The 72,089-nt window shown below is 46.3% G+C and overlaps 2 protein-coding genes across 2 annotated transcripts; both read right to left on the reverse strand.

Moving 5' to 3' along the window:
* Positions 1 to 9,290: 9,290 nt before the first annotated feature.
* Positions 9,291 to 36,395, reverse strand: LOC137345763 (probable G-protein coupled receptor 139). Its single transcript, XM_068009019.1, has 3 exons — positions 36,322 to 36,395; positions 33,736 to 34,437; positions 9,291 to 9,501 (listed from the first exon to the last, which is right to left on the reverse strand). The coding sequence occupies exons 1-3, from the start codon at positions 36,393 to 36,395 to the stop codon at positions 9,321 to 9,323; spliced, it is 957 nt and encodes a 318-aa protein (XP_067865120.1). The 3' UTR covers positions 9,291 to 9,320.
* Positions 11,315 to 19,447, reverse strand: LOC137346316 (probable G-protein coupled receptor 139). The gene is made up of 5 exons (XM_068009806.1): positions 19,374 to 19,447; positions 18,265 to 18,276; positions 17,208 to 17,329; positions 12,788 to 13,632; positions 11,315 to 11,338 (listed from the first exon to the last, which is right to left on the reverse strand). Exons 1-5 carry the CDS (start codon positions 19,445 to 19,447, stop codon positions 11,315 to 11,317), a joined length of 1,077 nt encoding a protein of 358 aa, XP_067865907.1.
* Positions 36,396 to 72,089: the final 35,694 nt, after the last annotated feature.

Here is a 72,089-nt window from a genome sequence, read left to right on the forward strand (position 1 = left end):
TCAAATTCAAAAAACTTCAACAGTCAGCCAGCCATGTGATCAAACCAGTCTGACTTCATTTGTTTGTGTATTTGGCCATCTTAGCAGTTAACCTGGAATGCTAGCCTTTCCACCTTCAATGTCTGGTAATCAAAAGTCCATTGTGGACTAAATTGGATCAGGGACTAGCGCCTTTGTCATTTCAAGTACTGACTGTGGATATGCTGATGTCTCTCTCCAGCCAACGTCTCCAATTGTTTTTTTTAAACAAGTTCTTTCTTCACCATCAGCAGTTTAAAATCAATGTTCATGTGGCAAAGTTAATTTCCCTCACTTTTGGCAGGTGGGGGACTTGCCTGACACAGCCATTCTTTCCATCAGATTGTCCGGACATTTTCCCCATATATCCGACAGGAGAGGAAAACATGGCGAATTGGCTTGAAATCACCGCCACCGAATCCCCACCGTTGTTCCATTACCGTTACAAATACATTTTACCCGAAACCCATTCCCTTCCTCCGTACGTGTACCAGTAGTTCGATTCCCATCCAAGAGTTCCTCCATGTAACCAGGACTTGCCACCTCCCAGCGGCAGTTCCACTGTCGACTCAGTCATTCCTCAATTTCTCTCATCCTTTCTTCTTCTCTGGTCGGATTGTATTTATATCGTTCATCTTGAGGGTCACTCCGACACCAACCCTTAATCACTGCTGAGTGGCACATATGAAGCAGGGTCAATTCGATTATCACACACTTACACTCAACGATTCTCACCATACCTGGGAAGTGATCAAACACAGTATCTGGTAACTTATCAGTCTGTTTACTGTTTCTTCTGGCCTCACCTCCGGCCCTGTTTTGGCGGGTGTGAGGATAACTGGGGTGAGGGAGAGGGTCCCAGGACCGTATAGTCATCGGACCGTACCCACACGGGCTGGGTAGTTGGACGGGGCCACAGCTCCCTGTCAGTAATGGCCATTGGTTCATCATGTGGTCACCATTCATCAGCATTATCCAGCATGATCATTTTTAAACTGTCTACTTTCCCCTTACGTACTGGACCTTTATACAGTTTCAGCTGGTTAACATGGATCCACTAGTCTGCATTTTTCCACTTGGACCCTGGACAGTGTATTTTATATACTTGTGGATTTAATTTGTCAATAATCGGGTAAGGATGCTGGAACATTGGGTTCCATTTCCCGTCTTGCCGATTAACCTGCGTCATCACCTGGTCTCCCACCTTATAACCTTCAGAATCAGCTGATGCACACCCAGGGGCCCCTATTCTGGACATACCCAGGTTACAGGCTGTGGACCCACTGTACCTGCTCCACATGGTTTTGGAACAATTCCATTCTTTGATCCATGTGGACTCCCTCCACCTGTGGACCGGACAGACAAGCAGCCACCCACATTTCTGGTCGCCACATTCTCCTCCCACTCATCATTTCATGGGGACTAAACCCTGTACTCTTGGAGGGGGTTCCCCAAATAGCCATTAGAAGGAGGGGTAACAGGCTGTCCCACTCCTTCCCTCAATCAGTGGGGGATTTCACTCACCCATTTTTAAAGGTTCAGTTCATTCATTCCACGATTCCTGCTGCTTGGGGATTAGACAGGATGTGAAAATGTGACTTAATCCCCAACAATTTAAGGGTTTCCTTCATCACCTGTCCTGTGAAATGGGAACCTCGATTAGATTCAATATTTTCTGGCAGATCCCCTCCCTCGCCCCTGGGTGAAAATATGCTCAATCAGGATCCTTGTGGTTTGATTTGCAGTAGCTTTGCTGACTGTGAAAAGTTCTCCCCATTTTGAAAAGCAATCTCCTCCCACCAGGACAAACTCTTTACCTCTAGAGATGTGAGGCAGGGCTCCAATATACTCAATCTGGAGAGTTTTCCATGGACCACTTGTTGTCTTTACGTGGGTCGGTGGGACTTTGATTTTCAGGCCTGGATCATATTGTGTACAGACAATACTCTGATCCACCACTTCATCCACCATTTGTCTTTTGTTAGGCCACCACATATTTTGGGCTATTCTCTGTGTTTGGTCCCTCTCCTCTCTGATCTCCACTGGACACATGGGTCCATTGGACAATTTCAGCCTGTAGAGGCTCTGGGATTACCAAGCAATTTTGGAACTCTAGTAATTGGTCTGGTTCCAACATGACGTCCTCCCTGTTTTTAGGACACCTTGGGGGACATGGTTCTGTGCCATTCATGACTTGCCTGATTGCTACAATCCAAGGCTCCTAGCTCTGCATTTCCACCAACGTCGGGTTGTTCTGCCGGGTGGCCTGCAGTGGATTAACGGAAGCCTTAATCACACTCAGGGCTGCCCATTCCTCCCCAATTCATTAGCCTTTCAGTGCTCATCTGCCCAGGAGGTGTTCTTCCAATGTACTTTAACCTTCACTATGGCCACGGGATGTTGCCGCTCCCTCTCTTGGCTAAGGACATATTGCAGTAATCCAGCTGTGAGGAGGTGGTTTACCATCCACGGCAGCAAAGCCTCTCTTTTCCCAGCTGGGTGGATAATCAGTTAGGGATAGGCAGGTAAAGTGACTATCAAAGAAGATAGTTAAAGACTTTTCCCCTACTGGCATTTGGAGGACCTAGTCCACAGTGGCCAGTTCAGCTTGCTGTGCCCATCACCCTCCCAACAAAGTCACTGATTTTTCTATTCCCTTCTTGGCTGCATAAACTCCAAATCCTGACACAGGTCCCTCTGGTGTAAGGATGTTCGACCCATCTACAAAGACCTGCAGTCAGTCAGGTATAGGCTGGGTGCCAAGTGGCCCTTCACCTGGTTCTGGTATCACCAAAGTGCACTCGTACGATTTTCCTGACATCAGAAGACCAGCTGCTAAATACAAGGGGGTGGCAGTATGTTTGACTATCAGGTTGTGTTCTTGCAGACCTAACATCTAATATGTAATTCTGTTACTGGATACTGTTCCATCCCCCAACAATCCAGACAGTAACAGTTCAGTGGGAGTGTGAGCAGTGAGGAGGACCACCTCCTCCAAACCAGTAATGGATGGGAACTTGTCACTGGCCCAATACATAGCCAGTAGGTGTCGCTCATATCCATTATATGTCTGTTACACAAGCTGTGGGATGTGTATGGCACAGGAACCAGTATCCCGTGTCTTTCCTGCAACAGGACCACTGACAGGGAGACATTGTTGGTAGCTACCTCCTGGGAGAAGGATTTCCCTGTTTCCAGAGTCTTTAATGCTGGTGCCCCTGCGATGGCCTGTTTATCCTGTATCACTGCTTGTTCCTGCAAGGCCCCGACTCCCAGGGAGGCCCTTTCTGATGTAACACATACAAATGGGCTGTGCGGGCCGCAAAGTTCTCAATAAACATCCTATGGCATCCCACAAACCCGAGGAATCATCGCAATGATGGGACATCAAGAGGTATCGGGTACTCTTTACATTGTCTATCTTATCCTCAGCAATTCTCCTCCACCCCCGATAGGACAATGTCCAGATAGGTTACATTGAGTAAATATGAATTTATATTGACATGATTCAGTGAGGGGGACGGACCAAAAGCCATTTCAGACGTCCAGGATGGTGAAGACCTTTGATGTGTCTGAGGTAACACATTTGAACCTCTGGGGAAGAGGCGACCATTGGCGCTACGGCTGGGGAATGATGATTGACTTCTCTGTAATCAATTGTCAACCGCCAGGACCCATCTGGATTCCGGACCGGCCAGACAGGGCAATTACAGGTACTGACCGTCTTATGTAACACTCCCTGTGTTACCAAGGATTCGTTGACCTGTGCCACAGGTTCCTCTGCTTCCTTCGGGAACCGGTACTGTCTAGTGGGCCTGAAGGGATCTGGACCTTGTATATCAACTACCTGCTTCATCCCCCCACACTCGTTTTTATGTCTGGCCCATCACGTAGCCTGCTTGGCCACCACATCAACCTCCAGAAAATTGTTTCTGAGAAGTTGGTCGAGGCAGGATTCAAGCCTAACTCCCACAGACCAAATTATCCCTACGAGTTGAACTACTACCTTCTCTCCCGTGTCCATATTCCCTCTGCACAGACATTGATTAATCATGCCTAGCACAATATCATGTTTTCAGAGTCAATCCAGCCCTAATCTGCCATCTGATTCCTCGCTGTGTCTCTTTGTCCAAACTACTGGGTGACGGGTGGTCAAGGTGCCCACGGTCAGGCTGGTTTCTACTAACTGACAGCAGTCCATTCCTCCCCCAAAGCCTCCTAATTCTATCACTCCTTTACAATCGAATGTCTGTGATATTTCTCTCCGTAAACACGTGTGAGTTGCCCCGGTATTGACCAACAACATTCGGGAGATACCCCCTACTGTTATGGTTCCATGGGGCCTGCCGTAGGGGTCTGAATGTAACTCACTCACAGATCCCTGTACCGGAGTAGCCACCAATAGTCATAGTGGACTTGGAGCATTACTTGGCCCGGGGCTTGTGACGTACACCTGCCCCACCTTCCCGGATTCCCTCATCAGTTGTTTCAATTCCTCAAACTCTTTCCGCAAACAGTCCACCTCATTGGTCCCACATCCTATCCAGCCCTGCTAGCTTTCCTATTTGGATATTGCCTGGAAAAATGGCCCCTTTGGCCACAGTTCCAACACTCTGGAGCTGACCGAGTCTGGGTTTTAGGGGAGTGCCGGGCAGGGGGCCCATACTGTGGGCTCCCCTCGTTCCTCCATGGGGGTGCTGTGGAACGTACGCCCGGGGGCTGAATCACATGGATCTTTGCTTTTTGGGATTTTACTTGTTCCCACTTCTGGTTTATCCACTCCCTTACCCACTCCTCATTGTGGTTTTTATTGGAGGGATCATAACCATCATTAATCACATGATATCTTTCATACACAGCCCCAATCAGGTATTGAATCCACTGCTTTACTTCGAACGGGTCATCACTATCACGATCGTGCCCGGGAAAGGCTGCCTGATAGTGATTCCATAATCAGTCTGTAAACACATTCGGCGACTCGCTAGCCTCCTGATTGCATTCCAGCAGGTCCTGTAGGGAGCTGTGATCAGATACTGACCCATGACCTGTGGCTTTCCACACTGTCTCTTTCACCCCTCTCCAGGTCCCAGTGCCTTTCTTAATCGAGGTAGGAAGAGACTTATACACATCTGGATGGCACACATGCAGTACCAATTTCACCCTCTCTCCCTCATCACAATTATGAAAGTCAGCTACTTGCTCTATTGCTGTTTTACTGGGAGTCGGATCCTCCCTGCATCTAATCTGTGGGATGTTCTGAGCTTTCTCATTTAACTGCAGAGCATCAAAAAATACTGTGTTTTATTTCCCCCAAAATATACTTTATTCATAAAACTTTGTAAAAAATGCACTCCAAAATAGCACCAAGTTGACATTCCAAAAAGTGCAAAGAAAATCAGTTTTCTTTGATACAGGATTGAGTTGCCTCACAACCCTTCCATTCCATTATACATGCCATGTACATTTTACAGCAAACCCATATCTGGTGTCTACAGCCTGAGGGGTTTCCCATGGGTCCAGCCCCTCAGTTCACTTTGGTGGGAGGACCTTACACAGTGGTCTTTCCCCACTGAGCCTTTGCAGTGGATGCCCCAAGCTTTAGTGCATCCGTCAGCACATAGTTCTGGACCTTGGAATGTGCCAGTCTACAACACTCGGTCTTGGACAACTCTTTGCGCTGGAAGACCAGCAAGTTTCAGGCAGACCAAAGAGCGTCTTTCACCGAACTGATGGTCCTCCAGCAGCAGTTGATGTTTATCTCGGTGTATGTCCCTGGGAACAGCCCGTAGAGCACAGAGTGTAGTGTTACAGAGCTGCTTGGGATGAACGTCGACAAAAACCACTGCATCTCTTTCCACACCTGCTTTGCAAAGACACATTCCAGGAGGAGGTGGGCAACTGTCTCTTCCCCACTGCAGGCCCCTCGAGGGCAGCGTGTGGAGGAGGCGATACTTCGGGCATGCAGGAAGGATCTGACAAGGAGGGCCCTTCTCACCACCAGCCAAGCTATGTCTTGGTGCTTGTTTGAAAGGTCTGGTGATGAGGCATTCTGCCAAATGACTTTGGCAGTCTGCTCGGGGAACCAACCGACCGGATCCACCATCTCCTTTTCCGTTACGGCCTTGAGGACATTCCATGCAGACCACTGCCTGATGGATTGGTGGTCAAAGGTGTTTTCCTGCAGAAACTTTCCCACAAAGGATAGGTGGTAAAGCACGGTCCAACTGGATGGAGCGTTCCGCGGCAATGTGACCAGACCCATCCTTCGTAACACTGGGGACAGATACTAAACAGTATTGTGGTGATTCCCACATCCTCCCCTCTTTGTTACCTCAAGGGCATCATCACCCCTTTTCCCGCTGAGCCATTCTTATCATAACTCACATTCAGATCACCCTGTTCTTCCCTTCTACATTCATATTCCCATGTTGACCATGTGAGATCATTGCACTCTATTTCACCCAAGGAACCTTCCTGTTCCCCAACCTGTCGTCCCGATACAGTGAACATTAGACTCCGCTGTTGCTCCAACTTATCCTTCAACTCCCGAATCTGTTTTTGACAAACAACATGATTGTCTCCCTTTCCAGTAATTTTCTGCTCCTCCACACGTTGCCTAAGAACACCCCTTAGGACAGCACTAAGCTCATGGGTTTTCCTTTGGTATTGTTCCACCAGCCCTCTCTTTACTCCCAGCTCTGCCTCACACTGCATCAATTTTCTGATCTTATCATCAATCTCAATCTTTAAATAAGAAAGTGATCCGGACAGAGACTCACAACGCTGCTTTTTGTCTTCTAACTGCTTCTTAACCTCACTCAACCGACTCTGGTTCATCTCCACCACTCTCTTTTGCCCTTCTAATTCATCTTTTAATTTGCTTATTTTCTGCCTTTATCACAGAATAATCATGGTGTTCCAATCATGCTGCTTTATTTTCTTTTCCTTCTGTAACCTTTGATGTCGTTCTGACCCCTGTCCCAGACTGTTTACCTCAGGCACTGATGATTTACCTGCTCCTAGCTTCTTGTCCACATATTTCTGAATAGTACTGACTAACTCTTCTACCATGGCACCTACCTCCTGTACTCAACTGGTAACTGAGACTGAGAGACCGTCCACAAACTTATTTCATTTATTTGCAACCCATATCCCTCCCGTCGGAACCATGCCTAACAATACACCTTGTGTTTCTTTCAACACTTACCTGTTTCTTACAAATCCAAGTTGATAAAACTTGTAAATGTTGACCCTCCAGCTGTCCTGTGTGCTCTCCCCCCAAGAAAAGGCTGTCTCCTGATATTTCTGTACTTTTCTTTGTGAGTTCTATCACATGATGCTCAGAATGTGAATTGAAGTGAATTCCTACTCACCCAACCTACAGACTTGGATAATGGCTGTCTTGATGGCTTAACTCTTGAGCAGTTAATTTTACAGAAAGACCAGGATGATCTAGACAATCCCAAATAGTTAAGTGATACTGCTTGGGTGCTTCCATTGTTCTGGCTAATATCCGATACTTGCACGTTGATATGGGATGTAGACAACATCTCTGCTATAGTTGCTACTTACATTGTTCTGACTATTCTCTGTTAACACAAATCCAAATTCTGATAATCAGATTAACTTTGGATCTCAGGCAAATTCTAACACACAGGAACAGGAGGAGGCCATTCAGCCTCTGGGAGCCTGTTAGACAGGAACAGGAGGAGGCCATTCAGCCTTCAGGAGTCTGTTAGACAGGAACAGGAGGAGGCCATTCAGCCCCTCATGCCTGTTACACAGAGTAAGATTTAGTTTCAGGAGTAGGTGGCATGGTGGTATTGTCACTGGCCTAGAAACACAGAGACCCAGGTATTGCTCTGGGGACAAGGGTTCGAATCCCACCACAGCAGAAGGTGGAATTTAAATTCAATTAATAAATCTGGACTTAAAAGCTGGTCTAATGATGGCCATGAAACCATTGTCGATTGTTGTAAATACCCATCTGGTTCACTGATGTCCTGCAAGTTCCCCTCCAAGTCACACACCATCCTGACTTGGAACTATATCGCCGTTCCTTCACTGTCGCTGGGTCAAAAATCTGGAACCCCCTTCCTAACAGCACTGTGGGTGTACCTACTCCACATGGACTCCAGTGGTTCAAGAAGGCAGCTCACTACCACCTTCTCAAGGCAATTAGGGATGGGCAATAAATGCTGGCCTTGCCAGCAATGTCCACATCCCATGAATGAATAAAAAAAAATGTGGTCATGAACTCATAAGTAATTTTAAAATTATCGTATTAATATATAATATAATCTATTAAAAAGCAGCATTTTAGATATGATGCATAAGCTAAATCGACAGAAGAAATATACGACCCGTGACGGATGATTTTGCAGCCGATCTCTGCAGCTGGAAGGGCAGTCTTCTCTCTCTCTCTCTCTCTCTCTCTCTCTCTGTGTCTCTGTCTTTTCACCTCCTCCAGTTAGCCGAGGTGTTAGGAAGCTCTCTATCTTCTGCCAGACAGTATCTGCTGTCTCTGCTGCTCATAGGATCCATTGATAAACCTTATTATTGAGGGCTGGTAGTTTATCCTCTGTCAATCAGCTGTTTGAACCCTTCTAACCAATGAATATGTGACAGGTACCCGAGGTGTCGGGGTGGTCACCTCCCACTTGTGCATAACTCTGTACCCCCCGAAGTCACCTTTCACTTTATCACGTGCTTGGTTTTATTTTTAAACTTCTGCCAGACACTTGTCTTGAGAGGGTACGAGGATTCATCTCATCAGCTTTAGGAATGTCTTGTTTCAGAACCTGTGCTAGATTCATGTCCTTGGCAGTGATAACAGGCCTGTGCTGTCCTAGCTGCCTGCTGTAGAATCTTTCTAAATAAGAGAGAGAGAGAACGATCTCAAAATGAATTCTATATTATTATGTGAAGTATCATTTATTAAAGGTCTGTTATGACTGGGTGAGGAAGGGGTCTCAGGCTCCCCTTTCCTCCCTTTCCTGGTTTTGCTGTAACAGGGATTATCTTTTAAAACACAGTGATTTTAGCTTACCACCTCAGTGAGCCCTGGCTCACTGCACTTTAATTGTAATTGCAAATGAACCAATCATACAGGCTTTCTTCAGTTTAAATAAGAAAGATGTAAGTTTATTAACCTTATCACTCGAACCTAGTTAAAATCACTAAAATACATGACGCACCCATGTGGACATGCATATCAGAGGCATACACGCACAAATAGATACAGAGGGGGAGAAAAAATTTTGGGGGGGGGCGGGGAGGTGGGGTGTGGATTGAAGTGGAGTTCATAATATATGGAATATAGATACAGTTCTTAGTGTCCTTGACTGAGGTGAAGGTCTTGGAGTCCTCACTGGGGCCCGATGCACAATTTCAGGATTGCTTCTCTGGTACCAGAAGGCTGAAGAGGGACTTTGCCTGTAGTCTTGAAGTTTAAGCTGCCACCGTGCGTTCCCTGGGACTTTGCTGAAGGGAGAGAGACAGAGAGTGAAATACTTTTGTTCTGCCAGTCCAGTGCAGTTTGTTTCCTTTCTGAGGCAGAATTCAAAAGCCCCTGTCTTACCAGCAGGTAAGTCATGTGACCCTCTCTTTGTTTGAAACAGCAACTTCTTGGAGAGTTGTTGGATTTCAGAGCCTTCCAGACATACTCGGTGGGGGATGAAATTTTGTTTCTTTCAAAGTCAGAGGCTGTAGATGTGTTTTGATCATCACTATTGACAAAACCCATCTCGCTAATTGAATCAGTGAGCACTCTAATACGACCAGGTGAGAAAGTGGTCTAGAGTTCCCTTTCAGCCTTCACCTGGTCTTACTGTAACAGGGATTAATTTTACAAACACCATGTTTGTAGCTCCCCCTTGGTGAATCCTTGTTCACCGCTTTCCAATTATAAGGCAAGGAACTCTGCACACACACAGTTTTTCTTAGGTTTAAAGAAGAAAAGTGAAATGTTATTAAACTTAAACTCTAATCCGGTTAAGGCCTACAGATACACGACGCGCCCACACTAGCATGCATGCATGAAACACACATGCAGATAGGGACAGAAAAGAACAGAAGAAATAAAGTGGAATAGTTTGAGGTAATATCTGAAGACTTTTTGTTACGGGTGTTCAAGCTCACTGTAGAGTCCTTGCTTGCAGGTAGATCTTGCTTTTAGTTGGGGCCCAGTATTCTTCTTAAACTTTGTTCACAGTGGGAAACTTTTCTCCCTTGGGATTCATGTATCTTCAATGGGTTTTTTGGAGGTCTAGCCAGCGACATCCATATCGCATGAATGAATAAAATTAAACCTCTTCCAACCCTACACCCCTTCCTAACTCTGTAACCTCCTCCAGCCCATAACCCCTCGCTATCTCTGGAACCTCCTCCAGCCCATAACCCCTCGCTATCTCTGGAACCTCCTCCAGCGCTATACACCTCCCTACCTCTGTAATGTCCTGCAGCCACTACCCTCTTCCTATTTCTGTAACTTCCTCCAGCCCTACACCCCTCCCTATCTCTGTAATCACGTTCTGCCCCAACACCCCTACCGATCCTTATAACCTTCCCCAGCCCCTACACCCTTCCCTAACTCTGTAACCATCTCTAGCCCCTACAACCCTCTGAGATCTCCGCAATTCTCTAATTCCGGCATCTTCAGAATCCCCCAACAACCCCCATCAACACCACCATGTGACTGCAGGTATTGAGAGTGAGTGAAAGAGAGATGGCAGTGGAGGAATCGAAGGTAGATGGACTCAATAAAATATCTCCAAAAATAAAACAAGTCATTACAATCAGCTAACACAAGATTTCTAGCTTTTGTTGCATTTTGATTTTGTAATAACAAGTTTTGTTTTCTGAGTAGATGTCAGGAAATAGAAAAGAACCAATGGAGGTGGTGGAGACACTGTGGCTGCTGATTCCCCTCCTCTCCAGCAGGTGACCCTCTGATTCTCCTTCGCACCCGCACCCCCCCCCCCCGCCCCCGGCCCCCCACCCACCTTCATGTCCACTCCTCCAAAGGTCACCTCTTGCCTGCATCTCGCTGCTCTTTGCCATACTTGACTCCACTGCCTCCGCCAGTGTATTTTGGATCATCCAGTTGTCGGTCATCTCTTGCCTGCTGCTCTTTGGCCTGTGAACTCCAGCCCCAGCCCCAGCCCCAGCCCGATTATTTCGGGTTATCCACCTTTCAGTCATCTCTTTCCCATTGGGGATAAATATTCCATTCATGGACTGGAAACAGTGGGACCCACTTCTGGGCTGCTCTCAGTTATTTTGTTTATTGATTAATTCATGTCACTGAGGGTTGTCCAACCTTTTCGGGTGGGAGGCCAGATTACAATTTTTGTCTTACAGGGAGTACCGGTGAAACAATTTCAGAAAGATAAAGGCATTAAAAAGTTATCTTATTATTAATCAAACAACAACAAATGTGCTTTTTTGTGAAGAAGTTTTAAATGACAAGATTAATTTATTTACTTACTTTCTCATCACTGTGTTAGACACTGATTTAGTGAGATACCTGTCATTTGTTTGCTTGCACAGGTAGTCAGTGCCTGCCCGCACATTTGCTGTAGTGATGTGGAGTATTCCGGATATATATCCATCTGTCAGGAGTGATCTGGATCTCTCTTTCTGTCTCTGTCTCTCTGTTCCTGTGTTCCCCCTCTCTGTGTATTTCTCCCCCTCTCTGTTCCCCTTTTCTCTAGTGTCCCCCTCTCTCTATCTCTCTCAGTCTCTCTCTCTCTGTCTGCCTCCCTTTTTCTCTCTCTCTCTCTCTCTCTCTCTGTCTGCCTCCCTCTCTCTCTCTCTCCCTCTCTCTCTATCTCTCTGTCTGCCTCCCTCTCTCTCTCTCTCTGTCTCTCTCTCTCTGTCTCTCTGTCTGCCTCTCTCCCTCTCTCTGTCTGCCCCCCCTCTCTCTCTCTGTCTGCCTCCCTCTCTCTCTCCCTCTCTCTCTGTCTGCCTTCCTCTCTCTCTCTCTCTGTCTGCCTCCCTCCCTCTCTCTGTCTGCCTCCCCCTCTCTCTCTCTCTCTGTCTGTTCCCCCTCTCTCTGTTTCCCCTCTCTTTGTTTCCCCTCTCTTTGTTTCCCCTCTCTCTCTCTCTTTGTTCCACCGCCATGATCCCCCTCTCTTTTTTTCAAAGCCCACTGTCTGAAGTTGGGAAACGTGTTCCTGCTTCAGCAGCTGTCAGCTATGAAACTGACAGTGTGATGTTTTTAACATGGCCGGTCTGCAAGAAGAAGTCAAAGGGAAATTTCCCATCTCCAGTCATGGAGCCTTGGCGAGAATGAGGTACGGTCCCGGGTACAATTTACATTGGCGAGACGGATGGAAACCTTTGGCAAGCCAAATCCTGGGCCACAGGCCGTATGTTGGACAACCCTGATGTAACGCAGTGGTTAGCACCGCAGCCTCACGGCTCCAGCGACCCGGGTTCAATTCTGGGTACTGCCTGTGTGGAGTTTGCAAGTTCTCCCTGTGTCTGCGTGGGTTTCCTCCGGGTGCTCCGGTTTCCTCCCACATGCCAAAGACTTGCAGGTTGATAGGTAAATTGGCCATTATAAATTGCCCCAAGTATAGGTAGGTGGTAGGGAAATATAGGGACAGGTGGGGATGTGGAAGGAATATGGGATTAGTGTAGGATTAGTATAAATGGGTGGTTGATGGTTGGCACAGACTCGGTGGGCCGAAGGGCCTGTTTCAGTGCTGTATCTCTAAAAACTAAAAAAAACCTAAAAAAACGGATATTTCACTGCACTCTTGACCTGCTCTCTGAACTTGGACTGAGTCACCACATAAATAAATGTGTTTGTGCAGCAATTTAAAATAAGCAGCATCCATCCGACCTGTTGAAATATATATTCAGAATCGATGTAATCCCTCTGATCTGTTCCTGTAATGTTATAATATAAAAATTCCATAACATGCAACAACCACAGAAGTATAAAGTTGCCAGATATGGTGAAGAGTAAAATCACAGACCTCCTTCTGCTCTCCATCTCTGGGTCACTGTGATTCTCTACCTTGCCCTGACCCCTCAGTCTCTTACGGACTCGACTGGCCTCGAAAATGTGTCTGACTGTCAGAGCGTTGAGCAACAGAATTAAAGCAAATGGGATCAATGGGCTGAAAACCTTATCAAACCAGTCAAATCCCACCCATCCGGGATCAGTAGAATAGCTTGGCTTAAGATAACAGCCCCACCGTACATTGTCGATTATTAATTGAGGTTCAAGTGCAAAGTAGAAGGGAATGTTTTTTGAACAGAACAGAATGCAGGTTGTTGTTAGAACCACAGATGCAGTTTTCTCGGTGCAATATTTTGTTTTCAGCTTCTGGCAACAAATGGCCACAAATCGATCAAAGGTGAAAGTGACAGTGAACCAGACAGAACAGTCCAAGATAGCACAAACCAGGACAAAATTAACACTACACACAGGGGTGATGTTTATGAAAGACACCGGGAAATAATAATAACTGATTTGCCACAGTATGACCGCAATGATAATGACCAGTAGATCCGCCGTTGCCATGGCCACCAGGTAGCGAGTGGTGCAGGTGGAGAGGCCGCACTTTCCCCGGGACAGGATCACAATCGCCAGTAAATTAACTGTAAGAGAGTGAAGGGAAAAGAGACTGGAAATTACTGATCAAACATTCTCCGTGTCTGACCCAGACAATAAGGGCAGGATTTTAGCACCAAAAACAGGGGGGTTGGGGGTTGGTCAGAGGTTAAAATTTAAAAATCTCAACCCAACCCCAACTGACCACCGACCTGCCAACTCCCGGTTTAACGGAGTTGGTAAAGGGGATGGACAGACAATCGCTCCCAGGAGGCGGGTTGGTAATTTGAATCGGCTGGAAGTCTCTGATTTAATCTGCTTTACAGGTTTAACTCTGTCTGGCCGGGTTTCCCTGTTATACTCCATACCACATACAAAGACACTCGGGATTGGCAATTGGAATAGTCCCCATTCCAGGTTCGGACCGCCCCCTTGGGATCATCTCCCCACCCTAGAACTGCACCCCACCTTCCCCCCAATTGGACATCACCATTCCCCAGGATCGAACTGATTGGGCACCAATCAGATTTCACCCCCAGAATAAGAACCCCCCAGGAATGGACCTCCTCTAGGATTGGACCACCCGGGAATTAGACTTCCACCTTCCACCCTGTGCTTGAACCTCACTACTCCTCCAGGTCAGACCGCATCCCAAAGGATTGCACTTCACCGACAGCGGGATAGGACCTCACCTTCCCTAGGATCCTGCACCGCACCCTGGGATCAGACTGTCATCCCTGGATGGGGTTCCTGTACAGGCTCAGATCTCCTCTCCCGGGATCAGACCATCCTCCAGGGTTTCAAAGCCCAGAAAAATCAGGTCCACCATCGTATCTTGAATCAGACACTCCCTCTGCCTGTTCCCCCTAACCGGACTGGGACCAATCTCCAAGAAAGGAGACCCCTCCCCGGGGTTGAGGATCAGACACTTGCCTTTCCCTCCCTTCCCGCTCCTCCTCCCAGATCACGGACCACACTGCAGGATAGGAGACCCCTCCCCCGGGTTGAGGATGGACAGACCAGTGATCGGAGACATCATGCATTGTCTCCCCCTCTGGAGATGGTGATTGGACACCCCCCCAATATCAGGCATCTCCCCCAAAACACCGGGGTCAGCATTTGGACCGCCCTGGTCCTGAGGCCTGCTCCAGTGTCCGTCCTACCCGACTGGAAGCCAAGCCTGTCAATCAGGCTGACTTCAGGGCTGGGAACCTGTCAAGGATCAAAGAGGCAGTCTGTGGAGTTAAAACTCTGAAACTCCGCTCCCCACCTATGTCACTCACCCCTGTTAATATCCAGGAATAAACATTGGAGTCAAAACAAAATACTGAAACTGCTGTAAATCTGATAAAAATAGGAGAATGTTGAAAACACTCAGCAGGTCAGGCAGCATCTGTGGAGAGAGAAACAGAGTTAATGTTTCAGGCTGATAGGCTTTCATTAGAACTGGAAGATATTAGAGATTAACAGTTTTAAAATAATCATGTAGTCAGTGAAAAGTGGGGTATAGGGGGAGGAAAGAACAAAAGGGAAGGTCTGTGATCGGGTGGAGGGCAGGAGTGATTTAATGCTAAAAGGGATGATGGTGCAAGGTGAATGGGACAATTAAAGAAACAGAGGATGGGTCCAGAGGAGGTGTAAATGGTTACAGCAGAATAACAGAGGGAGCGGGGAGAATGGAAAACCTGGCAAAGAGGAGAAGGCTCCAGTGGCCCGGAAAAGTGATGGAGAATGGTGGGTAGACCCCAAGGGTGTGGAGCAGCCTGCCAGCTGTGTACCAATAGGGAATCCCCACCCCAAGCACCAACCCACACCCCCTCCACTCCCAGTGACTCTGGCATAGCCATCCTCCATAACCAGCACAGGCCATCCAGGTGGGAGCTGTAGGAGTCAGTGCAATTATCGTAAATAATAGTGGTGGAAGGCAAGGACAAGGGGAACCGTATCGTGGTTCTGGCAGGGAGGGAAGGGGTGAAGGCAGTAATGTGGGAAATGGGATGGACATGGTCGAGGGCCCCGTTAACCACATTGGAGGGGAATCCTCGCTGAGGAATAATGAAGACATTTCAGAAGCACTGGTGTGGAAGGTGGCATCGTCAGAACAGATGGAACAGTGGTGGAGAAACTGGGAGAATGGAGTCTTTCCCAGAAGCCGGGTGGGAGGAAGTATAATCAAGGTAGCTGTGGGAGTCGGTGGGATCTTAGTAGATTTTGGTGGACAGCCAATCCCCTGAAATGGAGGTCGAGAAGTCAGGGAAGGGAAGGGAGGTGCCAGAGACTGAAAATGTGAAGTCGAGGGAGAGGTGGAAATTAGAAGCAAAGTTGATCTGTTTTTCCAGCTCAAGACAAAAGAAGGATATTACACCAGCACAGTGAAAGTGTTGGAAAAATATGTGCAGGAGGGGAGCTGAGTAGGATTGGAACAAACAATGGTCCATATATCCTAAACAAAGAACTGATCTATCAAACCATAATCAGTTACAGAAGTGGATGAGTCAATAAACACAGCCTAATATTCATCCTGTGTAATAGACAGATAATAAAATTCACCACTCATGACCCACAGATTCTCAGGACCATGTTGGGGGAAGGGGATTAATCATCACTAAAATAATTAAAGTGTTTACAGTAACTGTACTTGGAGTACGAAAAATCATTATCCAGAGGATTAGAATGCTGTAACAGTGCTGTCCTGACAGTAAGTAGTTAACATCTGTTTCTAATATAAAAACAAAATATTCTGGAAATACTCAGCAGGTCTGGCAGCATCTGTGGAGAGAGAAGCAGAGTTAACATTTCAGGTCAGTGACCTTTCATCTGTTTCTGTTGGAGCAGTTCAATAGGAGACAGAGCAATATCAATACATTTCACTGAATACAATTATTACCAAACATCTTCAATTAACAAGAAAAATATTCCCTTTTGCCTCATATAACTTTCGTTAAACACAGCGAAAGCTCCATGGAGAGGAGATGCCAGTCATGTAAAACAGCAATTTAAAAATAAAAAACAGCTTGTTCATTCCAGTTAGTGACACACAATCAGTACATTTCTGCAGTAAGAGATACTCCTTGGAATACATGGTCACTGGGATCAGGTGTTCTACTCTGGTTAGTGACTCACACTCTATTTGATTTTCCACAGACTGATGCTCCCATTAATACCTTCACTCAGAGAGTTGCCTTCACTGAGGTCTAATTCAGCATTTCAGATGAGCACATGAAATGTCATAGCACACAAGGTTATGGGCCAAGTGCTGGAAAATGGGATTAGAATAGTTAGGTGCTTGATGGCGGCACAGACACGATGGGCCGAAGCATCTGTTTCTGTGCTGTCTAACTCTATGACTCCATGACTCGATGACACGATATTTCACTAAATGCAATAACCTGATAATTTAGAGAGCCTGTCAGTTACAAACAGAGGTTTATTATCAGCTGAGACAATGGAATAAAACTGCAGAGATAATTCAGGATATTTGACATAAGGAAATGATATCACTGATCGGGTGTCTATATAATGGTGACCACTGGATCAGCATTTAACATTATCAGTCACAGAGTAAATCCAGAGACCAGCTCACACACAGATTTACACAACTTCAATGGTTATAGTCACTTACCAGGAACACCAATAACAGCAAGGAAGGGGTAATATACTTTCCCGATACTGTCAATTGGTTGATCCATTTTGTGTGTGCGGTGATGCGTCCCTTCGTGCTGCAGGCAATCTCTTTGTATTAAACTGTAAGGTGACACATTGCCAAAGCCTGTAATTTATACCCTGTGGGATCTCCCCGGGGATATTGAGATTGTTGCATTGTTTAATTTTTTAAAAAAGTTTAACAAACAGATTACGACATCGAGTTCAGTCCACGTTGTGCTGGAATATATTTATTTCTGAGTTTGAATTGGAAAGCTCCATAAACTGAACAATTCTGACGGCAGTAATAAACTTCAATTAATGAAAATTCAAAGATGTATTCTCCCAGCAATGAGGTTGTTCTTTCACTCGACTGTGGTTCGGGTGGTGAAGAGCAGATTGCGGCCATCGTCCATCTGGGTCTTGAGCTGCAGGCTCTCATTGTAAAGCAGAGAACTGGGACTGCAGGCAGTGAAACTCTGGGGAGTCCTTCACCATCTCACTGGCAAGAGTCTTCAGCTGTTCCTGGGGAGGGGAGAGTGGGGAGGAGACACAGGACAAGGGCAGGGTTAACCTGAGGGAGATTCACTGCCCCACACCATGACTGACCAATCAGAATAAACACAGGAACAGGAGGAGGCCATTCAGCCCCTCGAGCCTGCCTGTTACACAGTGTTAGAAAATCCTTTGGAACACAATTAAAGGGTTCCTCATGATTCAGGCTTGAGTGTGTTGTCCAAATACAATATTATTACTCAGACACCAATGCTAATAACACTATCGTGAGTATCATTATAACTCCATGCACTTCTTAAATGGTGAGAGATTGGGAAGTATTGATGTCCAAAAGGGCCTGGGTGTCCTTGTTCAAAAGTCATTGAAAGCTAACATGCAGGTGCTGCATGAAATTTGGAAGGCAAATGTTGGCCTTTATTGCACGAGGACGTCAGTGCAGGAATAAACAAGTATTGCTGCAATTTGATCGAGACCTGGTGAGAACACACCTAGAGTATTATGTGCAGTTTTGCTCTCCTTACCTAAGTAAGGACCTAAGAGAGGAGGGCAAAGGAGGCTCACCAGACTGATCCATGGACGGTGGGATTGTCGTTTGAGGAGAGTTTGAGGAGACTGGGCCTGTATTTTCTAGAGTTTAAAAGAATGCGATCTGATCTCATTGAAGCATATAAAATTTGTACAGGGCTCAAAAGGGTTGATGCAGGAAGGATGCTTCTCCTGGCTGGAGGGGGTTGGGGTTCTAAAAGCACGGGTCACAGTCTCAGAATAAGACGTAGGCCATTTAGGACTGAGATGAGGAGGAATTGCTTCACTCAGAGGGTGATAAATCTTTGGAATTCTCAACCCCAGAGGGCTGTGGAGGCTCAGTCATCGAGTATGTTTAAGACAGAAATCGATGGATTTTTAGATATTAAAGATATCAAGGGATGTGGGGATAGTGTGGGAAAATGGCATTGAGGTAGAAGTTCAGCTATGATCTGGTTCAAGTTTATGATGACACTATCATTCCAGTTTCGGGGATGATCACAGTTCCAGTACACTACAAAAATGTCACCCGAGACAGCTTCACTTTCTAGCTAAAGGCTGAAGCCTTATGGGGGTAAATCTTTTCGATAGGCTTGGATTTAAAGTCGCTGACCCCACCGGAGCACAGATTAATGGGATTGATAATGCAGATTATACACACTAGTATTCACTTATTCACTGGGTTTTGCAGAGATTAAGTGGTACGGTCATGCTCCTTGCATTGATGCATCAATTCAAAAAATGTTTTCACAAAATTTGCAGCGGTTGCCATTTACAATCTGTGCTGAAGTGTCACAGGAGCTGAAATGACCGGAAGCAGTCGGTATCATTGAACAAATCCGATTCATAGCCGTGGATATCAAATCTAGTCATTGCACGATGAAAAAATGGTGAACTTAGACTATGCATTGACCTAAAGGCAGTCAACAAAGCTATCATTCCGGAAAAATATCCACTTCCTGCAATTCAAGAACTGTCAGCATCATTTCATGACTCCACAGGCTTCACAAAGCTTGATATGCGATGGAGTTATCTTCAATGACCTCTAGCAGAACAAAGCAGATATCTTACAGCTTTTGTTACCCATGAAGGTGTGTTTCAGTACCGCAGAATGCCTGATGGACTGAGTTCAGCACCTAGTGCATTCCAGAAGATTGTTTCTTCAGTCTTGTTCGACATTGAGGGGACGCTCAACCTACTTGACAACGTTGTTGTCCAGGGAAGGGAGATAGCTGAGCATGATCAACAATTCTTATAACTGAGATGCAAAGGAATTTCTTCTCTCAGAAGGTGGTGAATCTCTGGAACTCTCTATCTGAGAGAGTTGTGCAGGCTAGGTCACTAAATGTATTTAAGGAGGTGGTAGATCGATTTTTGAAATCTCTGGGTTATACGGAGCAGGCCAAAAGAGGAGTTGAGGCCTGGGACAGATCAGTCATGATCTTATTGAATGGAGGGCAGGCTTGAGGGGCTGAATGGCCTACTGCTGCTCCTATTTCTTATGTTCATAGTTATCAACAGTGCTCACTCAACTTGTAAAATATAATTTGATGCTCAACAAGGACAAATGCATATTTCCAGCACCCGAGATTGACTTTACAGTTACAGAGTGACAGCAGCTGGAGTAAAATCTAAACCCTCTCTGACCACCAGCTGAACTTATGATAGGTCATAACTTTCACATGCCATTGCCTATTCTTAAACCATCACCACCAGTTAACGAGGATGTCAGAGTAAAAGCAGATGCAATCACAAAGCGACAAGGTAAAACAAAAGCATACTTTGACAAACATAAAGGTGCAAGGGAACCACAGTTTAAAGTTGGAGACTGGGTTCAAATCAAATGGCAAATTGCAACCACAAACTTGCTTCATCAGTATTAGGTCCAAAGCAGATGAAATGTTTGCTCGGTACACATGCTTATCTGTTGGATGACAACAGCAAGTGGAATGCGAGGCGTTTTATAGGGAGCAGACCAGGATATTTTCAGGATAGTGATTATGTGGATACATTTCCTTTTCCTAGGAATGATAGTGATCATCCACCTCATCAAGCTGATCAGACAGATCCACAACCTCAAATTCGTATATCTAATCAAAGACCAAAGAGACCTTCCTATCTCAAAGACTATTTCCGTACTTAGAGAAAATATACAAGTTAAACACTAAGAAATAAATTGATTTATGTATGTTTGTTATTTAGAATACTTTAATTCAAAATAATGTCTTTTGTCAAAAGGGGAAAATGTAGTGTTTGCTTGTTCTGGGTTTGATTGTATTAGTCTGTCCACTTATCTGTATTCACTGTCTTTGATTGTTAAGCCTATGGGTGGAGCTTAAGAGGAAAAACTGAAACTAGAAGGCTCGGCAGCAAAAGAAAATACACTGCTAATATAAGTGTGATATCTGCATTCCTCTGAGATAAATCAGATATACATACTATATACAGCCACCAAGCATATGAAGTGATTTATAACTTAAACCCCTTTTAGGAACTAAACCAAATCAGGAACACATCCCCACGAATGTCCCTTAATCAAGTTCAAACCAGACACATTCTCAGACACTTATTTGGATCTAAAGAATGCACTCGCTTTTCCTCAAAGAAAGAAAACCAACAGAGATTTTTACCATCTTTTGGATAGCCAACTTTTAATATTCTTATGGCTAAGTCATAAATATCTCAGATATTATAAGGATTAGATTAGATTAGAGATACAGCACTGAAACAAGCCCTTCGGCCCACCGAGTCCGCGCCGAACATCAACCGCCCATTTATACCAATCCTACACTAATCCCAAACATCCCCACCTGTCTCTATATTTCCCTACCACCTACCTATAATAGTGACAATTTATAATGGCCAATTTACCTATCAACCTGCAAGTATTTTGGCAGGAAACCGGAGCACCCAGAGAAAACCCACACAGACACAGGGAGAACTTGCAAACTCCACACAGGCAGTACCCGGAATCGAACCCGGGTCCCTAGAGCTGTGAGGCTGCGGTGCTAACCACTGCGCCACTGTGCCGCCTGGGATCTGGATCTGGGATCTGGGAAACTGTCTTCAATAAGTATATTTCCACTTAAAGAGACACAGAGAGGGGGTTCTTGTGGTTGTATACAGAATACTACATGAGACGCTTTATTAACTTTTATATATTTATTAAAGAATTTAACATATAATAAACTTAAGTGGATAAGTATATCACAATATGAAACATTACAGAGTGATGTAATACATATTCTTATTTTTAACATAGAATCCACAAGTCTAACCTTGCGAATGTTACAGCAAAATTATCTTAGAATATCCATCAAAATTTAAAGTAAACTTGGACCTTAAATCCCCGAATTAGGCATGGGATGAGAAATGTTGTTTGAGGATTCAACACTCCTAACTGTTTGCTTCAGAACCTTGTATTTTTATACTATTTCGAAGGTGTCACATGACCTTTGTATTTGATGTGACCTTCCTGTGTTCCTTTCAAAATCAATATCTTAACTTTAATATTTGACTGGAATTTGAAGTTTGTGAGCTTTTATCAAGTCAAAATGTTCATAATTGTGTTCACTTGACCTCTCTTGTTCCTGTGTGTACATTCCATTTATTGTCAATTACCCTTTCCATTGTACCCACAGCAATCACCGGAGCCGACCTGTCTGAACAACAACCCAATAAACCAATTAAGTTTTATTGCTACCTCTTACTGAGGTCACACAGGATATTTCAATGTGTGTGTTTATCTCCCAAATCCCTGGTAACAGCAATTCTATTCTAACAGAGACCCCTGGTAACAGAGATTCTATTCTAACAGAGACCTTGAAATGATTAACTCTACCATCTTAAAGGGGAACTTCAGTGAGCTCTGAAAACTAACCATTTATTCAATCTTTAACTTGAAAGGCAGAATACACTATTTCCAAATTCTACTTAATCAAGCCGAATACACCTATATTCCATCATATGTAACCAGAACAGGGTTCACCAGAGAGAGAGATTCACTGTCTCACACCATGTCTGACAAATCAGAGTAAACACAGCAACAGGAGGAGGCTATTCAGTCTCTCAAGTCTGTTACACAGTGTTAGGAAGTCCTTGAAACTCAATGAAATGATTCCTCATAATTCAGGCTCGAGTGTGTTGCTTACTTTAGTAATACTTTCCCAGAAATGTGAATTTGCAAACTGTGCAACATCCAATCTGCAGATTTTGAAGCTTCTCCTTCGCAGTGAGTTAAACAGTGGCTCGATGTTGTTAACACAGAGTCACCGAGAGCAGCGTTCTCACGCTTCTTGGCAGAGAGACCAGACCAACACTTTGGGCCTTTCCAAATCAGACTTACGAAACAACAACAACTTGTATTTATATAGCACCATTAACATCGTAAAACATCCCAAACTGCTTCACAGGAGAGTAAATCAGACAAACTGTGACACTGAGATACATGAGGAGATATTCTGACAGATGACCAAAGGCTTGTCAAAGAGGCCAGTTTTAAGGAGTGTTTTAAAGGAGAAGAGAGAGGGAGAGAGACGGAGAGGTTTAGGGAGGGAATTCCAGAGCTTTGGGCCCAGGCAGCTGAAGGCACGGCCGCCATCACTGGAGTGTTGGATTCACAGTCGATGTGAGTGATGCAAAGGTGTCCGTTATATTAAAAAATATTATATTAAAAAAACTTTCACCAGCAGGTTGTCCCTGACTTCAGTCCCAAACCTGCCTTTTCCCAGTCTGTGTCTGTGTCCCAATCTATCCAACTGATCCCAAATCCCACACTCTGCTTCCTCTTTCTATCCTGAATCACTGATATCCACTCCTGTCAGTTTTCCTGTCACATTTCCTGGAGATTTCTGTTGAAAAGGAGAGTTGTTTGTTCTGGAAAGCACACTCATTCTATCACTGAATGTTGCTCATTCACCTGATCAGAAGTTGGAATTCCAGGTGAACTGACACTGGAATCAGTGGGGAGAAAAACGTTGGAGTTTCCAGAGCTAAGCTGGTAAAGGGGGAACGGAGTCGCGGAGCGGAGAGTCTGCTGTCTAACAGAGCTGATCAGGTTATTTTAAACCAGCTTGTTGTTGTTTGTTACCATGTGAAAGTGCAATCTTCACACCAACAACTGTATCTTGGAGAAGGGGAAGCTGAGTTGTGAGTGTGAACACAACATGACGGGGCCGGACTGTGGGAGATGTGAGAAAGGTTTTCAAGGCCGACGGTGGAGAGCGGGCTCGTACCTCCCAATCCCCAAAGGGACGGCCAAGGTCTGTGAGTAACGAGCGCTTCTCCGGCCCGGCCCAGTGCCGGCGGAAGATTCACTTCATATTTCATTCTCATCGTAACTCCCAGCAACGCATCGATTCCAAACTACAACCCAATGGATGTTTGTGATTGTGTTAATGTGCAAACAGAGACTGACAGTGGGAGATTGTGCAGACACAGAATCAGAGAATCAGACAGCACAGAAGGAGGCCATTTGGCCCATCGTGTCTGTGCTAGCTCTTTGAAAGATCTATCTAATTAATCCCACTCTCCTGCTCTTTCCCCATAACCCTGTAAATTCTTGAATCTACTTCCACCGCCCTTTCAGGCAGAACATTCCAGATCACAACAACTCGCTGTGTATAAATAAAATTCTCCTCCTCTCCCCCTTTGGTTCTTTACTAGTTCTCTTCAATCTGTGTCCTCTGGTCACTGACCCTCCTGCCACTGGAAACACTTTCTCCTCATTTACTCCATCAAAACCCTTCAGGATTTTGAAGCCTCTCTCAGTGTAATGTCGGAGTCAGTGAACAAGGTGGAATTGCTGACATGATGTAGAGGGTGAGGTTAGAATAGTCGTATGGGTTAAATGTGATGAAATCTCATTCGGGGCACACACACAGATCCAGAGACAGCAGTGAGGTGGAGACTGATGTGTGAATGGAATGTTAACAGCTGGATGAACATCTGGGGAACAGCTGGGCAGGGTGAAAGGAGAATAAGCCTCTGTGTAATAAATATGTGAAGCAGATCAGGAAGTGAAGGTTGTGAGGGATATCTGTGGTCATTGCTGTGTGTGGAATGTCCCGAGATCAGGAAACAGAGAGTGACACGAATGGGCAGTGGGGGAGGGGTCTATGTGATTACTGACCCCCTTACGTATTAACCCTGCTCACTTACACATTAATCACACGTAGTGGGAACGTACTTACACACTAACCTCACACTCACCTTACGTGAGCACTTTAGTAACTCGACCTGGTCTCACCTCGAGCTGGTGTGAACACCCAGAGGATGCAGCATGTGAATCCCCAATGAGATCTTTGATTGTGAGTTTGAGTGAGGTCGATCCCATGAAAACTCCATGTGATGGGTTGTATTAGTGTGTTTATTAATAAAGATTGTTAATCAGATGTCTCTCTAACTTTTTGTGATTCTGTTTCCCTCTCCAGGCCTTCCTGAGACTGTCACCAGTGACCGTAATAATGACCTATACTCTCTGACCTGTGACCTGCTGACCCAGGGCCATTTCTGTATCGGGATCGAACCATTCCCCTCAAACTCCTTCGTCCCTCACTGGTTGGGGAACAGGTGTATGAGTGAAAGGGGAGTGAGTGTGGAAGAGGTGTAGGTATGAACAGGGAGTGAGTGAGGAACATGTGTAGGTGTGAACAGAGAGTGACCATAAAGACCCACACTGACCGGGAGTGCGATAATGGAGCAGGAACATGTGGGAACTTGACCTTCAGCTGACTGGGTCCTAAGCTCCAGAATTCCCTCCATCCTGACCCTCTGAAAGTGCACCACTACCTCAGTACTGACTCTCCAACAGTGCAACACTCCCTCAGTATTGACCCTCTGACAGTGCAACACTCCCTCAGTACTGACCCTCCAACAGTGCAACACTCCCTCAGTACTGACTCTCTGACAGTGCAACACTCCCTCAGAACTGACTCTCTGACAGTGCAACACTCCCACAGTATTGACCCTCTGACAGTGCAACACTCCCTCAGTACTGACCCTCCAACAGTGCAACACTCCCTCAGTACTGACTCTCTGACAGTGCAACACTCCCTCAGTACTGACTCTCTGACAGTGCAACACTCCCTCAGAACTGACTCTCTGACAGTGCAACACTCCCGCAGTATTGACCCTCTGACAGTGCAACACTCCCTCAGTACTGACTCTCTGACAGTGCAACACTCCCTCAGAACTGACTCTCTAACAGTGCAACACTCCCTCAGTATTGACCCTCTGACAGTGCAACACTCCCTCAGTACTGACCCTCCAACAGTGCAACACTCCCTCAGTACTGACTCTCTGACAGTGCAACACTCCCTCAGAACTGACTCGCCAACAGTGCAACACTCCCTCAGTACTGACTCTCTGACAGCGCAACACTCCCTCAGTACTGACTCTCTGACAGTGCAACACTCCCTCAGAACTGACTCTCTGACAGTGCAACACTCCCTCAGTACTGACCCTCCAACAGTGCAACACTCGCTCAGTATTGACCATCTGACAGTGCAACACTCACTCAGTACTGACACTCCAACAGTGCAACACTCCCTCAGTATTGACTCTCTGACAGTGCAACACTCCCTCAGTACTGACCCTCCAACAGTGCAACACTCCCTCAGTATTGACTCTCTGACAGTGCAACACTCCCTCAGTACTGACTCTCTGACAGTGCAACACTCCCTCAGTACTGACTCTCTGACAGTGCAACACTCCCTCAGAACTGACTGGCCAACAGTGCAACACTCCCTCAGTACTGACTCTCTGACAGTGCAACACTCCCTCAGTACTGACTCGCCAACAGTGCAACACTCCCTCAGAACTGACTCGCCAACAGTGCAACACTCCCTCAGTACTGACTCTCTGACAGTGCAACACTCCCTCAGTACTGACTCGCCAACAGTGCAACACTCCCTCAGAACAGACTCGCCAACAGTGCAACACTCCCTCAGTACTGACTCGCCAACAGTGCAACACTCCCTCAGAACTGACTCGCCAACAGTGCAACACTCCCTCAGTACTGACTCTCTGACAGTGCAACACTCCCTCAGTACTGACTCGCCAACAGTGCAACACTCCCTCAGAACTGACTCGCCAACAGTGCAACACTCCCTCAGTACTGACTCTCTGACAGTGCAACACTCCCTCAGTATTGACTCGCCAACAGTGCAACACTCCCTCAGTACTGACTCGCCAACAGTGCAACACTCCCTCAGTACTGACTCTCTGACAGTGCAACACTCCCTCAGTACTGACTCGCCAACAGTGCAACACTCCCTCAGTACTGACTCGCCAACAGTGCAACACTCCCTCAGAACTGACTCTCTGACAGTGCAACACTCCCTCAGTACTGACCCTCTGACAGTGCAGTGCTCCCGCAGTACTGACCTTCTGACAGTGCAGTGCTCCCGCAGTACTGACCTTCTGACTGTGCAACTCTCCCTCAGTACTGACCCTCTGACAGTGCAGCACTCCCTCAGTACTGACGCTCTGACAGTGCAGCACTCCCTCAGTATTGATCCTCAGTCAGTGCAACACTCCCTCAGTACTGACTCTCTGACAGTGCAACACTCCCTCAGAACTGACTCGCCAACAGTGCAACACTCCCTCAGAACTGACTCGCCAACAGTGCAACACTCCCTCAGTACTGACTCTCTGACAGTGCAACACTCCCTCAGTACTGACTCGCCAACAGTGCAACACTCCCTCAGAACTGACTCGCCAACAGTGCAACACTCCCTCAGTACTGACTCTCCAACAGTGCAACACTCCCTCAGAACTGACTCGTCAACAGTGCAACACTCCCTCAGTACTGACTCGCCAACAGTGCAACACTCCCTCAGAACTGACTCGCCAACAGTGCAACACTCCCTCAGTACTGACTCGCCAACAGTGCAACACTCCCTCAGAACTGACTCGCCAACAGTGCAACACTCCCTCAGTACTGACTCTCTGACAGTGCAACACTCCCTCAGTACTGACTCGCCAACAGTGCAACACTCCCTCAGAACTGACTCGCCAACAGTGCAACACTCCCTCAGTAATGACTCGTCAACAGTGCAACACTCCCTCAGAACTGACTCGCCAACAGTGCAACACTCCCTCAGTACTGACTCTCTGACAGTGCAACACTCCCTCAGTACTGACTCGCCAACAGTGCAACACTCCCTCAGTACTGACTCGCCAACAGTGCAACACTCCCTCAGAACTGACTCGCCAACAGTGCAACACTCCCTCAGTACTGACTCTCTGACAGTGCAACACTCCCTCAGTATTGACTCGCCAACAGTGCAACACTCCCTCAGTACTGACTCGCCAACAGTGCAACACTCCCTCAGTACTGACTCTCTGACAGTGCAACACTCCCTCAGTACTGACTCGCCAACAGTGCAACACTCCCTCAGTACTGACTCGCCAACAGTGCAACACTCCCTCAGTACTGACTCGCCAACAGTGCAACACTCCCTCAGAACTGACACTCTGACAGTGTAACACTCTCTAAGAACTGACCCTCTAACAGTGCAACACTCCCTCAGTACTGACTCTCTGACAGTGCAACACTCCCTCAGTACTGACTCGCCAACAGTGCAACACTCCCTCAGTACTGACTCGCCAACAGTGCAACACTCCCTCAGAACTGACTCTCTGACAGTGCAACACTCTCTCAGAACTGACCCTCTAACAGTGCAACACTCCCTCAGTACTGACCCTCTGACAGTGCAGTGCTCCCGCAGTCCTGACCTTCTGACAGTGCAGTGCTCCCGCAGTACTGACCTACTGACAGTGCAACACTCCCTCAGTACTGACCCTCTGACAGTGCAGCACTCCCTCAGTATTGATCCTCTGTCAGTGCAACACTCCCTCAGTACTGACCCTCTGACAGTGCAACACTCCCTCAGTACTGACCCTCTGACAGTGCAATACTCCCCCAATATGACCCTCCGCCAGTGCAGCACTCCCTCAGAACTGATCTTCCGACAGTGCAGCACTCCCTCAGTACTGACCCTCTGACAGTGTCATAGTCAAAGGGTCATACAACACAGAAACAGGCCCTTCGGCCCATTGTGTCTGTGCCGGCTATCAAGCATCTAACTATTCTAATCCCATTTTCCAGCACCTGACTAATAGCTCTGTATGCTATGGCGTTTCAAATGCTCATCTAAATACTTCTTAAATTTTGTGAGGGTTCCTGCCTCTACCACCTCGACAGACAGTGCATTCCAGATTCCAGCCACCCTCTGGGTGAAAACATTTTTCCTTAAATCCCCTCCAAACTTCCTGACCCTTACCTTAAATCTATGCCCCTTGGTTATTGACCCGTCCGCTAAGGGAAAACGTTTCTTGTCTTCACTGCCCCTCATAATTTTGTATCCCTCAAAAATGGGGCGACACAGTGGCGCAGTGGTTAGCACTGCAGCCTCACAGCTCCAGCGACCTGGGTTCAGTTCTGGGTACTGCCTGTGCGGAGTTTGCAAGTTCTTCCTGTGACTGCGTGGGTTTCTGCCGGTGCTCCGGTTTCCTCCCACAGCCAAAGACTTGTAGGTTGATAGGTAAATTGGCCATTGTAAATTGCCCCTAGTGTAGGTTGGTGGAAGGAAAATGGTCGGGATGTGGTAGGGAATATGGGGCTAATGTAGGATTAGTGTAAATGGGTGTTTGTTGGTCAGCACAGACTTGGTGGGCCGAAGGGCCTGTTTCAGTGCTGTATCTCTAAATAAATAAATGTCCCTTCTTTGCTCAAAGGAAAACAAACCTAGCCTTCTCAGTCTCTCTTCATAGTGAAATGCTCCAGCCCAGGCAACATCCTGGTCAATCTCCTCTGCACCTTCTCCAGTGCAATCACATCCGTCCTATAGTGTGGTGACCAGAATTGTCCACAGTACTCCAGCTGTGGCCGAACTAGCATTTCATACAGCTCCATCATAACCTCCCTGCTCTTATATTCTATGCCTCGGCTAATAAAGGCAAGTATCCCATATGCCTTCCTAACCACCTTATCTATCTGTGTTGCTGCCTTCAATGAGCTGTGGATAAGAACACCAAGGTCCCTCTAACCTTCTGTATTTCCTAGGGTCCAAGCATCCATTGTATATTCCCTTGCCTTGTTCGTCCTCCCAAACTGCATAACCTCACACTTCTCAGTATTAAATACCCTTTGCCACTGCTCCACTCATCTTACCAGCCCATCTATATCATCCTGTAATCTAAGGCTTTCCTCCTCACTATTTATGACACCACCCATTTTCCTGTCGTCTGCAAACTTACTGATTATACCTCCTATATTCATGTCTAAATCATTAATGTACACTACAAAAAGCAAGGGTCCCAGCACCGATCCCTGTGGAACAACACTGGTCACAGGTTTCCCCTCGCAGAAACAACCCTCGACCATCACCCTCTGCCTCCTGCCACTGAGCTAATTTTGGATCCAATTTGCCAAATTGCCCTGGATCCCATGGGCTCTAACCTTTTCAACCAATCTCCCATGCAGGACCGTATCTAAAGCCTTACTGAAGTCCATGTAGACCACATCAGCTGCCTTACCCTCATCTACACATCTAATTACCTCCTTGTAAAATTCAATCAAGTTTGTTAGACACGATCTCCTCCTGACAAAGCCATGCTGACTATCCCTGATTAATCCCTGTCTCTCCAAGTGGAGATTAATCCTGTCCCTCAGAATTTTTTCCAATTGTTTCCCAACCACTGATGATAGATTCACCGGCCTGTAATTACCTGGTTTATCCCTGCTGCTCTTCTTGAATGATGGTGCTACATTTGCTGTCCTCCAGTCCTCTGGCACCTCTCCTGAGACCAGAGAGGATTTGAAAATTTGTGTCAGAGCCCCTGCTATCTCCTCCCTTGCCTCACATAACAGCCTGGGAAAAATCTCATCTGGGCTTGGGGATTTATCCACTTTTAAGCCCTCTAAAACAGCTAATACTTCCTTCCTTTCAATATTAATATGTCAAAGTATATCACAATCCCCCTCCCTGATCTCTACACCTACATCATCCTTCTCCGTAGTGAATGCCGATGCAAATGAGTCATTTAAAACCTCACCTATATCCTCAGGCTCCACACGCAGAGTGCCACTTTGGTCCCTAATGGGCCCTACTCTTTCCCTGGTTATCTTCTTCCCATTAATAGACTTATAAAATGCATTAGGATTTTCCTTTATCTTGCCCGGCAGTGACCCAACATCAATCTTTGTGGAACATCACTTCCTACCTTTTGCCAGTCTAACTGCCTTTAACCTCTACTCTCTGTTGAATGTTTCTTCGTCAACTTGTGATCCATTCTGCTGCTTTCCCCCTCATTCCACATGTTATGACTTCAATCATGAGTTTACAATGTGGTACCTTCACAAAATTAAAATATGTTGCTCTTACTAGACTGATAAAATCACTTGAGACCTTCCCCGATTGATGAGCATCACAGGGGCTGCAGACCATTATCAATGTGGATAATAGGGTTGTAATTTAAGTGTTGTTTATTTTTCCCTGTTATAATAAAGTTGGTTATTTAAAATACAGATAACTGAGGCCAGGGGAATAAAGGCCTCCTCGACACATAAAACAAAGGTCAGACACAGATTGAAGCTCCCTGTGCAATCTCTGATCAAACATTCCCAGCACAGGTACAACAAAATAAAAACAAAAAGAGAGCTCCCTGTACACTTTCCTGACAATAACAGTGAGGAGGGACGGACAGACAGAGAGGGAGGGGTGAGAGAGGGAGGGAGCCAGAGGGAATGGGAGGGGGAGAGAGAGTGAGTGGGACAGGGATTGGGATGGGGGAGATGGTGAGGGAGGGTGGTGAGTGAGGGTGAGAGATGGATTGAGTAGTGTAAGAGGAGGTAGAGGGTGAGATAGAGGGGGACTGGGGGAGAGGGACTGGGGGATGGAGGCTGGAGGGTGTGAGGAAGTCGGAGAGAGAGGGGAGGGAGGCGAGAAAGGGGAGAGGGATGGGAAGATGGGGAGAGGGTGTGGGCGGGAGAGGGGAGGGGGAGAGAGAGAGTCTGGAGAGGGGGTAGAGAGACAAACAGAGAGAAAGAGGGTGACAGAAAAGGCAAGTGAGAGTGTAACTGAGAGAGGAGAGTGGGCGACAGAGAGGGTTGGAGAGAAGGGAGGGGGAGAGAGAGAGGTTTAGACAGAGGGGAGGGGGAGAGAGAAAGAGTGTTGGAGAGATGTTGGGAGGGTAGAGGGAGTTGAGAAATGAGAGATTGAGAGTAACAGTAAGACTGAAAGAGAAAGTGAGAGCTAAAGACAGAAAGAGAGAGAGAGAGACGAAGAGAGAGACAACAAGGGAGAGGCAGGGAAAGGGAGACAGAGAGGAACAATCACCGCACCTGGATTTCCAGATTAGAGATGGTGTAGAAGTATTTGGAGAGGTTCAGTGGATCAATACTGGGATTGAGCAGGTGCAGGGGCTGGAGGAGGGTACAGAGATATGGAGGGATGTGGGCATTCGAGGAGGTTTTAGAGATCGGGAGACGTGAGGCAATGGAGGAATTTAAAAACAAGGCTGAGAATTTTAAAATCGAGGCGTTGCTGGACCGGGAGCCAATGTACAGCAGTGAACACAGGGGGTGATGGGTGAATGGGGTTTGGTGCAAGTTAAGACATGGGCAGCAGAGTTGTCAATGACCTCAAGTTTGAGGAGGGTAGAATGTGGGAGACCAGCCAGGAATGCATTAGAATAGTCGAGTCTAGAGGTAACAAAGGAATGGATGAGGGTTTCAGCAGCAGCTGAGCTGAGGCAGGGGTGGAGTCGGGAGATGTTACAGAGGTTGAAATGGGCGGTCTTAGTGATGGAGTGAATATGTGCTCGGAAGCTCATCTCAGTTGTGAACAGTCTGGTTGAGTCTCAAACAGTTGCCAGGGAGATGGATGGAGTCAGTGGCTCGAGAACAGAGCTTGTAGCAGTGCCGAAGAGAATGGCTTCTGCCTTCCCGATACTTAAATGGAGGAAATTTCTGCCCTCCCAGTGCTGGATGTCAGATAAACAGTTTAATAATTTATCAACAGTGGAGGAGTTGAGAGAGGTGGTGGTGAGGTAGAGCTGGATGTTGTCAGTGTACATGTGAAAATTAACAGTGTGTTTTCAGATGATGTGACTGAGGGGCAGCATGTAGATGAGAAATAGGAGGGGGTCAAGGATAGATCCTTGGGGGACACCAGAGGTAACGGTGTGGGAGCAGGAAGAGAAGACATTGCAAGTGTTTCTCTGACTACAATTAGATAGATAAACATGGAACCAGGTGAGAGCAGTCCCACCCAGCTGGACGACAGTGCAGAGGTGTTGGAGGAGGATGGTGTGGTCAACCATGTCAAAGGCTGCAGACAGGTCGAGAAGGACGAGGAGGGAAAGTTTACCTTTGTCACAGTGACATAGGATGTCATTTGTGACTTTGATAAGAGCTGTTTCAGTACGGTGACAGGGTGAAAACCTGATTGGAGGATTCAAACATGGTGTTCTGGGAAAGATGACCATGGATTTGGGAGATGACAACAAGTTCAAGGACTTTGTAGAGGAAAAGGAGTTTGGAGATGGGGTGTTAGTTTAAAAGGAGGGAGCGAGTCAAGGTTTTTTTTCCAGGGGAAGAGTGATAACTGAATATTTGAAAGAAAGATGGACAGAACCTGACGAGAGGGAACCGTTAACAATATCAGCTAACATGGGAGCCTGGAAGGGACTCAGCTCCGTCTATCTGGGCACCGTGAAGCTGAGTCCCCAGGGCTGCCGACTCCTGTGCCCAGCCTGACACCGTTCGCTCACCCCGGGTCCTGAATCCCTATTCTAGTCCCTTAGCTGGGCTTTTCCTGATGGAAATACCCCCGATCACAAGGTCGGCTGACTCGGAGAGAGAGGGAGAAAGAGAGAAGGCAGTGACCAGGCGGGGGAATGGAAGGGAGACGGACTCAATAAAGTGTCTCCAGAAAAAAATTAATTCTCATGAGAAGATTTCCTGCATCTTCAGCGTTTTGGCTTTCGTAAGAGCATTTTTGTTTTCTGAGCAGATGTGAGGAGCTGAGAATCGAACCAGTGGAGATGGAGGAGTGACTGTGGCTGCTTTTTCACCTCCTGTCCTGCAGGGGGTGGTGTTAGTCTCTTCCAGCCCCGACTCCCACCACTGGGGGTATTTTCACATTCCCAGTGATTCCTGCTGTTATTCAGTTGATGGAAGTCTGGGGATAAATATTCCATTCATGGACTGGAAACACTGGGACCCGCCTCTGGGCTGCTCTCAGTTGTTTTGTTTATTTATCAATTGAATAATTGATGTAACCGGATATTTCACCGCACTCTTGACCTGCTCTCTGAACTTGGACTGAGTCACCATATAAATAAATGTATTTGTGCAGCAACTTAAATTCGAAAGCATCCATCCGACTTCTTTAAATGTATAATTAGAATCAGAATCAAAGTGATCTGCGACTCGAAAGTAATATAAAACATACACCAACCACAGAAGTATGAAGTTGCCGGATATGGTGAAGAGTAAAATCACAGACTTCCTTCTGCTCTCCATCTCTGGGTCACTGCGATTCTCTCCCTTGCTCTGACCCCTCAGTCCCTTACGGACTCGACTGGTCACTAAAATGTGTCTGACTGTCAGAGCATTGAGCAACAGGATTAAAGCAAATGGGATCACTGGGGTTAAAACCTTATCAAACTTGCGAAATCCCACCCATCCGGGCTCAGTATAATAGCTTCGCTTTATGTAACAGCGCCACGGTACATTGTCGATTATCTCTCCAGGTTCATATCTAAAGTAGATGGGGATGTTTTTTGAACAGAGCAGAATGCAGGTTGTTGCTAGAACCACAGCAGCAGTTTTCTTGGTGCAATATTTTGTTTTCAGCTTCTGGCAACAAATGGCCACAAATCGATCAAAGGTGAAAATGACGGTGAACCAGACAGAACAGTCTATGGCTGCACGAATCAGGACATTGATAACACTACACACAGGCGTGATGTCCAGGAAGCACACTGGGAAATAATAATGATTGATATTGAGCAGTATGACCTCAGTGATAATAACCAGTAGATCTGCCGTTGCCATGGCCACCAGGTAGCGAGTGGTGCAGGTGGAGAGGCCGCACTTTCCCCGGGACAGGATCACAATCGCCAGTAAATTAACTGTAAGAGAGTGAAGGGAAAGGAGACTGGAAATTACTGATCAAACATTTTCCGTGTCTGACTCAGACAGTAAGGGCAGGAATTTAGCACCAAAAACAGGGGAGTTGAGGGTGGGTCAGAGGTTAACTTGTAAAAATCTCAACCCTGACCCCAGCTGACCTCTGACCTGCCTACTTCCTGGTTTAACGAAGTCGGGAAAGGGGACGGACAGGCAACCAGAAAGTGGGAGCAATGGTGATAATCGAAGCTTTTAATCTCAGTGTTGAGTCTGAGAGGTAATGAAATGCTGAATTGAACAATCCAGTGCTGTTCCTTATTGAACTTCAGTGGAAGAGTGTTGGAGGTCGGATATAGAGAGGTCAGACTGGGAGTGGGATGTAGAATTAATATGACAAGTGATCAGAAGTTCAGGGTCACACTTGCCGACTGAATGGAGGAGTTCAGCAAAGCAATCACTCAATCTGTGTTTGCTCCTCTCCCAACGTCCAGGAAATTCCATTGTGAGCAGCGAATACTGTTAATAAATTGAAAGAAGTCCAAGTCAATCACTGTTTCATGTGGAAGGAGTGTTTGGGGCCTTGGACAGTGGGAAGGGAGGAGGTAAATGGGCAAGTGTTACATCTCCTGTGCTTGCACGGTAAGATTCCTGGGGAAGAGGAGCTGATGTTGAGGGTGATTGAGGAGCGGATCACGGTGTCACAATGAGTGGGGGGAAGGGAGGGGAGCAGAATATATGTTTTAGTTTAGTTTTAGTTATACAGCACTGAAACAGGCCCTTCGGCCCACTGAGTCTGTGCCGATCATCAACCACCCATTTATACTAATCCTACACGAATTCCATATTCTTACCACATCCCCACCTGTCCCAATATTTCCCTACCACCTACCTATACTAGGGGCGATTTATAATGGCCAATTAACCTACCAACCTGCAAGTCTTTGGCATGTGGGAGGAAACCGGAGCACCCGGAGGAAACCCACGCAGACACAGGGAGAACTTGCAAACTCCACACAGGCAGTACCCAGAATTGAACCCGGGTCACTGGAGCTGTGAGGTTATGGTGCTAACCACTGCGTCACTGTGTTGGACTTAGCTAGATGTGGCAGAACTGTTGGAGGATGATGTGTTGAGTGTGGAGGCTGGTGGGATGGAAGGTGAGGACTCGGGGAACATTATCATGGTTCTGGCAGGGAGGGAAGGGGTGAAGGCAGTAACATGGGAAATGGGATGGACACGGTCGAGGGCCCTGTTAACCACAGTGGAGGGGAATCCTTGGCTGAGGAATAATGAAGACATTTCAGAAGCACTGGTATGGAAGGTAGCATCATCAGAACAGATGGAACGGAGGTGGAGAAACTGGGAGAATGGAACAGAGTCTTTCCAGGAAGCCGGGTGGGAGGAAGTATAATCAAGGTAACTGTGGGAGTCGGTGGGATTATAGTAGATATTGGTGGACAGCCAATCCCCTGAAGTGGAGATAGAGAAGTCAAGGAAGGGAAGGGAAGTGTCAGAGATGGACCATGTGACGACGAGAGAGGGGTGGAAATTAGAAGCAAAGTTGATGTAATTTTCCAGTTCAAGGCAAAAGAAGGACATGACACCAGCACAGTCATCAAAGTATCGGAAAAGTATGCGAAGGAGGGGAGCTGAATAGGATTGAAACAAAGAATGGTCCATGTATCCTACACAAAGGCAGCATAGCTAGGACCCACACAGCTCCCATAGTGACAACATTAGAGTGTGGAATATCCCAATGTTTACACCTGAGGTCCTCACACCAATACTTTACAACAGGATCCCTGAACAGGGATCAGGATCAGCAATCTGTGAGGGTTTTCATTCCCAGACCAGAGCCAGTGAGGAAGAGAGGAGTTCCAGCGGGAATAGCGAGTGAATGAAAAAAAATTACTCAATTCCAAATGGGGCCCTCGGAACATCCCAGCAGGAGATGGTGGAAGGAAACTGGCCGGGAAACGGCCTCATGGTGTCTGTCAGACAAGATCCCATCCACTGTGAGTTTAAGGAGAGCACGGATTTACTGGACTTTGGAGCAGAGAGGAGCAGACTGACATGGACAGAAATGTAAATGGAATTCCGCAGCACAGCTCCGAGCTCAGAAGGAAGGAAGTCTCGTGTGTTGTGGGACAGTCGGGGTCAGAACAACCTAGTGGATGAGGATTCAGATCCTGAAGAAGGGAGAGTGAGATCTCTGAGGGGAGGAACTAAACTGTCAAATAATAATGAATAAATTCAATGAAAAACTTCAAGACTGCCATGTCCAGTAAGGTTCTGTCCTGTTCATAACTTTAAACATAGACTGTATTCAGAATCTTCTGGAACTGAATTTTCTTTTTAAATGAACCACAATGGACATAAAAAGGCTCCATATGATGGCTGCTGACGTTCAGGTGACTTTCGCAATTTTGGCCCGGACTCAGAATTATCTCACACCTTTGGAAAGTTCCTAATTGAATGACCATGAGTGAAGTGCTTCACCTGAAGAGACAAAACCAAGAGGAAACTATTTGTGGAATTCACACCTCCTATTGTTTGTGGTCTGACCCTATGGACTCCTAGACTCACTGGCAGCGGGGGTGATCCTGGAAAATTCCTCTGGGATTAGCCAGGCACAGTCCCCGATGCTGGGAAGGCCTGGGCCGATATTACCAGCAATGGTGAGGACTCGGGCAAGTGCCCGCGCCGCTCGGCGACGGGAGCCTAATTTCAATATTCAAAGCGTTGCTTACCCTGGTGCATTCTGCATCCAGCTACCTCTTTGTCAACAATTTTGCAAATTCCAGCAAACGGGTGTCTCTCGCTTACCGTCCCATTCCCAACTGATAAAAACCGGCGGGACAGAAGTTGCAGTGCTCAGAGCCTGTGAAGGTTAGTCTTGCGGATTGGAGTTTTCTTCGCTCTGCACAGCTACACATTCAGTAGCGGGGAGGCCTTGCAGGATGAGGAGAGATGTCAGCAGGACTCATCCTCGGATGATGAGTACACTGAGGACTTACAGCAGGAAAGGTGCCTGGGAGGACAGAGAGCATCCAGGTGCTGTATGCAGGACGAGCAGAGAGCATGGGATGTACGGCAATGCCTTATTGATTAAAGGTTCTCCACCCCATAAAGACCACCATGTGCTCTGTAAGCCACACAGCACCCTCCTTCACCTGTTGTGCAGTAATCAACATCTGCAACATCTTTGTCTCCACCATTGCTGGCAGCTGCAGACTGAGCTATTGTCAATGTTACTGCATCTGTGGAGACACACATGAGTAATACTGACATGGCAATGATGTTATTCAATACATTGGCAGTTCTGAAAGGCCAATGATGTCAAGGGAGGAGATATGATCGGAACATGCTGGCACACTTCATTCACACAATAACAATGACACACATTAGTGAAGAACATTTAGTGACTGAACTTTTTACAGTGCAGTGTCACCCATTTGCGCCATTGTGTGTTTTTTTAAACATTTGTGGGTACTCCTTCGCGGTGCCATCTCTGCACTGACAGCCTGACTGGAGGAAGGCAGCTGATCTGATTGCCCTTTGGCTGTGGATGACTTTGGTGATCGTTCTTTGTGTGCACGAGGCCTGGAGGGCCCCAGTTGGCTGGGAAAATCCTGTGTCCGTGCAGAACACCCCTCAGACATTGTGGCTGCTGGAGCTTGACTCACCAGCGGATGGGCAGATGGGCCGGTGTCCACATTGGAATCACCTTGAGGGGGGACCCCAGATATGGTGTGCAGGTTCGCCTCCTCCATCTCAGGGCTTGTTTGAACCCCTCTGCTCTCCTGGGAAGGACCAGGGACAGGGACAGTCTCCATGACCCTGGTCCACCTCTCATCTTGCCACTGATTTGAGGATCTGATGTCCTTGGCAAGGGATAGCAGGTCAGTGTGAATCAATGGAATCTGGTTCTCCAGGAGGGCCATCGTCCTCTCCATGGATGATGCCATGTGCTCAAATGCCTGGGACATGGCAGCTGTCATGGTCTGGATGGACTTCCCCATCATGCGCTCAAGACTGCGCACGACCTGTGACATCTCCACCAGATGTTGCCACGACTGCTGCTGCAGCTCCAGGATGCCCTGTGCTGTCCACAACAGAGGGTCATCAGTAACCTGGGGCTCAGCATGGGCCCGACCACTCACAGCCCTCCGACTGTCAGGGGCCTCGGCTTTCTCAGCCTCAGTCAGCTACATAGGCATGTATGCACCAGCTTGTGATCCAGACTAGGTGACAGTATCTGCGCTGGTGGAAGGTGCAGGAGTGTCATGGGATGCTGCTTCCTCAGAGGATGTCTCTTCCTCTGAGGTACAGGAGATGTCCTGGGCCACCAAGGCGATGACCTGCACAATACAATGAGAATAGTACACTGTCAGTCTTTATGGTGCTTATCTAACTATTATGACTGCATTGTCTCAATCAGTATGATTTTCACAGTGATCATTGTGTCTATCAAATGGCTGTATGTTCACACAGGACCCCAAGCTCAATGTCACCGACTGCCCAGTCCACATGTATTGCTGCCAGTTCCAGGGCTTCCTCCTCAGCCTGTGTCAGCGTCCGCAGATCCGGCACTCCTCCACCAATCCGACTCGCCTCCCGAGCATTGTGGGATCTCTTTGCCTGGTGGAGCAAGGAGGTAGATATTAAGAATGATAGATCAACAAGATGACACATGTCACATGGCTGATGTTCGGTGTGTACTACTGAGTGAACCACCCATGTAGATGCCATGCTCTGAGCAGCAGACAGGGGTGAGTTCTTTCATTCTGTTACAACCAGGTGGGAAAAAGGTCCAGGGTTCCCTTTCAGCCTTCACCTGGTCTAACTGTAACAGGGTTTAATTTTAAACACACCGTGTTTTTAGCTCCCCTTTGGTGAATCCCTGTTCACTGCTTTCCAGTTATAAGGTAAAGAAACCAGCACAAACAGGCTTTCTTAGGTTTAAAGAAGAAAAGTTGAAATTTATTAAACATAAACTTAAACTCTAATCCGGTTAACACCTATGGATACATGCTGCGCCCCACACTAGCATGAATACGTGATCACACATGCAAATAGAGACGGAAGAGAACAGAAGTAAAATAGTAGAAAGGTTTGAGGCAATATCTGAAGAGTTGTTGTTACGGTTCTTCGAGCTCACTGTAGAGTCCTTGATTGTAGGTAGATCTGGCTTTTCATTGGAGACCAGTATTCTTCTTAAATCTTGTTCGCTGTCGGAGACTTTTCTCTCTTGGGTTTCATGTGTCTGAAGTGGATTCAGAGGCTTGTGAGAAAGAGATGGGAGCAGACAGGAGAGAGATCTCTCAGTCCAGAAACAATCAGCTTTCTCCCCAAACCATTTTACAAATTCAAAAAACTCAGGTTGCCCCGCAGGTTAGTCATGTGACTAGCTGGTTTGACCATGTCCGTTTGTGTATTCTGCCATCTTAGCAGTCAACTTGGAATGCGAGCTCCCCCACCTTCAACGTCTGGTGATCAAAAGACCATTGTGGGTTGAATGTCAGGGAATGGTTTGTCTTTCCAGACACCATTTGATAATATGCAAATGTCTTTTCCAGCCATGGTTGATCTGTTCAACAAGTACTGCTTAACTCCAGTAACAGTTTAAAATCAATGTTCATAACAAAATCAATGTGCCCTGTTCTTGGCAGATGGGGGCCGAGCACAACAACTCCACACCCAGTGGAATGAAATGCAATTTGAGAAAAGCACATTTCATTAAAAGGGTCGAGAAATGTAAGATACAGAAAAACCCATACATTTCTCTCATTCATTCCCATTCATTCATAAATCCTAAAACTTATTAAAACTGTCTTCTCTTGATGTCAATGCTATTGTCCCCTTTTTGGCATCCCAATAAACATGTGGTTCTTTTATTTTTGAGAAGTTTCTCTTCCATTTGCCCATTTCCATGTCTGCCTCGGGTCTTTGTTCCTGCTAAGGTAATTTTATTTCTAAAGAGAGGGTGGTTCTATCCTGAACTCTCTTTCAGTGTTTTGCTGAGTCATGTAAAGGCTTTTGACTTCAGGAGATGAGTGGTTGGCTTTTTTTCTGACTGTGGGGAGGATTCTTTGCTAATCTCCCCTTTGTCCCACAGGACACTCCTGCCTACAGGTATTTGTGGCACTTGGACTAGGCGAGGCATCATCCTCATTGTTTCTCTGCGCCCCCCGCCCCCCCCCCCCCCCCCACAGAGGTCTTTCTTTGTCTCTGCAGCATCCTGTAAATGCTGTTAGCAACTCTGGTGGGATGCTTCTAGTGTCTGCATTTACGTAGGAGGATGTGAGGTCTAATTTTCCACATTTTCCGGATTTGGCTGACCAGACAGTAGGGGTTTTCATCTGGGATTCCTCCTGGATTTCCTCTTGGTCACTTTTTCCCCCTTCTCTGTCTAACCGCTTGCCAGCCTTGTGCCTGCCTGTTCATTTTTGTTCTCTGCGGGGGTCCCTTACAGTTCACTAGCCCTCTGCTGGACGGTCCTCCTAACACCGGTACAGGATTTAGGGGAAATAAGACCAAGAAATGCTGGAAATACTCAGCAAGTCTGGCAGCATTTGTGGAGAGAGAAGCAGATTTAATGTTTCAGGTCAGTGACCGTTCATCAGAACTTAGGACTGCAGGTTTCACTGTAGGTTGGCGTTTTCCCTCAACTTGGCACATGTGGCAACTTCTGCAGTACTTCACCACATCTTTGTGGAGTTTTGGCCAGTCAAACTGTTGTCTTATACGGGCTTTGGTCTTTAATGTACTGGCATGTGTAGCCTCTGTAGTCTCATGGGCCCTTCTTAATATTTCTCTCTGGTACCACTTACTGGTGAACTACTGCCCACTGCTTGCGCTCAGATCTGTGAGGAGAACTCCATTTCCTCATCAGTACCTTATTCTTTAAATAGTAGCCATCAGGGACTCCCTCTGCTTCACTTTCAGACTGGGCAGCCTGTGCTAACTCTTACAATACTGGGTCAGCTCGCTGAGCCTCAGCTAGGGAAAATCCATTTCATTCATTCCCTGGGTCTCCTAACTTTCCAAAGAAAGCCACGGACAGGCAGACCTCATGGTCATCTGTCTACAGTGCTAATTCAGTCTCCTCTGGCAGAGCTGCTTGGATCAAGGCCAGATCCACTACACATTCAGGGAAACTGCAGGGGTCCGTCTCCTGCCACTGCCCTGTCTCTCTGACGTGCTGTGTTCTTTTTTTCACTATTGGTGGGCTACCACCTTCACACCCATCAGATCATTACCTAGGAGCAAGTCAACCCCATCCACAGGCAAACTAAGGACAATCCCTACGGTCGCTGGTCCCAAAACTAGGTCGCACTCTAGGTGTACACAGTGTACCAGTACAGGCATACACTGTTCTCCAATACCATTCACTACCATTTTAGTGTCCACTGCACTCTCTGGGGGAAAGGTCAGGCCTTTTCCCAGTAAAAGGGATCTAGTGACCCCTGTGACCCTGAGAATCACTATGTGCTTGCTTGCCCTACTCGAGGGATATGGGGTTACTTTCCTTTCAGACACAAAACCCTCATAACCTTCAGGAATCCTATTAAATGTTCCTGCACTTGCAGCCCTAACCTTCCTGTGACTCCCTCTTACTGTAGTTAAAGCCACAGCTTGTTCTGCTGTGCTTTCCATCAGGGTTCCATCAGCACTGAGCGGGTGTGCCCTGATTAATCCTACAGGTTTTCCCTTTAGTTTCCAGCAGTCAGCTTTTAAATGCCCTGCTTTATTACAATGGAAGCACACAGGTCTCCGGGTCTCACTCTTGCTTACAGCACTTCCTTTTTGGCTAGAGGAGTGGCCCCTGTGTCTCCTGCTTTCCTTTCTCTCCCAGGACTGCTTGGACAAATATCATCTTCCCACCCTTTGTCCTTTCGGATTTGTGGGGGTGAAAAGAACTTATAAATTAAAGCAAATGCAACGGCCAGAATGACCACTTGCCGGGCTCTCTGAACCCGCCGTTCCTCTACATAGGTCTTTATCGAGAGTGCGAGAGTGTTTAAATTCCTCTAACAGAACTAATTCTCTGAGATTCTCGTAGCTGAGCTGTATTTTAAGAGCGATCAGCCACTGGTCAGTAGCCAGCTGCTTACTTCTTTCAAACTCCAGATAAGTTTGATTAGTTTGCTTTTGGCGATATCTTCGGGTACTTTTTTTGTCAGTTCATAATTTGGTGAACTCTCATCCAGCAACAGGGAATGAACCTCATGGGCTTTTTCAGTTAGCTTGCTTTGCAGTAAAAGAGGCCAGGTCTCAGCTGGTCATTTTAGCTGCCTTGCTAGTTTCCCAAAGGACCCCAAAATTTTTCTACATCTTCCTCATTGAATTTTGGAATTAATTGAGCTAGTTTTAACAATTCTGTCCCCTGCCCTGAATTGCACTCCACCATCTTGGCCATGCTTTCACTGGGGTTACTCTGACACCCCCAAGTTAACTCAAGCCACCTCAGCTCTCTTTCTTCACATTCTTTCTGGAATATTCTTTCACTCTCTCCCTCCTGTCTCTCTCGTTCCTTCTCCTGTCTTTCTTTCTTTTCTCTCTTTTTCTTCACGTTCCTTTTGGAAAGGTCTCTCTTTCTCCCTCTCCTGTCTCTCTCTCTTTCTCTTTCCCTGTCTTCTGATACAAATTTATTTTGTTCCAGTTTTATCTTTCCTGGCAGTACCCTGTCTGGGTCTGCTTCTAACACTGTTTCTGCTTCTTCAGATTCAAGGGAGAAATGGTTTACCACTAGCCTTAGGATTTCAGACTTCCTAGCTTTGCCACGTACAGTGATCCCACTTTGCTCAGCCATTTTCCTTAACTCAGCCATAGACAGTGCTTTGAACTTATCCCAAGTTACTTCACCCTGGCTTGGAGAGCTACTAGCTTCAGTCACAGACATGTTAGTATTCAAGCACACACAAACACAAGAAAACCAGTACTAAAATCATGCTCTTTTTTGATTGGGAACAATTTGACTTCCCACTTCCAATTTCACTCCTTTGCCTGTGGGTCAATTCCGGACAATGGCACCCAAATTTTTGTTACGATCAGGTGAGAAAGAGGTCTAGGGTTCCCTTTCAGCCTTCACCTGGTCTTAATGTAACAGGGTTTAATTTAAAACATACCGTGTTTTTAGCTCCCCCTTGGTGAATCCTTGTTCACCGCTTTCCAATTATAAGGCAAAGAAACCAGCGCAAAGAGGCTTTCTTAGGTTTAAAGAAGAAAAGTTGAAATTTATTAAACTTAAACTATAATTCGGTTAACACCTATGGATACATGCCGAGCACCACACTAGCATGCGTACGCAATACACACATGCAAATAGAGACAGAAAAGAGCAGAAGAAAATTAAACTGGAAAAGTTTGATGCGATATCTGAAGAGTTGTTGCGGTTTTTCAAGCTCACTGTAGAGTCCTTGAATGTAGATAGATCTGGCTTTTCATTGGGGTCCAGTATTCTCCTTAAACCTTGTTCTCCATTGGAGGCTTTTCTCTCTTGGGGTTCATGTGTCGTCAGTGGATTGAGAGGCTTGTGAGAAAGAGATGGGAGCAGACAGGAGAGAGAACTCTCAGTCCAGGAGCAAACAGCTTTCTGTCCAAACCCTTTGTAAAAATTCAAAAATCTCAGGTTGCCCAGCAGGTTAGTCATGTGACTAGCTGGTTTGAGCATGTTTGTTTGTGTATTCGGTCATCTTTGCAGTCAACCTGGAATGCGAGCTCCCCCACCTTCAACGTCTTGTGATCAAAAGACCATTGTGGGTTGAATGTCAGAAAATGGCTGCTTTGTCCTTTCAAACACTGTCTGTTAATATGCAAATATATTTTCCAGCCACGACTGATCTGCTCAACAAGTCCTCTTTAAACTCCAGTAAGAGTTTAAAATCAATGTTCCTGACAAAATCAATGTGCCCCTTTCTTGGCAGGTGGGGGCAGGAATGACAATACATTCATCCATTTATATCACATCATTCCTCCCTGCCCAAACTCACTGTCTTCGGCATGGCAGTGACACACATGTGTCACTTTGTGAGGGGGACACCCAGGTTCAGTGGAGGCATGATACAAAGTGCCACTTACTTTTGTGGAGTGGAGATGATCGTTGATCCTCTATTGACACTGAAACCAGTCACACCGGATGACCTCATGGCTACTGACCTCCTCTGCCACCTCCAGCCAGGCGGCCTTGATCGGGCGGGAGGGCCTCTTCTTACCATCGCTGGGGAAAAGGACCTCCCACCTTGCCCGCACAGCCTGGAGGAGAGTGAGCAGGGAGGCTTCGCTGAACTGTGGGACCACCCTGGAGCGCCCCTCTGCCATCTTTGTATTTTTGTCTGGTCCTTTAAATGCACAGGTTATTCCGCAATGTAACTGCTCAAACTTCTGGCGGCAAGGTTCTTTTTTTAGGTTTTCAAACTATGGCAGGACTGGCTGCCTTTTAAATAGGCCCCAGCACCTGTTTATCATATAACCCAACACCAATCACAGCACTGGAAATCCCACCCCCTCCACGTCTCTTGGTGTGTTGGGGGGTGGGGGGAAGGGGCGGCACATCATGCATATGTTATTGAGCCGCAGCACTCAAGATCAGCGGTGAGCTGGTAAAATGCAGCCCAATGTCTCCCACTGTCTCCGAGCTCGAAACGTAACAAAGAGAGCTGTAAGAAAACAGTTAAATCATCAGTAGGTGTGAATGGTTACCATCCATCCCCATTTTGTAGCAATGACTTAGACCTTCAAATCATTCTGGGTGGACAATAGAAGCTTTGATCAGCTGCAAATGAAAAATACTATCCTGAGAGTTTATGAATTAACACCAGAAGCATATCACCAAAAGTTAGCAGTGGGTGCGAGAGTTCAAAATTAACCACAAGGGATTAAAATAGGTAACCTGGTCTGGCCTACACATCACTGCAGATCCACAGCAATGTGGTTGACTCTTAAATGCCCTCTGAGATGGTGTTGCAAGACACTCAGTTCAAGGGCAAATAGGGATGGGTAATATATGCTGGCCTAGCCAGCGACGCCCACACCCATGAACGAGTAAAAAAAAATCCTGTTAGAGGATTCCAAAAACTATCTTCCGTACAGCCTGAAGACTCATGTGGAAGAGCAGAGGGTTCGAACAGCCAGGAATACTGCAACCCTCACTGATGACTCTGAGCTCACACATAGACCCAGGAGCACAGGCAAACCTTTACCTAATAACCCCCAGAAATTCAGAAAAGACAGAAAAGGGGAATACGATAGGAGATGGCAGAGCCAGGAGAAAGAAACTAGGAATGAGGGTGTGAGATGTATCCCGCCCAAGCCAGAAGAGAAGGCACAGGGAGCAGGAATGACACCTGAAGACCTGTGTGTTCCCATTGCAGTAAAACAGGATACACAAGGTCAGACTGCTGGAAACTCAAGGGGAAGCCCGTCAGCTTAATAGGAATCCACAAAAGCAGCCCTGAGAAGGATACCCCTGTGGGTGGTGTAGCAGATCAGACCATGGCCCTACCTCCTGAAATTGACCCCTCTATCAGTACCGCCCTGTGCATGGTAGAACTGAACAAAATCCCTGAAAGTTACTGGAGTTTTGTCCTCCAGGGAACAGTATCCCCATATCCCCCCTATGGAAATGAACACGTCCATCGTACTGCTCAGGGATACCAGGGCCACTCACTTCCTGATGTTGGGTAAGGACCTGACACTTCTCCCAGAAAGCTCCGTGAATGTCAAGGCCCTAATCAATGGGATTGGAGGAGGATACATGTCCATTCCCCTCTATTGGTTTCACTTTCAATGTGACCTAGTCTCTGGACCAGTCACTGTAGGGATTGTCCCTGAGCTGTCGGTGGCTGGGATGGATTTCCTGCTGCGTAATAATTTGGCTGGCAGTAAGGTGGTAACAACCCCCATAATCCTAGACCAGCTGAGTGAGAAGAGAGAAACAGAGCAGTTACAGGAGCAAGCCCTGGGGATCTTCCCAGACTGTGTAGTGAGCCAATACCAAACCAGGCAGGCAAGTTTAAATAATGAGAAGCCAGGACCTCAGTTAGATGAGCCAGAGGTCTGGCTGTCTGAGAGCTTCTTTGGGAACCTGAATGAAGGAGAGGAGCTGCTCAGCCGGGCCTCCTTAGCTAAGACTCAGCAGACAGACCCCACCCTAAAGTATATAGCGCAGACTGCCTGCTCTGAGGCAGAATCCATCCAGGTCCCAGGTACCTGAGAGATGGGATAGTAATGCAGAAGTGAAGATTCCCTGGGAGACTGGTAGAAGAGGAGTGGACAGTGGTGACCAGATTGTTGTGCCTCCAGAGTACTGTAAGGAAATCTATCAAATTGCCCATGTCCTTCTAATGGCTGGACAAGGGGGTTGGGCAAGGGGGCACAAGACCCCAGCCCGAATAAGCAGCCATTTTTACTGGCCTCAGTTCCGATCTGATGTGGCCGAATTCTGCAAGACCTGTCACACTTGTTAGTCTGCGGGAAAGCCACAGTCCACAATTAAACCTGCCCCAATCAAGCCCACACTGGTGTTTACTGAACCCTTTTAACAGAATCCTGATAAACTGTTTAGCACCCTCACCCAGAACCAGGTCGGGTTATCAATCCCTCCTCAGTATAATGGACCTGGTCACCTGATACCCTGAGGCCACCTCCCACCTTCAAAAAAATCACAACCAAACACGTGACTGAGGGTCTGATTCAGTTCTTTACCCTGTATGGCCTGTCAAGAGAGATCCAATCGGACCAGGGAATGAATTTCATGTCCCATGTGTTCCAGGAGATTGTCCACTGCCGAGGTATAATACAGTTAAAATCCACAGCCTTCCACCCACAGGACACACAGGCCCAAGGAGTGTTAGAACGGTATCATCAGACCCTCAGAACCATGATCTGACCATACTGCCTTGAATACCCTCATGACTGGGATAAGGGATTAGGATTCTTGCTGTTCACCAACAGAGATTCACCTAATGAATCCACAGGCTTCAGCCCATTCAAATTAATTTATAGACATGAAGTGCGAGGCCCCCTGAAGCCAGTAAAAGATAAATTTCTGGAGCTACGAGAGGAAGCCTCACTATTAGATACCTGTCCACATTTCGTGAATGGCTCTTTAACGCCTGTCTGTGGCCAAAGAGCATTTAAAAGATTCACAGCAAATCATGAAGAAGCAGGTAAACAGACAGACTGAGACTGAAACTCTCCAGCCAGGAGATCAGGTCTTGGTGCAAAATTTAGTGTCCCGTACAGTGTGATCAAAAGGATTAATGAGGTAAATTATCTGATTCATACCCCAGACGGGAGATAAAAACACTCGTTATACCACCTGTACATGTTATAAAGATATAATAGCTGAGAACCCAGCCAACCAGTCAGTGTTTGTCAGAAGGTCGAGATAGAAGAGGACAGCAGTGTCAGCAAGGATGGGATAGACGAGGAAGAGGGAGGAGAAAACTCACAGGTTAAAACCCCCGACGGTAAGACTGGAAAAGACAATATTTTGGATGGTTTAAACACCATGATGACCTATTTATCTGACGACCAGAAGGAAGATATAACCAGCCTGTACAGGGAGTTTAAAGAAGTGTCTAGTGACCAACCGGGATGTTCCTCGCTGACAGTTCATGGTGTGGATGTTGTAATGTGTTTGCAGAAAGTGTGTTCATATTTCTCTTGCTTTATTGGGAAAGCAATGTCCATTGTTTTTTCATGTGGCGGAGGTATGTCATGTCCAGTAAAGGTATGGCCTATTCATACATTTAAACATGAACTGGATTCCACATAGAACCTTCTGGAACTGAATTTTCTTTTCAATGAACCACAATGGACATAAAAAGGCTACACAAGATGGCTGCCAAGGGTCAGGTGACTTTTGCAATTTCAGCCCAGACTCGGAGTTATCTCCATCCTCCGGAAAGTTCCTAATTGAATGGCCATGGGTAGAGTGCCTCCCTTTAATGGACATAAAAAAGACAAAACCATTTGTGGAATTTACACCTCCGATTGTTTGAGGTCTGACCCAAAACTCAATATCTATGAACTCACCATCTCCGAGCTCAAAACTTAACAAAGAGAGCGATAAGAAAACAGTTAAATCATAAGTAGTTGTGAATGGTCACCGTCCATCCCCGTTGTGTAGAAATGGCTTCGACCTTCAAATCATTCTGGGTGGACAATAGAAACATTGATCAGGTGGTCACCTGACTGAAACTCATCAAAAATAATGAATCTTATTACTCCAAGCACCAGGGAGAAACTGGTCATTCTGCGAACAACAGTTGGAGAGACAACAACAAAGGCAGATCACCTATAACCTAAAACATCCTAAGGTCTCCAAGTCTGTCACTTTTCAAGTTCAACAGGCGAGAAAACTGACCTCTGAGTGATGAGACTACAAGCAACTAACTTCATGACCTGTTGAAAATCCACCTCATTGAGAAAATCTGGCAATAACTTTGATTTACTACTCCGGCTATCAAATCCACATAACTGCATTTCAGGATTAACAACGCCTTCATCACCAGGACCAGAATGCATCCCTTTTCCCCAAGACGAGACAAATCACATGACTTACTAACTGGTTCTTTGTTGGCAATTTGTAAAAGTGCATTATCCTCTAAAACGACTTTCTTTCTCTGGTGTGTGTGTGGTGAGTGAGTGACATTGCGTTAGAGTTTCTGGATGCACATGTGAATAAAATTAATCTTCTTTATCTGAACCTACAAAAAGCATGCAAGTGATTATTCAAGTTGGCCATACACTGGAGGGTTAAAAAACACAGAAACCTCCTTGCCAAAAACACACTGATTACGAAAGTAAAGGGAAGTGAACTGGGGTTTCAGTTCTCTCTCAATCCTGTCAGTAACAGACATTTAAGTTAGAAAGTGGGGAGATATTTGAGAATAAAAGAGATGGTAAACTCTCTGGTTTGGATGCATTGCATCCAGACAAACTCTAAAACGAAGGGAAGAGATAGACATTATGTTCTGAGGCTAGTTAAGTGTAAGAAATGTCACTATACAGAGATTAAGATGCTGTAACAGTGTTGTCCCTAACAGTCAGCAAGTAGTTAACATCTGTTTCTGTTCGAGCAGTTCAATAGGAGACAGAGCAATATCAAAACATTTCACTTTATCCACTTATTACCAAACATCAGCAAAAAACACTTCGCAATCAATTACATTTTTAAAACACAGAGGTAACTTCATGCAGTGGAGAGATCAAATACCTGAAACAATGATTTCAAAATAGAACTGGGTTGTACAATTGCATGCAATACAATTCCACAGTGACAGATCCTCCCAGTAATACATGGTCACTGAAACAGATGTTCCACTCCGGTTAGTGACCCACACTCAGTACAATTCCACAGTGACAGATACTCCCAGTGGCGGCACAGTGGCGCAGTGGTTAGCACCGCAGCCTCACAGCTCCAGCGACCCGGGTTCGATTCCGGGTACTGCCTGTGTGGAGTTTGCAAGTTCTCCCTGTGTCTGCGTGGGTTTTCTCCGGGTGCTCCGGTTTCCTCCCACAAGCCAAAAGACTTGCAGGTTGATAGGTAAATTGGCCATTATAAATTGCCCCTAGTACAGGTAGGTGGTAGGGAAATATAGGGACAGGTGGGAATGTTTGGTAGGAATATGGGATTAGTGTAGGATTAGTATAAATGGGTGGTTGATGTTCGGCACAGACTCGGTGGGCCGAAGGGCCTGTTTCAGTGCTGTATCTCTAATCCAATTTAATCTAATCTAATCTAATCTAATACATGGTGTCAGGCAAACCCTCCACCCGGCAAGACTGAGGCACACATGATTTCGCCACATGAACATTAAAACTTAAAAATTGCAAGCCCCTGACCGGAGAGACATTTGCATAGTAACAGGCAGTGTTGGAACAATGGGGACCCAGTTGTTGCTTCCCCAGTACACAGCAGAAGTGGTCAGATCAGTATTAGTCACATGACTAACTGGTTCTTGCAGAGGTCTGAATTGAGAGTTTTAAATTTGAGAAAACAGTACTTGAAATCAGAAAGCACTTTTCTCCTGGACTGATAAGACCTCCCTCCTGTCTGCTCTCATCTCACTCACACCAGCATCAGAAGCCATTGAAGACATATAAACACTAAGAGAGAAAAGTCTCCTCAGTGAACAAAGTTTAAGAAGAATACAGGGCCCAATCAAAAGCAAGACTACCTTTCAGCAAGAATTACAGCGAGCTCGAAGCCCAGTAAAAACCCCTCTTCAGAGATTGCCTCAAACTTTTTACTTTATTTATTCTTCTCTTTTCTGTCTCCATATTTACATACGTGTATTGTGTGTGCATGCTGGCGTGGGCACGTCGTATATCCGTAGGCGTTAACCGTATTAGAGTTTAAGTTTCAGGTTTAATAAATTTCATTTTTCTTCTCTAAATGGAAGAAAGCCTGTTTATGCTCATTTCTTTGTCTTATAATTGGAAAGCTGTGAACCAGGATTCACAAAAGGGGAGCTCAAAACCCAGTGTATTTAAAATTAAACCGTGTTACAATAAGACCAGTGAAGATAGCAAAAGACCCCTAGACATCTTTCTTACCTGTTCATAACAGAAATTTGGATGCTTGTGCCTGGAATTTTACCCACAGACAAGCGAGTGAAATTGGAAGTGCGAAGCCAACTTGTTCCCAATCAAAAAGAGCAAGGTTTTAATACAGGCCTTCTTGTGGTTGTGTGTGATTTATTACTAACATGTCTGCAACTGAAACTAGCAGCTCTCCAAGCCAGGGTGAAGTAACTTGGGAATAAGTTAAAAGCACTGTCTATGGAGGAGTTGAGGAAAATGGCTGAGCAGTGTGGGATCACTGTAGGTGAGCTAGGAAGTCTGAACTCCTAAAGCTTGTGGCCAACCATTTTTCCCTTTAATCTGAAGAAGCAGAAGCAGTGTTAGAAGCAGACCCTGACAGGGTACTGCTACCAAAGTTACAATTGGAGCAAAGGAAACTTGAATTAGAGGAAAAAGAGAAAGAGAGACAGGGGAAAAGGAGAGAGAGAGGCAGGAGAGGGAGAAAGAGAGAGCCTTCCAAAAGGAACTTGAAGAGAAAGAAAGGCAGGAGAGAGAGAGAGAAATAATATTCTGGAAAGAATCCAAAGAGAGAGAGCTGAGGTGGCTCGAGTTAACTAGGAGGCGACAGAGTAACCCCAGTGAAAGCATGGCCAATATTGAGGAGCGCAATTCAGGGCTGGAAACGAGTTTGTTAAAAGTCGCTCAATTAATTCCAAAATTCAATGAGGAAGATGTGGAAATGTTTTTGTGTCATTTGAGAAACTGGCAAGGCAGCTAAAATGGCCAGCTGAGACATGGTGTCTCTTATTGCAAAACAAACGAGCCGGAAAAGCCCATGAGGTTTATTTCTTGCTGCCAGATGGGAGTTCATCAAATTGTGAACTGACCAAAAATTCTATCCTCGGGGCATATGAATTAGTACCCGAAGTCTATTGCCAAATGTTTAGAACCCTCAAAAAGCAAGCCCATCAAACTTATCTGGAGTTAGAAAGAAGCAAGCAGCTGGCTTTTGACCAGGGAGTGAGGACTTTAAAAATACAGCTCAGCTATGAGACTCTCAGAGAAGTAATCCTGTTAGAGGAATTTAAAAACTCTCTCCCTTTTTCAATAAAGACCCATGTGAGCGGAGCAGTGGATTCAGGGAGCCCGGCAAGCAGCCGTTCAGGCCGATGAGTTTGCTTTAATTTATAAATCGGTTTCCCAGGGGAGAACCTTTCCTAATCACCCCCACAAATCCGAAAAAGACAAAGGGCGGGAAGGTGATATCTGCCCAGGCAGACCTGGAAGAGAAAGGAAAGCAGGAGACACAGGGAGCCCTCCTCCAGCCAAAGAGGAAGGTGTTGCGAGCAATAGCGAGACCCAGAGACCTGTGTGCTTCCATTGTAATAAGGCAGGGCATTTAAAAGCTGACTGCTGGAAACTAAAGGGAACACCGGTAGGGTTAATCAAGGCACACCCGCTCAGTGCAGATGGGACCCTGATGGAACACACAGAACAAGCTGTAGCTTTAACTGCAATAAGAGTTCAACCCAGGAAGCTTACTACGGCCAGTGCAGGAAAAATTAATAGGATTCCTGAAGGTTATCAGCGTTTTGTATTTGAAGGGAAAGTAATCCCATATCCCTCGAGTGGGGCAAGCAATCCCATAGTAATTCTCAGGGACACAGAGGCCACCAGATTCCTTTTACTGGGAAAAGGCCTGACCTTTCCCCCGGAGAGTGCAGTGAAACCAAAATGGTGGTGAAAGATATTGAAGGGCAGTGTATGCCTGTACCTGTATACCCGGTGCAGCTAGAGCGCGCCGTGGTTTTGGAACCAGTGACGGTAGGGATTGTCCCTAGTTTGTCTGTGGATGGGGTTGACCTGCTCCTAGGTGATGATCTGGTGGGGATGAAGGTGGTAGACCCCCAGTAGTGAAAGAAATACTGCAGGAGGTCAGAGGGACAGGGCGGTGGCAGGAGACGGTCCCCTGCAGTTTCCCTGAATGTGTCCCTGAATGGATTCCCATGGATCTGGCCATGATCAAACCACCTCCCCCAGAGGAGAATGCATTGGCACTGTAGGTAAATAACCATGAGGTCTGCCTGTCCGAGACTTTCTTTGGAAAGTTAAGAGACCCATGGAATTAATTTAATGGATTTTACCTAGGTGAGGCTCAACGAGTCGACACAGCGAGAGTATAGCGAGAGTTAGCACAGGCTGCCCAGTCTGAAAGTGAAGCAGAGGGAGTCCCTGATTACTACTATTTAAAGAATGTGGTACTGATGAGGAAATGGAGTTCTCCTCACAGACTTGAGGGCAAATAGTGGACAGTAGTTCACCAGTTAGTGGTGCCACAGAGGTACTGGGAAGAAATATTAAGAAGGGTCCACGAGAATACAATAGCTGTTCATACCAGTATATGAAAGACCAAAGCCCACATAAATCAGCAGTTTGACTGGCCAAAAAGCCACAAAAGTGTGGTGGAGTACAGCAGGAGTTGCCACATGTGCCACGTTGAGGGGAAACCCCAACCTGCAATGAAACCTGCACCCCTAAGTTCTTTACCAGTGTTAGGAAGACCCTCCAGCAGAGGGTTGCTGAACTGTAAGGGATACCCGCCAAGGGCGGCACAGTGACGCAGTGGTTAGCACCGCAGCCTCACAGCTCCAGGGACCCGGGTTCGATTCTGGGTACTGCCTGTGCGGAGTTTGCAAGTTCTCCCTGTGACCGTGTGGGTTTTCTCCGGGTGCTCCGGTTTCCTCCCACCGCCAAAGACTTGCAGGTGATATGTAAATTGGCTGTTGTAAATTGCCCCTAGTGTAGGTAGGTGGTAGGGAATATGGGATTACGGTAGGGTTAGTATAAATGGGTTGGTTGGCACAGACCCGGTGGGCCGAAGGGCCTGTTTCAGTGCTGTATCTCTAAATAAATAAATAAATAAATAGAACAAAGAGGACAGGCAGGCACATGGCTGGAAAAAATGACCAAGAGGACACATTAGAGGAAGTCCGGGAAGAATCCCAGATGAAAACCCCTACTGTCTGCTCAACTGACCCCGAAAAATGTGAAAAGTTAGACCCCACATCCTCCTATGTAAATGCAGACTCTAGAAACACCCCACCAGAGTTGCTTACAGCATTTTCAGGAACATGTAGAGACAAAGAGAGACCTCTAGGGGGCAGATAAACCACGAGAGTGATGCCTCACCTAGTTGAAGTGCCACAGGATTGTTCAGCCAAGTCTGCACAAATACCTACAGGTTGGAGTGCCCCAGAGAACAAAGGGGAGTTTAACAAAGACTCCTCCCCCACAGTCAGAGGAAAAGGGAACCACCCATCCCCTCAATTCAGAAGCCTTTGCATGGCTCAGAGGGCTCAGAACTGACCCGCCCACAACCAACTCTCCTGAGGAAAAAAAGGGGGAAATTAAAACAGTCCAGAGTGGACCATTTTTAATAGGCTTTATGATTGGTGAATGAATGGAAATGTATGAGAGAAATGCATGTTTTTTCTTTCTGTATCTTATATTTCTCACAAACCCTGTAATGAAATGCACCGGTTTTCCTCAAATTGTATTTCATTCCCCTGGTCTGGAGGTGTCAGGCAAACCCTCCACCTGCCAAGACTGAGGCGCATATTATTTCACCACATGAACATTAAAAGTTAAAAATTGCAAGCCCCTGACTGGAAATATATTTGCATAGTAACAGACAGTGTTGGAACAAAGGGGACCCAGTTGTTACTTTCCCACTACACAGAAGAAGTGGTCAGACCGGTTATAGTCACATGACTAACTGGTTCTTGCAGAGGTTTGAATTGAGAGTTTTAAATTTGAGAAAACAGTACTTGAAATCAGAACGCACTTTTCTCCTGGACTGATAAGATTTACCTTCTGTCTGCTCTCATCGCGCTCACACCAGCATCATAAGCCATTGAAGACATATGAACAGTATATTGAGAAAAATCTCGTCAGTGAACAGGATTTAAGAAGAATACTGGGCCCCAACCAAAAGCAAGACTACCTACAATCAAGCATTCCAGTGATCTCGAAGCACAGTAAAAACCCCTCTTCAGAGATTGCCTCAAACATTTTACTTTATTGTTTCTTCTGCTCTTTTCTGTCTCCGTATTTGCATGTGTGTATCACATGTGCATGCTAGCGTGGACGCATCGTATATCCTTAGGCGTTAGCCGTATTAGAGTTTAAGTTTAAGGTTTAATAAAATTCAACCGTGTTACAATATGACCAGGTGAGGATAATAACAGACCCCCAGACACGTTTCTCACCTGGTCGTAACAATGGTCACTGGGATCAGGTGTTCCACTTCGGTTAGTGACCCACAGTCAATTTGATTTTACACTGACTGATGCTCCCACTAATACCTTCACTCAGAGAGTTGCCTTCACTGAGGTCTAATTCTGCATGACACAATATTCCATTAAATGCAATAACGTGATAATTCAGAGAGCCTGTTAGTTGCAAACAGAGGATTATTATCAGCTGAGAGAATGGTACAAAACTGCAGAGTTAATTCAGGATATTTGATGTAAGGAAATGATATCACTGATCGGGTGTCTGTATAACAGTGACCACTAGATCAGCATTTAACATTATCAGTCACAGAGTAAAACCAGAGACCAGCTCACACACAGATTTACACAACTTCAATGCTTATAGTCACTTACCAGGAACACCAATGACAGCAAGAATTGGGTAATATATTTTCAAGACACAGTCGATTGGAAGATGCATTTTCTGTATGAAGTGATGTGTCCCTTCGTGCTGCAGACAATTTCTCTGTATTAAACTCTGAGGTGACACATTGCCAGAGCCTGTAATTTATACCCTGTGGGATCTCCCCGGGGATATTGAGGTTGCAACATTGTTCAAACTGTTTTGTAAATTGAACAAAGAGATTACAACATCGAGTTTCGTTCGTGTTGAGATAGAATATATTAATTTCTGAGATTGAATTGGAAAACTCCAAAGACTGGACAATTCTGATCACATTAATTAACTAATGAAAATTGGAAGCTGTATTCTCCCAGCAATGAGGTTGTTCTTTCAAACACCATCAGTCCCATCTCTAGATCTCATGTTGTTTCAGTGATGTCCTTCACTCGACTGTGGTTCGGGTGGTGAAGAGCAGATTGCGGCCATCGTCCATCTGGGCCTTGAGCTGCAGGCTCTCATTGTAAAGCACGGAGAACTGGGACTGTAGGTCGTGAAACTCTGGGGAGTCCTTCACCATCTCACTGGCAAGAGTCTTCAACTGTTCCTGGGGAGGGGAGATTGGGGAGGAGACACAGGACAAGGACAGGGTTAACCAGAGAGAGAGATTCACTGCCCCACACCATGGCTGACCAATCAGAGTAAATAGAGGAACAGTAGGAGGCCATTCAGCCCCTCGAGCCTGATAAACAGGAACAGGAGGAGGCTATTCAGCCCCTCAAGCATGTTCTGATTTTTGATGGAAGTTTTGGGTGTGCCTATAGGAAATTGGGGAATAGATGAGAGTTTTAAACTGACAGCTGGGATGCGGGGCCGTGGAATCTTTTCCCTCCATCTGAGACAGTAAGTGTCTCTTACAAATAACGGCACCTCCGACAGTACAGCAATACCTCAGCACTGCCCCTCCGACAGTGCAGCACTCCTTCAGCACTGCCCCACGGACAGTGCAGCACTCACTCAGTACTGACCGTCTGACAATGCAGCACTCCCTCAGTACTGACCCTCTGACAGTGCAGCACTCCCTCAGTACTGCCCCTCTGACAGTGCAGCACTCCCTCAGTACTGCCCCTCTGACAGTGCAGCGCTCCCTCAGTACTGACCCTCTGACAGTGCAGCACACCCTCAGTAGTGACCCTCCGACAGTGCAGCACTCCCTCAGTACTGACCCTCTGACAGTGCAGCACTCCCTTGTTACTGACCCTCTGACAGTGCAGCACTCCCTCATTACTGCCCCTCTGACAGTGCAGCACTCCCTCATTACTGACCCTCCGACATCGCAGCGCTCCCTCAGTACTGACCCTCTGACAGTGCAGCACACCCTCAGTACTGACACTCTGACAGGGCAGCACTCCCTCAGTACTGACTCTCCGATCGTGCAGCACTCCCTGAGCACTGACCCTCTGTCAATAAATTTGAAACCGGGGATGTTTGGACACAATGCTTTGGAGGTGGCAGGACAGGTCGAGAGGGATGATTCAAAATGTGCACTGGATTCTGGGATTTAAGAATTGAGGTGAATCCTACAAAAGCATGGAAATTATACAAAACCTTAATAAAACACTGGTTAGACCCCAACTGGAGCATTGTGTCCAATTGTGGGCTCCACACTTTAGGAAGGATGTCAGGGCCTTGGAGAGGGTGCAGAGGAGATTTACTCGAATGGGACCAGGGATGAGGGAGTTCAGTTAATGTGGAGAGACTGGAGAAGCTGGGATTGTTCTCCTTAGAGCAGAGAATGTCTTCAGAATCACCAAACCCACACGTGCACTGGACAAACTGTGAAACCCCTTACTCTGCGCACAGTTTCACAGTCCCACAGTGCCTGCCATGAGGAATAACTTCCCCATGTTGATGGTCACAGTCCCGCCGTACAGATTACTATCCACGGTAAACCTTGTAACCTTTCAATATCACCTGGGGCAGAACATAGATGTAAAATGCAATTTTCAGCATCTATGATGCACTTCAGCCCCTGCAGTGCCCACTGGCGACAGAAGGCCTCAAGCGAATTGCCGGACACAGCATGCTCCTTCTCCAAGGACACCCAGACATGAATGTAACCTTGGAAGAGGGGCAGGAAATCAGGGTGGATGGACCCCTTGACGGCCCGCAGCCTGGACTTGTGAACTGTCACCATGGCCTGGTCCAGGAGTAGACCGACGAGGAGATCCTCCTCCTGGCCCACCCCCCACTGCACCGGGTGCTCAAAGATCAGGAGTGTGGGGCTGAATTGCAACCAAAACTTGAGAAGCAGCCCTCTTAAATACTCAAAGAGCAGCTGCAACCTCACAGACTCCATATATACATGGAACACGGACTTGTCCAGGCTGCAGAAATTACAGGCGGCCTGGGAGTCAGTGAACCTACCTGCCCTGTACAGCACCCTCCACCCCAGTTCCCTGATGTAAAGGGGGAGGACCCCCACATGGAGAGACCACCTCTGGGCTCTGGGGCACTGAATTTGAAAATACAACATTGATAAAAATTGATTAAAACCCTAATTAACTAATTAATAAGCAGAGAAACTAAACCAGAGGGAGGAGATTACTGTATTTAGTTAGTATTTAATATTTATAGTGTGAATCTAGCACTCGGGACCATATAGTTATAAGAACAATTTAGTAAGGATTTAATAAGTATTTATTTATCTTAAATTAATTTAATTAGTGCTAGAAATATCAGTTAGAGAGGTGAAGTGCTTCACCTGTGAGATGTGGGACGTCCGTGACGCTTCCAGCGTTCCGGACGACTACATCTGTAGGAAGTGTACCCAGTTGCAGCTCCTCACAGACCGCATGGATCGGTTGGAGTGGCAACTGGATGCACTTAGGAGCATGCAGGTGGTGGAAAGCTTCATAGACAGGAGTTTTAAAGAAGTGGTTACACCCAAGGTGCAGGCAGATGGATGGGTGACCGCTAAAAGGGGCAGGCAGTCAGTGCAGGAATCCCCTGTGGCTATCCCCCTCTCTAACAATTATACCATTTTGATACTGTTGGGGGGGATGGCCTATCAGGGGAAAACAGCAGCAGCCAGAGCAGTGGCACCACGGTTGGCACTGTTGTTCAGCAGGGAGGGACAAAGCGCAGAAGAGCAATAGTTATAGGGGACTCTATAGTCAGGGGCACAGATAGGCGCTTCTGTGGACGTGAAAGAGACTCCAGGATGGTATGTTGCCTCCCTGGTGGCAGGGTCAAGGGTGTCTCTGAACAGACAGGGGGCATTCTGAAGGGGGAGGGTGAACAGCCAGACGTGGTACACATCGGGACCAAGGACGTAGGCAGGAAGAGTGACGAGGTCCTCCAAGGGGAGTTTAGGAAGTTAGGTAGAAAGTTAAAAGACAGGACCTCTCGGGTTGTAATCTCGGGATTACTCCCTGTGCCACATGCCAGTGAGGCTAGAAATAGGAAGATAGTGCAGCTAAACACGTGGCTGAACAGCTGGTGTAGAAGGGAGGGTTTCAGATATCTGGACCATTGGGATCTCTTCAGGGACAGATGGGACCTGTACAAGAAGGACGGGTTGCATCTAAACTGGAGGGGCACAAATATCCTGGTTGCGAAGTTTGCTAGTGTCACTCGGGAGGGTTTAAACTAGTGTGGCAGGGGGGTGGGAACCAGAGCAGTAGGACAGCAAATGAAATAAATGAGGGGGAACTAGTAAATAAGGCCAGTAAAACTGAGAGGAAGAGCAGGCAGGGAGATGTTGTGGAGCACAGCGGGACTGGTGGTCTGAAGTGCATTTGTTTCAATGTGAGAAGTATAACAGGTAAGGCAGATGAACATAGAGCTTGGATTAGTACTTGGAACAATGATGTTGTTGCTATTACAGAGAGTTGGTTGAGGGAAGGACAAGATTGTCAGCTAAATGTTCCAGGATTTAGAAGCTTCAGGCGGGATAGAGGGAGATGTAAAAGGGGTGGGGGAGTTACATTATTTGTTAAGGAGAATATCACAGCTGTTCTGCGGGAGGACACCTTGGATGGGTCATGCAGCGAGGCAATATGGGTGGAGCTCAGGAATAGGAAGGGTGCAGTCACGATGTTGGGGGTTTTTTTTTTTTTAGATTAGCGATACAGCACTGAAACAGGCCCTTCGGCCCACCGAGTCTGTGCCGAACATCAGCCACCCATCTATACTAATCCTACACTAATCCCATATTCCCACCAAACATCCCCACCTGTCCCTATATTTCCCTACCACCTACCTATACTAGTGACAATTTATAATGGCCAATTTACCTATCAACCTGCAAGTCTTTTGGTTTTCTGCAGGCCTCCCAACAGCCAGTGGGAGATAGAGGAGCAGATATGTGGACATATTTTGGAAAGATGTAAAGGTAACAGAGTTGTAGTGGTGGGTGATTTTAACTTCCCCAATATTGACTGGGACTCACTTAGTGCTCGGGGCTTGGAAGAGGCAGAATTTGTAAGAAGCATCCAGGAGGGCTTCTTGAAACAATATGTAGATAGTCCAACTAGGGATGGGGCCATTCTGGACCTGGTATTGGGGAATGAGCCCGGCCAGGTGGTTGACGTTTCAGTCGGGGAGTATTTCGGGAACAGTGACCATAATTCCATTAGTTTTAAGGTACTTGTGGATAAGGATAAGAGTAGTCCTCAGGTGAAGGTGATAAATTGGGGGAAGACTAATTATAATAATATTAGGCAGGAACTGAAGAATTTAGATTGGGGGCGGCTGTTTGAGGGTAAATCAACATCTGACATTTGGGAGTCTTTTAAATGTCAGTTGATTAGAATCCAGGACCAGCATGTTCCTGTGAGGAAGAAGGATAAGTTTGGCAAGTTTCGGAAACCTTGGAAAACGCGGGATATTGTGAGCCTAGTCAAAAAGTAAAAGGAAGCATTCGTAAGGGCTGGAAGGCTAGGAACAGAGAAATCCCTTGAGGGATATAAAGACAGTAGGAAGGAACTTAAGCAAGGAGTCAGGAGTGCTAAAAGGGGTCATGAAAAGTCATTGTCAAACAGGATTAAGGAAAATCCCAAGGATTTTTATACGTATATAAAGAGCAAGAGGGTAACTAGAGAAAGGGTTGGCCCACTCAAGGATAGAGAAGGGAATCTATGTGTGGAGCCAGAGGAAATGGGCGAGGTACTAAATGAGCACTTTGCATCAGTATTCACCCAAGAGAAGGACTTGGTGGATGATGAGCCGAGGGAAGGGAGTGTAGATAGTCTCAGTCATCTCATTATCAAAAAGGAGGAGGTGTTGGGTGTCTTGCAAAGCATTAAGGTAGATAAGTCCCAGGGCCTGATGGGATCTACCCCAGAATACTGAGGAAGGCAAGGGAACAAATTGCTGGGGCCTTGACAGAAATCTTTGCATCCTCATTGGCTACAGGTGAGGTCCCAGAGCACTGGAGAATAGCCAATGTTGTTCCTTTGTTTAAGAAGGGTAGCAAGGATAATCCAGGAAATTATAGGCCGGTGAGCTTTACGTCAGTGGTAGGGAAATTATTAGAGAGGATTCTTCGGGACAGGATTTACTCCCATTTGGAAACAAACAAACTTATTAGCAAGAGGCAGCATGGTTTTGTGAAGGGAGTTCGTGTCTCACTAATTTGATTGAGTTTTTTGAGGAAGTGACAAAGATGATTGATGAAGGAAGGGCAGTGGATGTTATCCATATGGACTTCAGTAAAGCCTTTGACAAGGTCCCTCATGGCAGATTGGTACAAAAGGTGAATTCACACGGGATCAGAGGCGAGCTGGCAAGATGGATACAGAACTGGCTCAGTCACAGAAGACAGAGGGTAGCAGTGGAAGGGTGCTTTTCTGAATGGAGGGATGTGACTAGTAGTGTTCTGCAGGGATCAGTGCTGGGACCTTTGCTGTTTGTAGTAAATATAAATGATTTAGAGGAAAATGTAGCTGGTCTGATTAGTAAGTTTGCGGACGACACAAAGGTTGGTGGAGTTGCGGCCAATAATGAGGATTGTCAGAGGATACAGATGGATATAGATCGGTTGGAGAATTGGGCGGAGAAATGGCAGATGGAGTTTAATCTGGACAAATGTGAGGTAATGCATTTTGGAAGGTCTAATGCAGATGGGAAGTATACAGTAAATGGCAGAACCCTTAGGAGTATTGACAGGCAGAGAGACCTGGGCGTACAGGTCCACAGGTCACTGAAAGTGGCAATGCAGGTGGATAAGGTAGTCAAGAAGGCATACGGCATGCTTGCCTTCATCGGTCGGGCATAGAATATAAAATTTGGCAAGTCATGCTGCTGCTGTACAGAACTTTAGTTCGGCCACACTTAGAATATTGTGTGCAATTCTGGTTGCCACACTACCAGAAGGACGTGGAGGCTTTGGAGACAGACAGAAGAGTTTTACCAGGATGTTGCCTGGTCTGGAGGGCATTAGCTATGAGGAGAGGTTGGAAAAACTCAGATTGTTTTCACTGGAACGATGGAGGTGGAGGGGCGACATGATAGAGGTTTACAAAGTTATGAGCGGCATGGACAGAGTGGATAGTCAGAAGCTTTTTCCCAGGGTGGAAGATTCAGTTACTAGGGGAGATAGATTTAAGGTGAGAGGGGCAAAGTTTAGAGGGGATGTGCGAGGCAAGTTCTTTACACAGAGGGTGGTGAGTGCCTGGAACTTGCTGCCGGGGAGGTGGTGGAAGCAGGTACGATAGCGACGTTTAAGAGGCATCTTGACAAATACATGAATAGGATGGGAATAGAGGGATACGGTCCCCGGAAGTGCAGAAGGTGTTAGTTTAGGCAGGCATCAAGTTTGGCGCAGGCATCGAGGGCCGAATGGCCTATTCCTGTGCTGTCCTGTTCTTTGTTCTTGTTCTTTACTGTGGGGACAGAATAATATGGGGACATTTCAGGTGAAATAATTAATGAATCATGTACTACTAACAAACTAACCTCGGAGCTGCAGAGACAGCTTATCAGAATTGACTTCATCGCTTCAGGGCTGCACAGACAGCTTATCAGTAGAAGTAGACTAACAAGCAAAAACTAACAGTACAGCTGCAAGCTGCTTCATAGTAGCCTATTGTATAGCAATCAGCCTAACGATCCAAGGAGATAGGGAGGGATGAGAAACTGCTAAAGGGGAAGGTGACAAGGCAGTACCCCAATCAGGCCCTGACACCAAGAAACTGCAAAGTGTGTTCACCAATTGTCAACATAAAGGGGGTGTCACTGATGTGTATGAAGAACTAGAAGAAAAGGTTTAATTTCCCTGCTCAGGCAGCAGAGGGCAGGAGAGAGAAGGAGAGGAGAGAAGAGCCCAGGTGTTGTTGTTGTTTCCTTTGCTGATGATGTAACCATTTCGTACTGCAATAAAGTTTCTTAAAGCTACAGTCGGACTTCGTCTCTCTTTGTGTAACTAATGGGATCCAACAACTTGGCGTAGTCGGCAGGATCGCTGGAGAATTAAGACCGACGCCACAGACATCGGACCTATATCGGCGTCCCAGAGGTAAGGACTCCTCTTTATGTTAAATGTCCTTGGTCGTTGTCTAAATTTCGGTTCCCTGCCACGCGATCCCGAACTTGCCGGTATTTGACGGAAATACCCCTTCTTGTGCGGCTCGAGACCCCCTTTCTAGACGTCTAACTTGGCAGCATTTGACGAAATACCTACTTGGTGGAAAAGCCTGACGGCTCGAGACCTACTTCCCTACCTGAATGGATAAAATGACAGACGAAGGCAACCGACAGTTACCAACTACTGTCAAAGGGGGGTGGGCCCCACCTGACGTTCCCGAAGATGAAATACTTCGGCAGTTGAAAGAATATGTAGAGCAACAGTTTAATCTGGCTAAAGTGTCCACCGAAATTGGGCAAAAATATGGCACCTCCACAGGACAGTGGTCCCTGGAAGATATAAAGAGGGTCTGGGGAAAAACAACCCGTTTAAAGGATAAAGAACGGACCCAATGGTCCCTAGCCGGAATGGGACAGATTCGGCAGCGCAATGAGATTATGCGACAAGCCCAATGTGATCGCGACCTAACAAGTGCAAAGGATCAATTGAAGGCGGTCTGCGAACAACTGAAAATTGAGAAGCTTGCAAAGGAAAAGCTAGAGGCTGAAAAACAATCTGAAAAGGAAAGGCTGCAGATTTTCTTTTATTCATTCATGGGATGTGGGCGTCGCTGGCCAGGCCAGCATTTATTGTCCATCCCTAATTGCCCTTGAGAAGGTGGTGGTGAGCTGCCTTCTTGAACCGCTGCAGTCCATGTGGGGTAGGTACACCCACAGTGCTGTTAGGAAGGGAGTTCCAGGATTTTGACCCAGCGACAGTGATATAGTTCCAAGTCAGGATGGTACGAGCCAGAAAGGGCAGCTCGTTTTGTTGCCAGAAGTCAGCCCAGAATCGACGGAATAAGTCTCTGAATAGTTCATCCTCCAGCAGCCAGTTGTTAAAGTGCCTGTACGCGGATCCCGACCGGGTACAGAATGAAGTGAATGCTGCCCACACCAGGTGGTGGTCTGAGCTTGGCACCAGCCACATGGAAGCTGCCAAGACACAGGGGATGTACGCCTGCGAAAAATAGAGGTGATCGATTCGGGACCCTCCTCCTCCATCCTCCAGGTGAAAGCGCCCAAGTTGGGATGGAGATTCCACCAGACGTCTCCCAACTCAGGGAAGCTGATCAGTTCCCTCAACCTCTTCACCGATGCTTGGCCACACTGGGGACCAGAGTGACCCCTCACCTTGATGGTACAGTTCTAAGCTCCCCCGAGGATGATGCACTCGCCGCTATCAATAGAGCTCAAGAGAACAGGAACTTCTTTAAAGAAGCGTGCTTGCAATGCGCCGGGCCTGGGCGCGTTTCCGTTCACAAGTGGAACGAAACTTCACCCAGGCGAACGTTAAGGTGGAGCAAACGGCCCGGCACAAGCTCCTTGACCCCCAAGATTTCTGGCTGAAATGTTGGGACCACCAAGATAGCCACTCCACTAGAAATATGGGTGAAATGACTCATGTGGACCCCCACACTGCCACTCCAGGAGCCAGGTGACTTCGTCTCCCGGAACAGTGTGTGATTCCTGCAGAAATCTTTCCTGAGGAATGAGAGATTGTGAAATCTATGGAGCGACCCCCTGCTGCTGCTGCTGTTAATGTTGAGCTGGCTATGGTTATCTTCATGTCAAAAGTACTTTGATCCCATCACCATCACCTCACTGAGAGGGGGGGAGTGGAAGTGCATCTCGCCTTCCACTCCCCCAACAACCCATTGAGAAACGCATTGAAATGGTTCCTCTTCACTTCCCTCACTTCTTGAGGGCTGCACGGACGGACTGGATGATCAACGCCAGATTGAAACACTGGTCGAGGGCCAGCTGAACTTTATTGCAGCAACCTCTGCAGGCAGCAAGCAAGTCTTGGAGTTCCGCGGTGGGGATGAGAGGAGACTCGGTAGGACTTGCGAGAGATTCCACCGCCTCACTGACAATGGATTTAAGATTGCCCTCCATGCCCCACACTGAGCCCCCATCCTCCTCCGGGTCGCCATTGCCAGCAGCTGACACACCCATCACACACTGTGGGACGGACAACCCGGTCACATTAGCTGGTCTTGCCTCCATCTCGATCCCACCGCCAGGATCGATGGCAGAGGAGTCCTCTTTGGGTTCTTCTTTGGATGCTGAGGCTATGAATGCCAGTGGTTCTCCTCCACCTCTGTCCCTGGGCCAGTGAGCAGCCAGGGGAGGCAGTTTCCCCGTCTCTGGAAATCCAGCCGGAGATGGGACCTGAGGCGGTGAGAGAAAGTCATCTCCAGCCTTACCAGTGCAAGGGGCACTATTTACACTCGTCACAGTGCTCAAAACCCCTTTTGGTTCGGTTACATCCCAGGCGGCAGTAACAGGCGGCTGGGAGAATTGACCCTCACAGACCCCGCCCTCACCTCCAGCCGGGAAAGCCGACCCACTGGCAGATGGAATGATTTGCCCTGGGGGGATCCACAAGCTCCCACATCACAGGTGGGTCCCTTCCCAACTCCATCTTGAGGAATAGCGGGAGCCCGCACAGGGCACGAGGCCCTGATGGTGCCAGTGGTGGGGGAGCTCCAGGACACTCCCACCCCGCCCCCCCCCCTCAGCAGGAGACAGACCCTGTGACTCATGGCCCTCTTCAGAGGAAGGGCGCCTCCTCCTCCTATTCTGGGAAGTGCATGGAGACTCAGAGACCTCCATCTCAGTAGTTCTACCTCCGTACCCACCTACCCAGATTCCTTTGACCAGAGCTCAGCTGTGGGGCAGGTGGGTTCCCCAGGGTCTGGCTCAGGGCTTCACAGGCTCAGGACATTTTCTCGCATCCAGGGGGCGCACCTTCGAGTGTTTTGACTTGCACTGCACCATCTTTCCACATGGACAGGTGTCCCCTTCCATCAAAATCATGGCCTCCAGAACCGCCTGAGGTGGCGTTGGCAACCTGTATGTTGGGCAGCTCCTCCATACATCCCTGACCCCCGAACGGGCATGGCACACACCCCATCCAAGGTCCAGAAGATGCAAAAGACCACTCCCAGAACTTCACATTAAAGTGGCCCTCCAATACCTCCTCCCAATGCATAAAGAGCTGTCAGCGGAAGGAGTATACATTCCAGAGACCATTCCCCTGAAGACCGAGCAGGTCGGGAGTGAGCCCTCTCTTTACCTCACCAAGATGGTGCAGATGGGGGGAGGAGGAGCTCACCAGGAATGACGGTCAGGACATTCAACAGAGTGACCTACTGTGCAGTGGCCTCCAGGGCGTCCACTGGCAGAAAGGTCCTGCCCACGGTGAGCCCCTTGCTCAGGTCCAAGGGCACTGCCCGTTCAGTCTTCAGGAAAAATACAGCCTTCCCATACATTTTAGAGGCAGCAACAATGACTGAGGGGCTGACAACCTCGTCCATTATTTTTACACATGTCTCTATTGACATATTCAGGTGGATGTGTCTCTTGACCCCATGCTTTGATGTTATTAGTTCGAATGGTGACGGCGCAACAGGTGCAGCTGCAATAGCTGAAGCGGCCACCGCAGCCACAGGAACATACGTGTGAGAAGGCCCCACCATCGGTGATGAAGGGCTGGCCATGAGTTCGAAGAGCCATGCCCACCCCTCACAAACAAAGGAAATGACAGTTTTGTTTAAACTTTGAACTATATGATGGGGTGGCAGCAGAGAAGGATAGGGGTGGAAAGGTAAAGGAAAAGGAGAGGATAGGTGGCTGAGTGGTGGAACAGAAAGAAAGGCTGCAAGGATGTTGACCTAAATAGTGATTGGAACATCTGACTGCAGTGCCCAAAATCCAGTCTTCCAATCAGGAGTGGGTTCTTTGCCTGGGTCGGCTGGCATTACAGTTAATTGTCATAATAGATTACAATAAACAATACTTAGGGAAATAAAATTACAGTTAATTGGTTAATTATTGATACAATTAAAAATAAAATGAGTTAATTATTAAATTGTTCATTATAATGAGTGCACATGGGTGCAAAGGTACAGTTAATTGATAGGTTGGGCATGCTAAACAAGGGAATAAGGGCATAATAAATTGTCTATTGAGTTTGACACTTAATGCACAGCTAATAAGTTACTGTTAATTGTTAAATTGAACTTATAACCATGCACAGGGGAATCTTTATTTTTTTCTTTCTTTGCCCTCCTTGCCTTGAGAGACAATGGGTAAGCACCTAGAGGTGGTCAGTGGTTTGTGGAGCAATGCCTGGAGTGGCTATAAAGGCCAATTCTAGAGTTACAGGATCTTCCACAGGCGCTGCAGATAAAATTGGTTGTCGGGGCTGCAACACAGTTGGCTCTCTCCTTGCACTTCTGTCTTTTTTCCTGCCAACTGCTAAGACTCTTCGACTCACCACTCTTTAGCCCCGCCTTTATGGCTGCCTGCCAGCTCTAGCAATCACTGACAACTGACTCCCACGGCTTGTGGTCAATGTCACATGACTTCATGTCACATTTGCAGACGTCTTTGAAGCAGAGACATGGACGGCCAGTGGGTCTGATACCAGTTACATGGCCAACCCATCACAAGCACTGCTGGCTCAGTAGGATGTATATGCTGGGGATGTTGGCCGCCTCAAGGTCTCCTGCATTGGAGATACGGTTCTGCCACCTGATGCCGAGGGTTTCAGGGGAATCAGATTTTGTTAATTGTTATTTTGGGCCTGATAACAACTCCACTGTGGAATTAATTTACAGTTAGGGTTAAATTGGAAATGCTAATTTGGGCGGCACTGTGGCGCAGTGGTTTGCACCGCAGCCTCACAGCTCCAGCGACCCGGGTTCAATTCTGGGTACTGCCTGTGTGGAGTTTGTAAGTTCTCCCTGTGTCTGCGTGGGTTTTCTCTGGGTGCTCCGGTTTCCTCCCACAGCCAAAAGACTTGCAGGTTGGTAGGTAAATTGGCCATTATAAATTGCCCCGAGTATAGGTAGGTGGTAGGTAAATATAGGGACAGGTGGGGATGTGGTAGGAATATGGGATTAGTGTAGGATTAGTATAAATGGGTGGTTGATGGTCGGCACAGACTCGGTGGGCCGAAGGGCCTGTTTCAGTGCTGTATCTCTAAACTAAAACTAAACTAAACATAATCAACACACAGAGGAATAGTTGACTGTTAATTGCTAAATTTTGCCAGACAAGTAGTTCTTTCTTTTCTTTTGGGCCTCCTTATCTCGAGAGACAATGGATACGCGCCTGGAGGTGGTCAGTGGTTTGTGAAGCAGCGCCTGGAGTGGCTATAAAGGCCAATTCTGGAGTAACAGGCTCTTCCACAGGTGCTGCAGAGAAATTTGTTTGTTGGGGCTGTTGCACAGTTGGCTCTCCCCTTGCGCCTCTGTCTTTTTTCCTGCCAACTACTAAGTCTCTTCGACTCGCCACAATTTAGCCCTGTCTTTATGGCTGCCCGCCATAATCAACACACAGAGGAATAGTTGACTGTTAATTGCTAAATTTTGCCAGACAAGTAGTATGCAGGAGAATAATGTTACAGTTAATTGTTTAATTGGACATGATAAATGCACAACTAAATAATGTTACAGTTAATTGTTCAATTGGACCTGAAAACTAATATACAGTATATCAATTTATGTTTAATTGTTTATTGCATTTGGGAACTAATGCGTAGTGGAATAAAGTTACAATTAACTGTGATGTTGGGCTTGATAACAGTACACAGGGCAATAAGGTCACTGGCAATTGTTTATTAGAGGTTGGCAACTTATGCACAGTGGAATAAAGTTGCAGGTATAGTTTAAACGGATGTAAACACCAATACAAAGCACAATAACGTTACTATTAATGAGTAAATTGACCCAAAAAGCATTCGGCAGAAGACTAATGCACCAGTTATTTGTTCAATTGAATATGACAAATACACTGCTTAATAAAAGTAGTTAACTGTTTAAGTGATTTTGAAAACCAGTACATGGGATACATTGATACACTAAATTGCTAAAATGAGCATGATAACTAATTCACAGATGTAGACTGTTTCAGTTAATTCCAAAATAAAGCATTGTATGTAATGCATAGAGGAAAACTAAGTTAACACACTAACTAATGCAAATAATAATATAGTTACTGGCAATTGTTAAATGTTACCATGCAAGCAGCAGGACAGGGAATAAAGTTACAGCTAATTGTAAATTGAATATTAAAAACACACTGCCTAATAAAATTAGTTGATTGGCATTGATAACTGATGCTCAGTGGAATAAAGTTACAGCTAGGTATACAATTGTGCTTGTCAACTCATACAAAAGGGACTAATGTTACAGATAATTGTTATATTGAGCTTGCTAATCAGTACACCATGGAATAATTTTACAGTTATTGTTAGATTGTGCTTGTTAACTCATTCACGGGGAATAAAGTTACACATGGTTGTTGAATTGGGCTTGGTGACCAATACACAATGGAATAAAGTCACAGTTAATTGTTAGATTGATCCAAATAAGTAATGCAGGAGGATGAAGTTACAGTTTAATGTTCAATTGGACGTGATACCTAATGCACAGGTTAAGAGAGTTGCAGTAATTTATAAAATTGGATACATTAAGCAATACAGAGGGGGAAAGTTTGTTTGTTTATATTGGAACAGCTTGGCTTGGGGTGTAGCGAGTTCAGCAACACAAGTCTTCAGTACTATAGCTGGGATGTTGTCAGGACCCATAGCCTTTGCAGTATCCAGCTCCTTCAGCCATTTCTTGATATGATATGGAGTGAATCAGATTGGCTGAAGACTGGCATCTGTGATGCTGAGGACCTCAGGAGGAAGCTGAGATGGATCAGCGACTCAGCACTTCTGGCTGAAGGTGGTCATAAATGCTTTAGCTTTTTCTTTTGCACTGATGTGCTGGGCTGCTCCATTAATTGAGGATGGGGATATTGATGGAGCCTCCTCCAGTTAGTTGTTTAATTGCCCACCACCATTCATGACAGGATGTGACAGGACTGCAGAGATTAGATCTGATCTGTTGATTGTGGAATTTATTAGCTCCATCTATTTCATGCAGCTTCCACTGTTTGGCATGCAAGTAGTCTTGTATTGTAGCTTCAGCAGGTTGACACTTCATTTTTAGATATGCCTGGTGCTGCTCCTGAAATGACTTATTATTATCAACTAATTACAATTATAGTTATCAGTATAGACCACATATAGCATACCTAAGTATGTTTCATCTTCTAATTCTAATGTAGCAAAGACATTGGAATGGATTTTTTTAACTTAAAAGGTGTTTCTGGTACACATTCCATTGTCGCAGGGATGTTCATGGATTTGTAACTGTGCCCTTAAAGGGAATTCCAGTGAGTCTTGAAAACTGACCATTTATTCAATCTTTAATTCTAAAAGGTATAATATATTAATTATATCTAAATTCTACCTAATTAAGTCTATTATACCAATATTTCATCACACTCCTGGCATACTGAACTAGAGTTGAGCCCTTCGCTTGATGGTAGTGGCAGATTTCAGGATATGCCAGGTCATGAGGTTACAGATTGTGGTTGAATACAATTCTGCTGCTGCTGATGGTCCACAGCACCTCATGAATGCCCAGTTTTGAACTGTTCTGAATCTATCCCATTTAGCATGATTGTAGTGCCACACAACACGATGGTGGGTACCCTCAATGTGAAGATGGGACTTTGTCTCTCCAAGTATTGTGCGGTGATCACTCCTACCAATACTGTCATGGACAGATGCATCTGCTACAGGTAGATTGGTGAAGGTCTGCTAGTTTTCCCCTCTTGTTGGTTCCCTCACCATCTGCTGCAGTCCCAGTCAGTCATATATTTCCTTTAGGACTTGGCCAGCTTGGTCAGTAGTGGTGCTGCCGAGCCACTCTTGGTGATGGACATTGAAGTCCCCCACCAAGAATATGTTCTGTGCCCTTGCCACCCTCAGTGTTTTTTCCAAGTGGAGTTCAACAGTTGAGGGAGGGCATAGGTGGTAATCAGCTTGAGGTTTCCTTGTCCATGTTTGACCTAATGCATGAGAATTCATGGGGTCTAGATTCAATGTTGGGGACACCCGACTGTATATCACTGTATCATCACCACTGGTGAGGCTGTCCTGCCAACAGGACAGAATATACCCAGGAATGTTGATTGTGGTGTCTGGGACAGTGGCTGTAAGCTTTGATTCCATGAATATGATCACGTTAGGCTGTTGCTTGACTGCTGCATGGGCCAATTCTCCCAATTTTGGCACAAGCCCCCAGTTGTTAGCAAGGAGCAATCTGATAAATAATACCCCACATAAAATTATGGTTAATAGCTATATTGAAGTGTGCTAAACAACACACAGAAAATATATTCACAGTTAATTAAATGTTGATTTGCGTATTTGTGAATAAAATGAGTTAATTGTTAAATTTGTCCTGATATATGCGCAAAGATACAGTTAATTGATAATTGAGCTTATTAAGCAATACACAGGGGAATAAAATAACAGTCAATTGCTTAATTGGCCATAAGAACCAATACACAGGGCAATACAGTTACAGTTAATTGTTTAACTGGGCTTGATAACCAATGTAAAGGGAAATAAAATTAAATGCAATTGTTTAATTGGACATAAGAACCAATGCACAGGGGATTAAGGTTACAGTTAATTGTTCAGTTGGACTTGCTAACCTGTACACAGGGACTAAAATTACAATTCATTGTTTCATTAAACATAAGAACCAATACACAATAAAGTTAGTTAATTGTTAGATAGCAATTGTTAACAAAAGCATATGTAAATTTACAATAAATTATTCATTGCTCCTGATAACTAATACACTGGGATTAAAATTACAGTTAATTGTTATACTGGGTTTGACGACAATTACACAAGAGAATAAGATTACCTTTAGTTGTTAAATTGAGCTTGATAATTAATGCACAAGGGATACATTTACAATTAGTTGTTCATTGTACTTGATAACT

Source organism: Heterodontus francisci, chromosome 29 (assembly GCF_036365525.1).
Source record: "Heterodontus francisci isolate sHetFra1 chromosome 29, sHetFra1.hap1, whole genome shotgun sequence".
NCBI classification, from domain to species: Eukaryota; Metazoa; Chordata; class Chondrichthyes; order Heterodontiformes; family Heterodontidae; genus Heterodontus; species Heterodontus francisci.

Coding starts and splice junctions, on each gene's coding strand:
- LOC137346316 (XM_068009806.1), bottom strand. CDS start 19,447: ATGTCGAACAAGACTGAAGAAACAATCTTCTGGAATGCACTAGGTGCT. Junction 13,633..17,207: donor TGCTGTTATTGGTGTTCCTG/GTAAGTGACTAT, acceptor ACTCTCTTACAG/TTAATTTACTGGCGATTGTG. Junction 11,339..12,787: donor AGTCCAAGTTCAGAGAGCAG/GTCAAGAGTGCA, acceptor CCACCCGAAAAG/GTTGGACAACCCTCAGTGAC.
- LOC137345763 (XM_068009019.1), bottom strand. CDS start 36,395: ATGAGGCCGTTTCCCGGCCAGTTTCCTTCCACCATCTCCTGCTGGGAT. Junction 34,438..36,321: donor AGGGCCCCATTTGGAATTGA/GTAATTTTTTTT, acceptor AGTAATTTCCAG/TCTCCTTTCCCTTCACTCTC. Junction 9,502..33,735: donor GGCAACTTCATACTTCTGTG/GTTGGTGTATGT, acceptor CTCTCCCTTCAG/CAAAGTCCCAGGGAACGCAC.